Source organism: Cucumis melo, chromosome 7, assembly GCF_025177605.1.
Source record: "Cucumis melo cultivar AY chromosome 7, USDA_Cmelo_AY_1.0, whole genome shotgun sequence".
NCBI classification, from domain to species: Eukaryota; Viridiplantae; Streptophyta; class Magnoliopsida; order Cucurbitales; family Cucurbitaceae; genus Cucumis; species Cucumis melo.
In genome coordinates, this window is record NC_066863.1 from 8,343,019 (window position 1) to 8,415,107 (window position 72,089).

The window sequence follows — 72,089 nt, forward strand, 5'->3', positions numbered from 1 at the left end:
AAGATCGCCACTTATAAGGGACATCGATATAGACGAATGTCTAGGGAACATAACTCCTACCCACACCTGTCGAGGAATGAAATCCATGAGAACAATCAGGGAAACTGATCAAGTTTGGTATGTGTTAACATCAACCACATTGTTATCATAATTTTAGCAGTTATGTATTAATTTTAGGAAATCATGTATTTATTAGGATATATTTTCCTTTATGTATATATTTACTTTAGTATTCACCTTGTAATAATCAAGAAATACATAAATACTAATTAAAATCGTGTGGTATTAGAGCCATACAATTTAGGGTTTTTCTTCAACTTTTATGTTCAAGATCTACCGCAAACACATCCCCTGTAAACATGACCGTTGTCCGCTGACGACCATCTCTGACACCGTCGTTCCTGATTAGTCCGCCGCCACCTACACTAGTCTCAGATTTTCCCATATCAGTTCGTCGTTCCAGACCTATCTGCTGCTGTTCTAGACTTGTCCTCCAAGATCCGCCAAGATTTCGATGTCGTCTCAGATCTGCCCAACGCGAATATCTCCCGTCCTAAATCCAAATTTTGTTCGACGCGGTCTATGAAACCCACCCAGTTCTAGATTGCCCCATTCTCATCTCCTGCAAATATCTCTCACTCGATGCCGCAAAACCCACATCTAGTTTTAGATCTTGTCGCTCTAGCTCTCTTCCGAACTTGTGCCGAACGATTCCACCATTCCAAATCCCACTATTGTTCTCTATTATAAACTTCCACTACTTTATCGCTACTTAGATTTGTTACTTTGATCAAAACCATTCACTTTCGCTATGGAGAAAAATGATATTACTCGTTCTATTAGCACCGTTCTTGATGGCTCGAATTAAATTACTTCGGCTTATCAAATGAGGAGTTTCTTGATCGATCATTGTGTTGGAATTGATGTCCTAAACCTCATAGTTTGTAGTTTAAATTACAATCTATTCAATAAAGTGTTTATTGAGGATTTATGAGTGAAAATAGGATACTATAATCTTGAATCCAATAAACTAAAGTCCAAAAGCTATCTAGTGTAACTTGAACTTTATACAGAGAAATAAACTTGGATTAAGTTCGAGTATATAGCCCAAATGATCTATAGTGAACGAATAAGGTTGGATGCCTTATTCTGGAAACGCTATGAATGCGGCCCACTTTGTTGTTAGTACAAACAAAGTTATCCTAAATCGTTCATGTAAAGACATGGAAGTGGAGGCATCCTATGTAAAGAGTTTACATAAGACTGGAACTAAGAGATAGTCACTTTTAAGTTATAACACTGTTGACTATATAAACTGACTATTTCGATTATGATGACGTAGGTAACTTAATCTTAGTTCTAAGCTAAGTATGAACTTCTGTTTAAACAGTATTATCTGAATCTGCATGGGTGAGGGCAGCTCAATGGTGCTAGCTCACAAGCCTCCAATTTCAGGGGTAAGACCGGGTGGATAGCTAGGGACATAGGGTGCAAGACGGAAATCACTCCTACCTGTTTTAAAGTTAGTAGATATGTTATTCTCTTAAGGACTGAATCCAAGTCTTAAACAAGGGGCCACACTCTCTCATTGGCTCGAGAGAGATTCGGTTTATAGGTTGGACTTTAAACCAATTGTTCAATAGTGGATCAGGGGACTTAAGGAACAAGATGTAGCCTCAGGGAAAAAATGATATTTTGACCCAGTCGAGGTCACGAAAAACTTGTGAAGGATTAACTTACTGATCATGGTTATATCAGATGGACAAAAATATATGTATAATAAGGGGAGTGTAACTATGAGACTTTAGTGGAATGACTGTTAGTTAATGAATGTTGATTAGCTTGGTCTAAAAGGGTTTAGCCAGTTAATCTCGAATTGTTGGAGCTCATGATCTATAGGTCTATTAGGTTTTCTTGCTATCTCATACCGAATTAACTTAGAACGACATGTCGGAATATTTCGAATTGTTCGAATTATGTAAAGAGAGAGAAATCGAAAACTACATGTGATATAGTCGTCGGTTATAACTTTGAGCAAGAGCTTTATGTCTAAATGTAATTTAAATATTAAAAATATGAATAGAGATTCATATTCGAAAGCTCGGAATTAATGAAAATGGTCAAAGTTGTAAAAAGCCAAAATGTTGACTTTTGACTTTGAAAAGTCAAACTTTGACCGGCTTTATATTCAAATGTGATTTGAATTTAGAAAAATGAATGCAGATTCATGCTCAGGAGGTTGGAATTAGTCAATACGGACAAAATGGTAAAAAGTCAAAATGTTGACTTTTGACTTAAAAAATCAAAGTTTAACTTTGACTAGAATGGTCATATGACCATTTTGCCCCTTGACCAAAGTTAGCGGAAAAATCCAACATTTTGTTGGATAATTCCACTAACTTTTAGTGGGCTATGTGGAAGTTTATGGTGATGACACCAAACCCACTAAGAGAAAATGGAATGGTGTTTAATTTCACCAAATGTTAGTGGAATGCAAGGTATTGAGATTTTGGCCAACCAATTGCATCCAATTTTGCATGTAAAAGGTTATATATAGTCCTCTTTTCAAATTGAAAAAGACTTTTGGCCATTTTTTTTTCAAAATCTTTTATTTTTCCTTTCTTCAAAAATTAAACATATCTCAACCTAATTCCCTCCAATTTTTCCACATCTCTCTCTAATTCCTTTAATTAACAGGTTCCACAACTTGGTTCTTAGTTCGGAGATTAATGGGTAACTCTAGTGGAGGTCTGGTTCGAGTTCAGATGAAGATTTGGATAAGTTGGAAAAAACTTCAAAGGTATGTTTTCTTTAAACCCTAACTAGTGTAATTAGGGTTGTGTTTAATGCATGTTAATCACTAAATTAAGTTTTTAGTTGCAATTAAAGTAAAATTTCGATCCTATTTTCTGTTTCGAATGTTCGTATCCATCACATTGTTACTAGAAATATCACCAAATGTGTCAAACTCACTCCTCCTGTGAAAAACATCAGTAAGGACAATACCGGGAATAATGATGTAGACCCTTCTAATGCACTATTTGAAAGACTACTGTAGAGAACGTCAAGTACATTGAAAGACTTCACTTAGTTGGATAACACTTCTATTTCGACTATTTATACTCAATTTGATGCATTTGATACTGGAAAAGAACTTTGGGATTTTCTATCCACACGCGTTTTCAGTCTATTGGGCTTGCTCACAATTATCAATTACATTCTCGACTTATTAGTCTAAACCAGGAGACCGAACAATCTGTAAATGAATATCTTGCTACTCTTCAGCCTATTTGGACTCAGTTAGATTAGGTAAAAACTAGTTCTGGCCATATTTGCCCCATAAAAATCTTCATTGGACTCTGTACTGAGTATGAATCCATCTGTGCTACTCTGTCGCAACCCTTTGCCATCTCTCGACGCCACCATTCAGAAAATTTTATTTGAGGAGAAAAGACTTGGCATTGTCTCCTCTTTACCATCTAACGGAAGAAGTGGGAAGTTGAGAGAAAAATGGGAACGTGGGAAAACCACTCACGTTCCCTATTAATTTAATAAATTAATATTAAATTAAAATAATTAATTAAATCATATTTAAATGAATATTTCTCACATAACCTATAGTTTTAATTAAATTAAATTAAATTAAATTAAACTATTAATTAATTATTCGATCAATTAATTTTTAAATTAAATATCTTATATTTAATTTAATCCAAATTTGAATTTCAAGTATAAATTTCACTCTTAACCTATAGTTTTAATATGTATCATATACACATTAAATTTTAACCTATAGTTTTAATATGAATTTAATTCACATTGAATTAATATTTGAACTTATTCAAATATTTTGTTCTCTCATAGATTAATTTTGAATCATATCCAAAATTAAATTTATATAATAAAGTTTAATTAAAATATAAATTTTATATTATAATGTATCACCATACATTATATTAATTCCCAAAGTAAATTTGGACATTTCAAATTACAACAAATACAATTAAATCTCATTACCCTTTATGAGCTAGGAAGGGGACCTAATGTTTCCAGCTCTCCACTTGGTCTTGTCCCCAAAATGATAAGCATATTGAGTCAGCAATCTAGCTACTCTCACTTGTACAAATCAAAGGACAATCTCTTGCGAACAAGAGTTCATAATACACTCAGGATTTAGACTAAGGTATCTAGGTCATCCTAATGAAATAGAAATCAAACTAGTTAATGGAGTTACATCTAGTGGTTACTATTTCGTGGTTCGGTCTTAATCAAACTCATAACATAGGATACCCTTACTCGCATGTCACCTACACGAACGCATTAGATGATTGCGTTTATATCAAATTTGGCTCTCTATTTTCTTTCTTTTTTTTCTGGTTTTTTTTTCCTTTGATCTAGGTTTAGGTTCACTTCAGACTGTTTTTTTTATGTGCATATGATGGATTTTGTTGCTTTCTTCTTCTTCTTTTTTTATGTTTCTAACTTTCGATTTAGATTTTTTTGTGTGGATTTAATGATGTGAATTGAGTGGATTTACTTTCAAACTATTTTTGCATCTGCGTAATGGTTCTGTGGAGCTTGTGTCAATTGCTTGTTTTTTGTTTTTTTTTTTCAAACTTTAGGTATATCTACAACTATAAGGTTTTGATCATGTTATTAATGCCTTTTGTAGTTAAATGGGATTTTGATGCCAAATCCGCTTGATAGGCCTCGTTCAATTTTATGCTTGAAATTAAAGGAGAATTTGATTTGTGTAGTAAATGAAATTGAAAATTGTATTGTTGTCTATGCTATGGAAGTTCCAGTTCTCTAATATAAAGTTACAAGATTATGTATATATAAAGTCCTCTGCTTAACCCACACAGATTCTCGATTAGCCAACAATGGTATTGCAAAGAACCGATATAGAAACTACGATGTCGAGCAATATATGAAGCTTTAAGGTTCAATAACAATATAGAACAACTTGGAAACATAGTCCAGTTTGAGTTCTTTCTTAAACAATATTACCTTTATTCATGTGTATCAAGAATCATATGATCGAACTAGCTCTACTATCAGTTTATGATACATTTTAGAATTTTTATTGTTTTTATCTTTTCTTACCAATTTTGTTATTTGTTTGGGCTAAACTTTTGATAGAGATTTCCTCCCATACCTAAAATTTTCTCACTTAAAATGTTCCGACTTTGTGCTTTTAGGATTTCTCATCGGTGCATGGAGAAGAATAGATTCTCCTCTTGTATTGTACATTTCCTGCATCAAATGTATTGTCCATTCTACATATTCGGAAGTGATTTTTCTGAATCCATAATCAGCTTGTTTTGTGTTCCACATCTTAGTACACTGTTTATTTCTGGTGTCTCCACAACTAGTTTTAGTTCTAGGGATGTATCATGTCCTCCAATTATTACTATTACTATTATTATTAATCTTGAGCTCAGGGAATTAGACTTGAAAATTTGTAATTTTTCAGGCTGTTTGAGAAATCTCTTAGTGCTTTGTTCTCTGCTTAAGATGAGCTGCAAATGGGAAATGTAATTTTTCAGAGGGTTGAGGTTAATGAATTTACCAAAATTGCAGGCATACATTCCAAATAGTTACTGCCTTGGAATGTCGAGCAATAGCATCTGCTTTGAATCCAAAAGTTTCTGTCTGAGTATGTGACATTTGTTTAGCAAATATATTAACTCATACTCCTTTCACTGTTAGTATTGTATCGTTCCTTTTTGTGATTGTTTGACTCCTTTTCTTAACAACGTTCTCTTGCTACAGAATCTTTCGATGGATCTTCGTAGAAAACAATTAATGTATTTGAAACGTCTGCAGCAGCAAAATGAGGTTAGTGTCCTGTGTTTATAATGGACCTACGAAAATTTTCTGTCTTGGATGTTGGCATATTTAAAATAAGCTTCAACCTTTTGTTCCCACTTTACAATTTTCTTATACTTTTCACTCTTTTATTAAAAATGGGTTTCATATGGGGAAAAAGAAACTACTTTACCATTTTGACAATTCTCTCCCCATTACACTTGTTTGGTCCATCTACTGTTTTAAGGGTCTATTTTTCTTGATAAATCTGTAATTTAGTCAAATTTATGTAATATTTCTACATCCATATCAATTGAAACACTGTTCTACTCTGTAACTGATGCTTATTTACTTTTGTATTGCAGGGATATGATGGAATTGATTTGGAGATAAATTTGAATGGAAACCGAACTCTCCAGGAGGATGATGGATATGATGAATTTGTATGTGCTCACTGCTCATATCTTTTGTCACTTGAGCATATTAGGACTAAACTTTTCTCCTGTAAGAGATCATTATTCAAGAACTCAAAGCACGAAATAACATGTTATTTAACTCTAATTGTTTTTATGACTGTTAAACCTTTTTAAGTGTTCCACGGGAATAACTAGATAAGTGGGTGGTGCCTCAGTCTTCCCCTAAACCCTATTAGTTGATTTTGTTAGTCATATGCTTGGGCTAAATGTCTTATTGTTTTGTATGCTTGAATAGAAAACTTTCCATTGATAATTGATTTGGATGTTGTTTTATAATGCAAATATATCATTATCCATCACTTCTCTTTGATTGGTACTTTTGTGTGGGAATCAGGGAACAAATGAAAACCAAACGATGACATTAGATGACATTAGATGCAGCACATTCAGGGAAGGGAGAAAGAGATTAAAAAGGTTATATAAGGTTCTTGAGTTTACAAATTTGGGTGAGCTCATTTACGAATTTTACAAGAACCTTACATCACCTTTATTAATTTTTCGTGTGTAGGTTGTAAAATTCGTAAATGAGCTCACCCAAATAATGAAAGGTCTCTCAACCCTTGTCATGGACCAGGTTAAAGCCTATATTCTTTTAATGTGTATTAAGTGCTTTTTTTTTTTTTTTATAAAAAAGTCAATCTGGGTTAATTAGCTAATGAACATTGTTGATTCTGTCAGCGCTGTTGAGAAAGAAGACTTTGAAGAAGCTATAAAATTAAAATTTTTTGCATTATAGTTTCAATTTGAAGTGGCTAGCAAGGAATGAATGACACTTTTGTTTTGACTTTTTAAATTTATTGCTCTTCTTAGTTTATTTTTAGGTTTACTCTTGATTATTAGAACACCCGAGTCTCTGTTGCAAAATAATTTTGTGAAAAGTATGGTGTGCCACTCAAATTTTCATCTCTACCAGTTATACAAGCTCGTAATTATGCAAAGCTCATTTATTTGCCTATGGAGGTATGTTCTTATTCTCATATAGTTAATATTGGTTTCTATTGTAGTTCAATACTCTCAATGTGAAGTTGTGAATTTTCTTTGACATTTATTGTATGCTATTATAGTTCAAAACTCTTTATTGTAGATTACAACCAATTGATAATATTGATTTAAAGTGTGTAACCTATGTGTTTTTATTAGGTCTTGCACAAATCCGATTTACTATAGTGGTGAAGCTACCAAGTAAGTGATTTACATTTACACAACAATTGTGAATGTCCTTTTACAGCAAGTTATTGTTATGTTTAATGTTACTCTTATGAGTTTTTTTTTTATTTTTTATTATCAATTTAAATGACTTCAAAGTTTGACTGTTACTTTGTCCATTGTGGGTGTTTGCGCTATTTCCTATCTTTAACAAGTCATGTACTGAGCTACAATTATCATTTTCTTTTCTTACTAGGTTTTGCAAGAATCCATTGATGTAGTGAAGCCATATATTTGTGGTAATTCATTGACTTATAAGCCTTTTTATAAGTTTAGTAGCAAAATTTTGGTTCAAATGTACTTATTTAAATAGTTTGTTCTTACCAAATCATATATGTTCATTTATCATTGTATAAACACTTTACGAACAATTGTATATATATTAAAGTATATAATAAAGCATTCACCATTTCTTTCCATATGGGTGTGTTGTATAGTACTTTGTGATTGTATTAGTCTGTGTAATGGTAGGGTGACAAGAAAAACAAAGATTCAATAAAAATTAGGGCAAGAAAAACAGGAACTGAAAATACAATTACGGCATTTGAATATAAACAAAAATTATCATCGAAAACGTTTTCTTGACAGTTAATTAAAGTCATGGTAGGTTAAATGATGACAGTTAATAAGTGTCATAAATGATAAATAATGACATTTAATATCTGTCAAACAAGATTAATAATGACATTTATTTTCTGTCATAAAATATAAATAATGGCAATTATTATATGTCATAAATATAAGTAATGACTGTTATTATCTGTCATAAATTCTAAATAATGACAGTTATAATCTATCATAAGAAAAGTAATTCGTGATATTTATTCTCTGTCATGAAAATATTTTCCATGACTATTGCATCAATGACTGCAAATAATTGTCATGAAATCTTTCTATGACAACATTTAACTGTCATCGTAGGCTCTTTTTCTACTAGTGTACTATTTACGACTTTTAGGACATAAAACCCAACATCATGAACATACCAAACTTGAACCTCATGCTCGTTTATGTTGTTTCTTAGGTTATGGTACTGAACATAAAGGATTTTTTTGTTGGGATCTCATCTCTCAACGATTACGTATATCTCGACATGTTACTTTTTGGGAACATCGTATATTTTCTAGTCTTTCTTCATTCCATCTATCTCTATCTAGTTTTCACCCCTTCTCACTAATTCTTCTACTGATCTATTCCCCACTTCTGACTCACCACCCAACCCTACACCTTGTCCTCTACCCATATCTGAGCTCACTCAATCTTATCTTATCTCTGCGCTCCTAAATCTTCCATATGTCCCTTGTGAGGAACTTGAATCTTGTACTTGTCCGACACTCCACTCGGATAAGAGAAACTCCTCCTCAACTTAAAGATTACCATTGTTTTTCCTCTATTATTTCTTTGGTTGAACCTTCCTCATATGAGGAAGCCAATACTAACCCCTTGTGGCAGCAAGCAATGAATGCAAAATTTCGAGCCTTAGAAAAGACTTATACTTGGGACTATGTTGACCTACCTTTTGGAAAGAAACCTATCGGCTGTAAGTGGATTTATAAAATCAAAACTCCGATAGCTCTATTGAATGATACAAAGCACGACTTGTGCACTACAAGAAATCAAGATTTTCCCGACGCACTAAAAGACGTCGGCATAAAAAACGTTGGGAATAATGGGTTATCCCGACATCATCCCGACGTACAAATGAAGACATCAGGAATAAGGGCTATTCTCGATGCTGGCCTAACGTGTTGAGAAATATAGGTTTTCCCGATGCGTTAATTGCGCGTCGGGAAAAGAATGTCGAGAAATATTAGTTTCCCCAACGTCATGTATAGTACGTCGGGAACGGCGTCGGAAATAAGGAGAGTATCGGGAAAAGTGGCGTTTTCCTGACGCTCGATATGGGATCTCCTGACGTTTTCGGGCGGTGTCGGGAGATCCCCTATATATTTCATTTCGGTTCTGTTTTAAATAAAACCGAAACGAAGAAGAAAGAAAACGTTGGAGAGGTGTCGCCGCTATTGTATGTCGCTGTCCGTTCGTCCGTCATCGCCACCGTTGCCCTTCCTCGTCGTCGTCTGCCTTCATATAGGTAAGTTTAAAATTAGTTTACTTTAGATTTAGGATTTAGTTTAGGGTTTTTTTTCTAAAAAATTGTTTTAAAATTGTATTTTGGATTAGATTTTTGAATTAAAATGTTGTTAGTGTGTAATATTATCAGTGTTGAATTGAAATTTGAATGAGGGGGATGGGGGGTTATTGTTGAATTCAAATGAAAGGGGGGCAAAAATCTAATCCAAAACAAAATTTTAAAACAATTTTTTTAGTGTGTAATATTGTTAGTGTTGAATATTGTTGAATTGAAATTTGAATGGGGGAGGGGGGGAGAGAGGTTATGGTTGAATTTAAATGATGGGGGAGAGGGCAAAAATCTAATCCAAAACAAAATTTTAGAACAATTTGTTTAGTGTGTAATATTGTTAGTGTTGAATATTATTGAATTGAAATTTGAATGAAGGAGAGGGGGGTTATGGTGGAATTCAGATTTGAATGAGGGAGGAGCTTATGGTTGAATTCAATTTGAATGGAGGGGGGGTGTTTATGGTTGAATTCAAATTTGAATGAAGGGGGAGGGGGTTTATGGTTGAATTCAAATTTTAATGAAGGGGGTTATGGTTACATTCAAATTTGAAAGGGGGTTTATGATATCTTGTTTGTGTTGAATAACTTAGTTGTTGATTTGACTTGACTATCCTACAGTTATGGTAGCCTTTTTTGTGTTGAATATGTTTCTATTTGGGATGGATATCCTGCAGTTATAGTAGTCTTGTTTGTTTTGAATTTATTTCATGTTTGGGATGACTTGTAAGGTAGCGTTGTTGGAAGGGGTGGGTAGGATGCGAAGTTTTTTGAAGCATTTCGTTGTTAATAATTAGGTTGTGTTGGCTATCCTACAGTTATGATAGCCTCTGTATGAGTTTGAAGGGGTGGGTAGGATGTGAAGATTTTTGAAGTATTTTGAAGTTAGTTTTAGTGAAAATTTAGGGGAGTAAGTTATGAATGTGTGAGAGAGAGAGAGAGATGTTTCTAATCAACCTTATTTATGTTTTAGGAACTTAAACGATGGACAAGGGTTGGATGAAACTTAGAAATAAGTTCTCCCTCGAGTATAGACAGGGAGTGACCCAATTTTTAGAATTTTCCAAGTTTCACGTTGATGCCTACGAACTATTAAGGTGTCCATGCAAGAGATGTTTGAATTTAAGTTGGAGCTCATTAGAGGGTGTGAAACGACATCTACTGACTATTGGAATATCCCCCTCTTACACAGAATGAGTGTATCACGTGGCCAAAGGTTATTTTTATGAATATGGCATTGATTATAAAGAAACGTTTGCTCTAGTAGCTCGAATAAAGTTTGTTCGCAAACTTTTAGCCATTGCAGCTACAAAATAATGGGCCCTCCTTCAAATGGATGTTAATGCATTCCTTAATGGAACTCTATTTGAAGAAGTCTATATGAAACCACTACCTGGTACCACTCCGCTACATCAAAAAGTGTGTCTTCTTCATCGTGCTCACTACCATCTCAAACAGGCTCCTCGAGCTTGGTTTACAATGTTCAGTTCCACTATTACCTAGCTTAGGTTCACCTCTAACTTTCATGATTCGACCTTACTCACTAGACATCTAGTGGTATTGTTCTCCTTCTTTTATATGTAGATGACATGAGTATATTGCAGGTGATGACCCTTAAGACATATTTGATTTACAATGTTACCTGGGTAAGCACTTTGAGATGAAGGATTTAGGAACCCTTAGCTATTTTCTTGGTCTTGAGATCTCATCCTCGTCTCAAGCAAAATATGGTATTACTGATTCTACCACATCCTTGCCACCATTGGATCTAAATGCGCCCCTTACTCCTTTTGATGGTGTTCCTCTTGACGATCTCACTCTGTATCGATAACTTGTTGGCAGTCTGATTTACTTAACTGTGACACGCCAAGATATTGTGTATGCAATTTACATTGTTAGTCAATTCATGGCTGCTCCATGTAGCGTTCACTTCACGTTGTCCTTCGTATTCTATGATATGTCAGTCCTCTCTGGTTCTTTCCAGATTCTCTGATGCTGATTGGACATGTGATCTCACTGATAGAAGATCCACCACTGGTTATTCCTTTTATTTAGGTGATGCTCTCATCTTTTGGCGCAGCAAAAAACAAACTATTGTTTCTCGTTTCAACTGAGAGTCTGAATATCGTGCTCTGACAGACGCCACTTCAGAATTAATATGGCTTTGTTGGCTTCTTATTGATATAGGGGCCCTCAACAATTACCCACTACTCTTTATTGTGATAACCGCAGTGCCATTCAAATTGCTGACAATGATGTCTTTCATGAATGAAGAAAGCACATTAAGAATGATTATCATTTTGTTCGCCATTATCTTCAAAGCAATACTCTTCAACTCCAATCCATCTCCACCATCGACCAACAACCGATATCTTCACCAAAACCCTCCATTCTTCTCTCTTCACTCAGCTTCTTCGCAAACTCAAGGTGGTCTCTACTCTACCCTCTTGAGTTTGAAGAGGGTGTTATCGTAAGTTTAGCAGTGTATTAATTTTAGCAATCATGTATTTATTATGATATATTTTCCTTTTATTGTTTTCCTTTATGCGTATATTTACCTTAGTATTCACCTTGTAATAATCAAGAAATACGTAGATAATGATTAAAATCACACAAATAAGAGACAATCCACTAAACTTTAAAATCAATTTCGCGTAATAAGGGTTCCACAATTCACCTTATTTTGATCCTCCCAGTACATAAATCGACATGTGATGTCAAACTTCAAAAACTCAGATTTGTTCAAAATTTTAGCCGACCAAGGCAAGACCTTGCAGACATGTCCATTGATGATTCCATCATCTAGCATGATAGATATGCGTTTCCTCTAAATTTTCGTAGCTCTTTTACAATTAAACAGAACATGAGCCTTAGTTTCAAAATCAAGTTGACCACAATTTCATGGAAATAAAGACTTCCTTCTTCTAATCTAACAGTAAGTAAGATTTGGTATATTTTAATTTTAGAAGGTAGATCCCACATTTGATTCCACCATCCCTCACTACATTAGTTGACAAAAGGACAAAGTCAAATAGGATAGGAACAAATTGCAAGCAATGAATGTAGTGAAAGACCTTTTCGTAGTGTAATCCCAACTCCAAAAATCAGAAATTGTTGTATGGCAATTAGGAATATAATGGATACATTTGACATCCTTTCCCCATAACACTTGTCTTAATTTTCTCTCATTCCATTGATGGTTAACAGTGAAAAACTCAGCCACTTGATCATTTCCTAACCCCATCAAGGGAGAGGGGTGTCTTTATGAAAACTCCTATCTATTGAAATCCACTGATTTTATAACACATACACGTATCTGAAAGATTTTGAATGTATTTTGTAATGCCTTACTTTTCATTAATGATAAAGGTACCTATTTATACAAATTACAAATGAGTGAATATGGTAAAATTACAATAGAATCAATTTACAATAAATCCCTAAATAATGGGAGAGGATTGTGGATTTTAAAATATCAAATCAATTTACAATAAATGCTTAAATAATGGGAGATGATTGTGGATCTTGAAATATCTCCTAATATCCTCCCTCAAACGGATGACTCAGGTTGAGCCAGTAGTTTGTCTCGAAGGTGAAGGAAAGTAGGAGATAGGAGTGGCTTGATGAGAATATCAGCAAGTTGGTTGTTGGAAGAGATGTAACAGATGTGGAGATGTCTTTGCGAAGAACTTTTTCCCGAACAAAGTGATAATCAATTTCAATGTGTTTGGTGCGAGCATGAAAAATTGGATTATGAGCCAGAGATACAGCGGAAACATTATCACACAATAATGTTGGTGATGTCTTAAGGGGAACATGGAGATCAAATAGAAGCTGTCGAATCCAGTAAAGATCGGCAGTAGTAGTGGCAAGGCAACAATATTGTGCTTTTGTGGAGGAACGAGAGACTTTAGATTGCTTTTTAGAAGACCAAGATATTGGATTAGAATCGAGGAAGGCGATGAAGCCGTAGGTAGGACGTCGATAAGATGTATCACCTATCCAATCAGAATCACAAAAAGTTTGTAGAGAGAACGAACCTTTTTGAAATTTCATTCCAAGGGTTGGAGTACCACAGAAATATCTGAGGATGCGTTTGACGGCTAAAAGTGAATGACAGTGGGTTTATGCATGAACTGACTGACACAATTTACGAAGAATGCAATATCAGGATGAGTGAAGGTAAGATATTGCAAGGAACCAACTAGTTTGCGATAGAGTGATGGATCATTAAATGGTGGTACAATTGTATAAAGATCAAAAGAAGTAGACATTGGTGTGATACAAGATTTGGCAGAGGTCATTCCAGATGTATGGAGATCATTAAGATATTTAGCTTGGTTAACAAATATGCCATTAATGGAGGATTGGATTTCGAGACCAAGAAAGTACTTTAAAGGACCAAGGTCGGATATTTTGAATTCTAGGGCCAATTGGTTTTTAAGAAGAGAAATGTATGAATAGTCAGGTCCAATGACAATGATGTCATCTACATACAAAAGTAAGTAAGTGAAAGAAGATCTGATTGATCGAATGAATAATGAGGGATCAGGGATAGACGCAACAAAACCCAAAGTGAATAAATAAGATGTAAAGCGTTCAAACTAAGCGCGAGGGGCCTGTTTGAGACCATAAAAACTCTTGTGTAGGAGATGTTGGGTTTTATGTCCTAAAACTCGTAGATAGTAAATATAATCAATTGACCGTTATTAATAAAGTGTTTTATTATTATAATTTCAATAAGCGTTATTGATTATATTATTAGTTTTGTCTTAATAACCTAAATCCAATAAACTAACATCCTAAGTTGTTTGATGAGTCTTGAACAGTATGTAGAGACATACGGGGATCAATGTTCAATATCAGCTTAAAGGGTCTATAGTATAGGGTTAAGGTTGGGTACCTTATCCTGTTAACACTATGGATACGGCTCACTTTGTATTTGATACAAACACATTGATCCAATGTGTTCATGTATGCGACGTGCGAGTGAGGGTATTCTATGCAATAAGTTTGCATAAGACCGGACTACGAAATAGTAATCACTAGAAGTAACTCCGTTAACTAGTTGGGTTTCTATTTCATTAGGATGACCTAGGTAACTTAGTCTTATTCTTGAATGTATTATGAACTCCTGTTTGCAAGGATTGTCTTTTGATTTGTACAGGTGAGAGTGGCCAGATTGTCGACTCAATATGCTTGTCATTTTGGGGACAAGACCGAGTGGGGAGTTGGGAACATAATCACACAAGATGAAATTCACTCCTGCCCACCTTTAGGGTAAGTAGATAAGTGTTCCTTTAAATGGTGTCTCTGGGACTTGAACAAAGGGCTCTACCCTCTCTATGGCACGAGAGGGGTTTCTGTTTAGTGGTTGAACCATAAACATATTGTTCATTAGAGGAGCATTGGTATTTAAGGACTAGAAGTAACTCAGGAGTAAAATGGTAATTTGACCCAACTGGTGTTACGAACACTTGTGAAGAACTAACTTACTGGTATTGGTCTATATTCGTGGACATAGAAATATATCTACAGTGAGAAGAGTTCAACTGTAAGTCTTTAGTGGAGTGTACACACAGTTGACGAATATTGATTAATGTGGTTAATGAGTTTAGCCAATTAATCTCATATCGTTGTAGCTTCTGATCTGTAGATCCATTAGGTCCCTTTCCTAGCTCATAAAGAGTAATGAGATATATTTATATTGGTTGCAATTTGAAATGTTTAAATTTACTTTGGGAATTAATATAATGTATGGTTATACATTATAATATAAAGTTTATATTTTAATTAGACTTTATTATATAAATTTAATTTTGGATATTATATTATCAGAGAATAAAATATTTGAATGAGTTCAAATATTAATCTAATGTGAATTAGATTCATATTAAACCTATAGGTTAAAATTTAAGGTGTATGTGATACATATTAAAACTATAGGTTATAAGAGAAATTTATATTTGAATATGATTCAAATTTTGGATTAAATTAAATATAAGATATTTAATTTAGAAATTAGTTAATTAATTTAGAAATTAATTAATTGGAGAATTAATTAATAGTTTAGTTTAATTTGATCTAATTAAATTAATTAAATTAAAACTATAGGTTATATGAGAGATATTCATTTAAATATGATTTAAATGAAAATATTAATTAAATATGATTTAATTAATTAATTATTTTAATATATGTTAATTTAATATTGATTTATTGAATTAATAGGGAACGTGGGTGGTTTTCCCACGTTCCCATTTATTCTCTCAACTTCCCACTTCTTTCGTCTGAAGAAGAGGGAATTTTTTGCGTAACTAAAACAGAAGGGAGTTCTGTGATTTTGAATGAACATCAAATTCTCTCCGGAAATTTCTTCTCTGTAAAGAAAAATTCCCTTAATCCAATTTGGTTCCTACAAATCATCTCAAATCAGAGAATATGAAGGTTTCCAAGTGGTGGTGCCCCAAATTGGTGTTTGGTAGATTTAGAGTCGTCAACGAGCGTAAGTTCTTCTTCTCTATATTTTCTTGAAAGCATGCTTAGCCATAGAAATTATTTTTATAATTATTTTGCCAATGTATTGGTAATTTTAGGTTCCAATTAAAATTTGATTGGTCTCTATAATTCTTCCACTGTAAAGGGCTTTTTATCCCTTCAGGAGACACACATGATTGGGATATGTTTTGTCTTGGAAGCCAGTAGGTTGAGACATGTACACTGTTTCCTAAAGAATACCATGAAGAAAGGCATTTTTTACATCTAACTGGGTTAAGGGCCAACTGTATTGAGCAGCAAGAGCAAGAATGATGAGTATGGTAGGTTTCTTAACAACAGGACTAAATGTTTCATCAAAATCAAAACCTTGTACCTGATGATAACCTTTAGCAACTAGTCGCGCCTTATGACGAGCAATAGTGCCATCAGGATTATATTTTATTCAAAAAACCCATTTACAACCAACAACATTTATAGATGGAAGTCGGGGTACTAGGCATCAAGTACCTTGTGCTTAAAGAGCATTGAATTCCTCATGCATCGCAGTTCGCCATTCTGGATATTTGGAGGCTTCTATGTATGATGTGGGAGTTGGGAGAGCATTTGTAATGTGAAAGGCCTTTGGCTTAAAACTACTTGATTTTGCTCGAGTTTGTATAGCATGAGTATTTCGAGGAGGAGGTGGATCAGGTAAGTTAGTTGAAGTAGCATTTATTTCATTTCCTATATCGACTATAAATTAAACATTCAAAGACTGACATGTGGCTTTAGTATCCAGAATTTGTTTCAGGCTCAAAGCTGGACCCATGTGAAGGAGAAAACCCAATAATACCATGTTGATTAGGATGAATTGAGCTGAAGTGGGATGGTGGGCGAAATGGGACATGATTATTGTAATTGGGCCGAAAGTGATTGGGTTGTGTACTAAAATTATTATTGCTTCAAGCCATGCGATCCTGAAGCAAAATTTGTCCCACGATTAGAAGAATTTGGGGGAGAATTAAAATTCGGGTTACCAATGGAGTGGAAACTGTGTCCTCGTCCGCGGCTGCCGTGATGCTAAAGTGGGTGAAACACCACCATAGCTGTTGGAATGGCTTCAATGGCTGAAGTTTTGGCCATGGTTGTTTCTTCCGAAATGAGAAGGGTGTGAAGTTCTTCAAGGGAGATGTTGCTGCTGCGAGTTCAAATAGAGGTACAAAATGCATTAAAGGCAGCGGGAAGGTCATCGAGAGTGTGAACAAGGATTTCTTCATCTTAAGAGAGACAGAGGCGGTAGCAAGCTTATCTACAAGGGCTTTAATGCGGGAGGTGTATTGATCAATGCTTTCAGAGGGGGTTTTTTTATAGTATAGAGAACTGACCTTAAATCAAGAATATTGGATCGGGTATTGGATGAGTAACGTTTCTCTAAAGAAAGTCACAATGCCTTAGAGGAGACTGAGTCAACAACATGGGTAAGGGCAGAGGATGATAGAGTGGCGTTTATTAAGGTAATGAGAGCTTGGTCGCGAGAAAGCCATTGAAGATACTCGGGGTTGATTTCGGAGTTGGTTCCAGTAGTTGAACATGGTAAATGTTTTGGAGGACAAGGAAGGGTGTCGTCAATATGGCCAAAGAGAGAATGGGCTTTGAGGATGGAGGAAACTTGATATTTCCAGAGAACGTAATTTGTAGAACCTAGTCGGATGGGTACGAGGTTGCAGATGTTGGATAACAAAATGAGTGTAAAGGGAGGATATTAGGAATGGGATTGAAGGTTTTAGGAAGGTCAAATTGGGAGCTAGGGGTGGCCATTGAAGAAATATGTGTGAGGTATGCAAATTACTTTGAGGAATGCACTGATATCATGAAAGATTTTGAATGTATTTTGTATTGCCTTACTTTTCATTGATGATAAAAGTACCTATTTATACAAATTACAAATGAGTGAATATGGTAAAATTACAATAGAATCAATTTACAATAAATGCGTAAATTATGGAAGAGAATTGTGAATTTTGAAATATCAAATTAATTTACAATAAATGCCTAAATAATGGGAGAGGATCGTAGATCTTAAAATATCTCCTAATAGTATCATCGTCATTCCCAATACATTGTTTCAATTTGTTTTGGAGAAGCTCGACCCCAAAGAATCCTTTGCTACACATGAGAAGGAAAGTACTGACATTTAGCAAATAGTGTGTAAAATAAATGGTTAGACAGATTTGGAGCTTGTTTTCTTTATTGGTAAGAAAAGTTAGAGACTAAAATGATTTTTAACCCATGTATAATTACATAGTTCTCACCTGAAAGGAAAAAACAAACTTGATTAAGTTTCAGAAACACTTAAAAGTATAAAACAAAACGGGACAAAAAGTAGCATATATTTGACAACCACAAGGAAGTGGAGAGAGCTAACACTAAGATGTGTGAAAGTTCACATGTTTGTGCATCATTCTATCTAATTCAATACATACTAAATATTGAAATGAGAAATTTCAATCACACGTCACACTATTATATTGCTTTCAAATTTATGACAACATTTGCAGTGTTAACAAATGAACAAATAAGAAATACATAAAACTTAAACACAAAACAAGAACCAACATGTAAACTTATGAGTTCATTTACCAACTTGTGTCCAATTGAGCAGGAAAAAACAAGTTTATTAGAGAGAACTTTACAAAATACACAATAAAAACTCCTTTAGACTCAAATATTTTATATTGTTTACTTCCCTAACTCTAGCATCATAACTTGAATTACATGAATATCAAGCATCATGATCATACAACATATTCATTTTTATATGGATATTTGATCATATAGCAACTTTAAGAGTTGCATTTGGAAGGGTGTTAAAACAAAAAATTAATAAGATTTATAGCAAACATCCCTTACGTCAAGTGATCTGTTATTTTTTTAACCCGACAATGCCTTTAGTAGTTTAAAAAAAGCCTTAGTGAGGTTTTCTTTTTAAGTAATTGGTTGTTTATTCCACGATTTTCTCTCCCAAATGTAATTTAACGTTAAAATCCCAATTTGAGTGTAAATTATTGTCCATCTACCTTATAATTAAATCCCTATAAATCTTACTAGATTAAAATTTTTAAATTCAAATTATTTCCACCCTCTATTATTTAATATTTGAATTCATATCCATTCATTTTTTTAGTGAAAGTTTAATGGGTTCAAAACTGAACACAGTTAAAAGACACTTGTGGAACGTGAAGATTGAATGAAAAGCTAGATGAAATCGATAAATTTTTTTTATGGGCAATGCCAAGTTGTGTTTGTAAATGATCTTAGGCAATTGAATACGTTGACTATAGTCTCAAGGATAGAATGGACTTCCAACTACAAACATATGAAATAGAGATGAAAATGGGGATTAAGTTATATGCATAAGTGTGAGTTTGTAAATCTATTGGCTAAAAATTGAAAAGCTTGGGTTGAAGTAAGATGTGAGTTCATCTTCATACTGGAAGAAGTGTCAAATTGCCGCATATCTCAATGTGTGCAGCCTCAATTATGAATGTATATTTGAGGAAGAAAGGAAGATGTCGATTAAGAGATGTAAATTTTCTACAATATTATCAATTGATTGAAATGCATAGAATTTATCATTCATTTATGATGGGGTTGAGCGAAAATACCTCAGATCCCTTCACATACAAGGTATTTGCTAAAATCTAGTATGTTGGCCATCGTGTTAAACTAAACCAAATTATGCATGTTGTAACTTTTTTAAAAATCTATCATTCTCATGATTTTGGAGTTTCCTTTCTAGAAATGGGAACCATGGTGTAAATTTCTTCATCAAATTTATTTTTTGGACTGAGGGTTCTAAAAAAGTGTGTTATATTATTCTATCTTTTGAAGTTTATTCTCACTAATGGTTCAGTAACAAGCTTCTCATGTCCTAGGCTATTTTTCTATTTCAAATATAACCAATGCAGTGTAATGTGTTCAGTTATTTATTTCAATATAAAGTATTTGTGGGTCTTTAATTTAGTCTATGGCTAATAGTTATAATAGTTATTTTTAACGCAAATACAACATATTTATGGTGTGTTGATCATGTTAAAAATTGGTTTACATAGATATCTTGTATTTTATGAAAGGCTACTTGATGATACACGTTTTTTAAGACACTGGATTTGCAGGATCAGAACTAATAGTTATTTTAAATTTGTAGGATGGGAATTAGTAATTCTTTTAAATTTGTGGGATGAGGATCAGTAGTTATTTTAAATTTGTAAGATGAGGATTAGTAGTTATTTTAAATGTTGTGGTTGATAGGTTTTTTTAAAGAAATTTGTCAAAAATAGAACATTTGACCAAATATTTACATAAATTAAGTATAATGAATTTTGTCTTTTATCAATTTTTTAATTTTAAAAAACTCATTTTTTTTCGTGTAATTTAAGTTTTATTTTGAAAATATTATATTTTTCCATAGTTAATAGATTTTTTTAAGAATAATTGTTTAGGAATATTGTTAAAATTTGATTTTAGATATTTGGAATTTAGAATTTAGAGATATCCGATTTATAATACAACGAAATGTTAGATATTAGGATTTGAAGTAGGGATATTGCGATCAATTATTAATTCATAATTCCTTTTCAAAAAAATTATTAATTCATAATTAATAACTATAAAAATCAATTCGCCATTTTTCTAATTTATTATTATTATTTATTTATTTATTTATTTTTGATATTTTTCAAAATGAAAGTTTTATTTTGTTATTTATGTGTTGAGCCCATTTTTATATTTAGTTTTAAAGGCCAAGGCCGAATGGGTATGGAGTTGACAAAGCCCAATCTCACACAATACCGAAGAAAAGCTGTATACAAACAGAAGAACGTTCCCCCATTTTCACTGTTTGGACATCTTGAAGTATCACCGAAATTTGAGAACTCTCTACAAACTTTATAGAGCAAAATAATTAAAATCACAATACTTCCAACAATCGAAGACCTCAACACACTAATTAGACCTTTTCAAGAAGTTGAAGATATGGATGCACCAGGGGGAACAAACTGTTTTTCAATTTGCTAAATGTGTTTCTTTCGATGTCAAATAACAACCGACGAAAACATTAACGTGCATCCTTGTGGAAATTATATTATAGCTTTATTTTTAAAATTATTTTGAATGTTTTTTTTTTTTTTTTTACTCAAATATTACTACGTAATTGTATTATGTATTCTTATTTCTATAATTTAATTGTAATCTAAAAAAATTAATTCAGAAAAAGTTAAGAACTGGACATACCTTAAAAACAAATATATTATTATTTGCTTAGTTTAAAAGTTTCTTTACAAATACATTAAATTGGCAAAATATATATATGTTATGATGGAATATTTATTCGATACTTTTTGTAAGACCTGCACTTCAATTAAGAATTAAGGATTAAAATTTTGGCTAAGAGTTTTGGATTAGGTGATTATGGACAAAGAAGGCTTTTTGAAGCAAGGTTATGCGAAAAGCAATTGATGATTAAGGAAGTTCCCGAGAAGGGTTAAGCAGTTAGACTTTAAGGACTAAGTGCTACTTTGCGATTAAGGTGTTCCGTGAGAAGAAAGACTAGACGAGAAGAAGTAAGGAAACTTCTCAGAAATTTCCTAGGTGTACCTAATGGACCAACGTGTAGAGATTAAGTTAAGCATGTCTAAGTTAAACCTTAAGCTTATACGTGCACCACTAAGAGTGGAAGCTAGCAAGCAGACAAAAGCTTAAGAGTGACCAAGCTCGTTTGGAAAGTAGTATAATTAGGGGTTGAGGTCAAACCATCAGTTGTTATTGTTATTCTGCATAATCCTCTGAAGAGATGAAGTGTTGCCAAGGTGACTACATAAGAAGAGGAAGAATAAGGGTATTTCGGGTTTAAGGCTAAGTTTTGTGTGAGTGTTTTCTTTAAAGAGTTTTGATTGATTTTAAGCTTTCTTATAAATTCTTTGATGGTTTGAAATATGATGGTGTCTAATTAAACGTTTTTAAAAAAGATTTACATGAAAAGTTTATATGTTTCAAAGTATTATTTATGTATTTCAAAGCATGATTTGTTGATGAAATGGTGTTCAAACCATTAGTTACTTCCTGCCAATGAGCTAACTATTATGTGCACAAATGAGTCAAGGTAACCATGGGGTGAAATGGGCTACATGGTGATGAGAAGCTGACTTATACGTTGAAAGGAGCATATTAAGCTTAGCGGCCTAAGCAACAAGGACGAATCTGTATACTCTTAGATACTGTTGTTAATAGTAGTCTATATGTGGAGTAATGAAACTTGGCGTGGAGAATGATTTGGAATCCTTGACGAGAGGAATGTTTGGTTTGCAAAGGTTTGTGAAAAGGATTTCTTAAAACATCACTAAGTTTGTAGACTTACGTTTTCAAATCTCATCTTCTAGGAATATGGTGTTAAGGCCAAGTAAGAGGAGGTTGAAGGGCTTGCTAGGCAAGAAGATTGTCAAGGCGTTTTACCTTTAAAGTTTTAAGAGTTGTATTTATTTATTGTTGTAAAGTTATTGTAAAACGCTTAAGGAAGTTTAATACAATTTTAGCTTGGTTTATTTTTCTGGGTTATGTTGTTTAAATCGCCTAAAAGATTAGCTGTAAGTTTGGGCTAAGGCAAAGAGAGAAGCTAGACGATTAAGCAAAGCTTAAGGACCCAAAGACTAAGGGTGTGTTTGGGTCTCGGGTATGGGGGGAAAAGGAAAAGAAATTTGGGCCAAACCTTGTTTGGCCCAAGTGTTATGGCAAAAGGGGATTAGGAAAACCCTAATCCCCATATCCCCTATTTTATCCTACTATTCAGCCGCCGACTGCCTCTGTTAACCCTACTATTTTCCGGCCGCTTTCCGTCGATTTCCCTGTGTTTTCCGTTCCCTTTTCGTCGCGTTATCTTCGATTATCTCCATTTTACCTATCTCTTCTCCCTTCCTCTTCCTCTTGAAGTTGATTTTACCTATCTTCGATTATCTCCATTTTGTTGAGAAAGTTTGCTATATTTCACCGATTCGTGACCTCCGAAACGCATTTGCTCCTCTTATCCTCTACCCGAAACGATCTGTTCGTGTTCCATTATTTTACCCTAATCTCCCTGAAACGCCTCTCACCCTCTCTATTTTGCGTTTCGTTGATCGGTTGCGACGAATGTCCGTGACCTCCGAAACGCTTCTCATCCTCTCTATTTTTCGTTTCGTTGATCGGTTGCCACGAAAGTGCGTGACCTCCGAAACGCTTCTCATCCTCTCTCCATTTTTTCATACCATTTCGTCCATCGAACAAACCATTGCCGCTCCCCACTCTTGCCGATCGTATAACCAGTTTACTGCACTTTTTTTGTTTAACCGAAGGGGTATGTTGTCATTGATTCTACACTAAATCGAGGAAAGGAACTCGAGTAGGGGCATGGGAGCATGACAGTGGTTATCGGTGTGCACCAAAGGTATGACGTGCCTATGATGAGGATTGTGGTGGTGGTTCTGATTTCATCTTTTCATGTTTGTTCTTATTTTCAGTCGATTATGCATTCATTTGTTCTTCATATTGCCAGTGATGAGTTCAATTATATATTACTGATTCTGTTCATTTTGTTTTAAATCTTTGTTTGTCAACTTTGTTAACCATCATCCGACTGTTGTTGTTGATGTTCATATGTGATAAATTCTGGATTTCTTTGTTGTTGATCTTTGTGATCAATTGTCTTATTGATGTTCAAATGTGATCAATTGTGGAACATCCCTCTTTGTTCTTCATATTCGTTTCTGAACTTGTTTAATGATCATGAATCTCTGTTCTTGACATCCATATGTGATTTTCATTTGATTTTTCCTTCCTCTGTCATCATTTATGTTGGAAGTCTGGATTTCTTTTACAACTTGTTAAATTTCATTTGATTTTTGTTTCCTCTGTCATCATTTATGTTGGAACTCTGGATTTCTTTTACAAGTTGTTAAATTTCATTTCATTTTTCCTTCCTCTGACATGATTTATGTTGGAACTCTGGATTTCTTTTACAACTTCTTAAATTTCATTTGTTCCATTGAATTTCATTATTGAATTTCATTTTTGTAGCCTGTGTACTTGTGTTGAAAAAATTGTATGCCTACTCTGTACAGGGTTTGACTGCTTTTCTCAAATCCCCTATTTTATGGGATTCTTCTTTGACTAAATTAATTCTTGTATACCTATTTATTACTATATATTTGGATGTTCTCACAGCATTACATGCCCCATTCTCTTCCCGTTTTCTTATACTTTGCAGTCCCCTTTGGTATGTTCATAAGATTTGTTTCCTCTAATTGCTTTTCATTACATTTGCCACTTTAGCCACTGTTTTCACTACTTTACGATTGAATAATCTTTAATCTAACTTTTAAAACCACACTTGTTTGTTTTTTACAATTGCCACTTTTGCTATGTGCTTGAAATTTTTCCTACTTAATTTTTTTTTACAAAACAAATATGGTTGTTGTAGTTTGATTTCTCCCTATGGCCTCTTTTTGGTGTTGTAGTCTGTTTTCTCCCTATGGTTTTTTTCCCTTTGCGCACTGTATTCTCACACTCCCGACGTTTTTATGAACATGTTGATCTCTATTTTATGTCTCTCGTTGGTTGCTTGTGTTTTACATGTGATGTTACGAAGTCCACCGCACTAAATTGTACCATAAATGCGTTCTCTTGAACGTCTTTGATGGTATTTATTAACTCTGAGGCAACTTTCTTTCCCATACATTATGTACTAACACTTTTTTTTTGGTACGGTCTCATGGATTTGTAAGCTTTCGTTTCTTTTTAAGGTATGTTTCATATGCGTTTTTTCGTTTATTTTTTACAATACATAATCTTTACGGCCACGCATATGTAATGACAATGTTGGTTGGTTGTGTAAATCTTCAGGTTGTCCTACTTAAAGAATTCGTAATTGAGGTACAACGGCTTTAAACCTCATTCATTTATGAAGTTTATGTATATGTCCTGTAATGAATTCTTTTCTTTCTTTATTATTCATTTCTGTTTCTTGTATAAAACACTTCGCATTATATGTTATAAATTGTATTTTTCTTCGTATGTTAAATTATAGTATTCTTTATTAATTTCTTTCCATACTATATTTGCCACTGCCCGTATGTATGTTAGCTACTGTTTTGAAATTAACAAAACTTGCCACTGCCCGTATGTATGAATTTTTCTTACTATCGATGAATTTGATAGTCATTACATCAAAATTAATTAACATTATTATTTAAGAAAAGTTGATTGTATATGTAAATGAATAATAATAACATAGTGAGCTATAGAAAATTAAATAAACGAAGATGTTTCAACAATATTATTGAGATATTCATGTATGTAATTTGGGTGGTAATGTTAAATGGAAATAGAATTCAAAATAATATTTTTGAACTAACTTTATTTTATGTAAGATGTAGTGGGTTACAAAATTACTAGCTTCCCTAGTTAATTTACAAACATTTTGGTTTACAAAAAAATTAATTTAGAAACTTCTTCAATTATTTTACAACAAAGTAATGGCAAATATATTTTACAAACTCCTGAAAAATGTATATTTATAAACATAATGTAAAGAAATTCTATTTATAAACCAATTTTACAAAATCTCTCAATTAATTTATAAACCAATTTTACAAAATCTCTCAATTAATTTACAAATAGCACCTTTTTTTTTGTCATTCAAATAAATTATGTTTATTATTATTATTATTATTTTTTAAGAAACAAAAATTAGTTTAAACTCCCATAATTAATGTAAAAAAAATGTATATTTATAAACATAATTTTACAAACTATTTACAATTAATTTGAAATTAAATAAAATTTCAAAACATATTTTCGCATTTGTGTCGCTTCTAAATGCATTTCTATTGGACGAACACATAATTAGTTTAAAAAAATGGGTTTCCAAATATACGTAATGAAGTTTCCAGGAACGTATTTTCAAAAAAGTAGTACAAGTCAATTACTTAATTTGTAAACATATTAACTTAGTTTACCTTTGAAGATATTTCCAAAATTTCAAAACCTAGATTGGTAGTAGGTGATTACGTTAACAACATTTCAAATTAACACGTTCTTAGGATTATTTTCCAACAGGGTGTGAATCTATAATTTATAATGGATGAACATGAGTTGGCGTCTATTGTAAATGCGTTCATAGCATCCCAACGACAGTTGTTACTAATGTTGGAGCTTTTGAAGAACGATACGAAGAGGATAACGCACATCCCGTATGAAACTAGGCATAGGATTAGACAGTTAGCTTACTTTCGCATGATTCATGGGTCAGACCTTGTCTGTCGCCAAAGTACGAGAATGGACCGAAGATGTTTCGCCATTCTGTGTCACCTACTGAGGACCATTGCTGGACTAACGTCGACGGAAGTCGTCGATGTTGAGGAGATGGTAGCAATGTTCCTCCACATTCTTGCGCACGATGTGAAAAATCGTGTCATTCAACGAGAGTTCATGAGGTCGGGCGAGACAATTTCCCGCAATTTCAACATGGTCTTGTTGGCTGTCATTCGACTTCATGACGAGCTGTTGAAAAAACCACAACCGGTGCCTAATGAATGCACAGATCAAAGATGGAGGTGGTTTGAGGTACACATTTGTCTCGAACTACGTACTTCCAACACAACGACGTTAGTTCTTCTCAATAATTTTTAGTTATGCGGTGCAGAATTGCCTAGGTGCATTAGATGGCACGTACATAAAAGTCAACGTTCCAGCAAGTGACCGGGCTAGGTATAGAACACGCAAGGGGGAGGTGGCCACAAATGTACTTGGCGTGTGTGACATGAAAGGAGATTTTGTTTACGTACTTGCCGGTTGGGAAGGATCAGCTGCGGACTCACGCATCCTTCGTGATGCCCTTTCAAGACCTAATAGGCTTAAGGTGCCCAAGGGTAAGTAACAAGGGCATTGTACCTGTGAATGGAATTTTAGAAGTAACAACTGCGACATTTTAATCATGCATTGTGATTACAGGCTATTACTACTTGGTTGATGCCGGGTACCCAAATGCGGAGGGTTTCCTGGCACCATACAGAGGGCAACGCTATCACTTACAAGAATGGCGTGGCCCTGAAAATGCACCTTCAACGTCCAAAGAGTTCTTCAATATGAAACATTCTTCTGCTCGTAATGTAATCGAAAGTGCATTCGGTGTGTTGAAGGGTCGATGGGCGATACTGCGGGGAAAGTCATACTATCCTGTAGAAGTTCAATGTCGCACAATACTCGCATGTTGTCTCCTCCACAACCTTATCAATAGGGAGATGACAAACTTTGATATAGAAGACAACATAGATGAGGTTGATTCCACCCACGCGACTACTGCCGCGGATGACATACATTACATAGAGACGTCGAATGAGTGGAGTCAATGGAGGGACAACCTTGCAGAAGAAATGTTTACTGAATGGGAGTTGCGTAACCAATAGAAAAATTAAATGTTCCCCGTTCATTTTCATACTTAAGTAGTTATGCCAATAAGTCTTATTTTGTCATAGTTTTTGTAACATGATTATTTTGAATGTATTGGTTAACCAATTAACTTACTGCCAAACTGTTTTTCAGCAGGAGTTCATTGTACTATGAAATTAATCGTATGTATGTTATCTAATCATACGGAACTTAATGAAACTAATATGTTTTGCGTTTTACGTCTAGCATGACAAGTTCATCGAGACTACCTAAACATACTTGGACTAAAGAGGAAGAGGCAGGCCTCGTGGAGTGCCTCGTGGAGTTGGTAAATGCTGGTGGGTGGAGGTCCGACAATGGGACCTTTCGTCCCGGGTACTTAAATCAGCTGGCGAGAATGATGGCGTTCAAGATCCCAGGTTCTAATATCCATGCTTCAACCATCGATAGTCGAATCAAATTGATGAAGAGAATGTTTCACGCACTTGCGGAGATGCGTGGCCCAAACTGTAGTGGTTTTGGGTGGAATGATGAAAAAAAATGCATCGTCGCTGAGAAAGAAGTCTTTGACGATTGGGTAAAGGTGCGTTACTAGATATTTGAACACTTGTTTGATTATTTGAATACATGGACTAATAATTTATTATTGCACTTATACAGAGTCATCCGGCGGCGAAAGGCCTCCTTAATAAGTCGTTTGTCCACTATGACGAACTGTCGTACGTGTTTGGCAAAGATCGTGCAACAGGAGGTCGGGCTGAGAGTTTTGCGGACATTGGGTCAAACGATCCTCCTGGGTATGACGCATTTGCTGCTGATGCTATGCCAGATACGGACTTTCCGCCAATGTACAGTCCGGGATTGAACATGTCGTCTGATGATTTGATGGAAACAAGAACCGCTAGGGTCAGTGAACGTAGAAATGTTTCAAGCGGGTCTAAGCGGAAACGTCCAGGACATGCCACAGATAGTGGGGACATAGTTCGTACTGCCATTGAGTATGGAAATGAACAACTTCATCGCATTGCTGAATGGCCTATCCTACAACGTCAAGATGCTACCCAAACACGTCAAGAGATTGTTCGACATTTGGAGGCCATCCCTAAGCTCACATTGATGGATAGGTGTCGCTTAATGCGTATACTTATGCGTAACGTCGATGACATGAAAGCTTTCCTTGAAGTTCCCGACCATATGAAGTACCCGTACTGCAGCCTCATTCTTCAAGAAAACCAATGACTAGTTAGTTTGTTTTATTTGTATTAATGAAACTTTTCTTACTTGGACTATATGTTATTCTTCTAACTTGTTATGTCTTATTATATAACGAACTTTAAATTCTGTTGAAGTTAATTAGTTTGTAGTTTCGTTTCGCTTTCAAATGTAATGGTATGAATTGTTGTATTATCCTATTAATGTAGTGTTTTCGTTCAAGTTTTTTTTTTACAATATTTATAAGTTGCTAATACGTGGAAATAATTTGGTTTAAATACGCTTACGGATTTACGAATTAATTTTGGACGACATAACGTAAGAGAATTATATTTTCAAAACCTAGTTACAGAATTATGTTTAGATTATTCTAATTACATAATTGAATATTGATCATGAAAAAAAAATTATATATTTTTTATTCTTATATTAACATTCCTTATTTAAAAAAATAACATAAATCTAATTAACGTAATCTTTGCCCCAAACAAGTTTTATAATAATACTACAATCATAACTCTTCCTCCAAACACATTTTATAATAATACTATAATAATAATCTTTCCCCCAAACACATATTATAATAATACTACTATAATAATTCTTTCCCCAAACACATATTATTATAACACTACTATAATAATCCCTTTCCCAAACACATACTATTATAACACTACCAATAATAATTCTTCCCCCAAACACATATTATAATAACACTACCAATAATAATTCTTCCCCCAAACACATATTATCATAACACTATCAATAATAAATCTTCCCCCAAACACATATTATCATAATACTAGGATTATCATAATCCTAGGATTATCATAATCCTTTTCCCCCATAACTCTTTCCCTCCCCCAAACACACCCTAAGTGTCTTTGGCATTTAAACGCGTCAAGGATGCTCAAGGCATGTCGCGTCTCACATGACAAACAAAGCAAGCATGTCTGTGGGACGGGGTGTGACAACTTGGTATCTCAGAGCATGATTGTGGAAACCTGGTAGTTTTAAGTGTGATTTTAGGTGGCTAAGTGCTTAAGTTATTTTTGTAGGGATTAGTAGAAGTAGAAATGCCGCCAAGGAGAAGAAGAGGTACAAGAAGTGGATCAAGAGCAACCACTGAGCCTACAATGAACTTAGAAGTGCACTCCGTTAACTTGGATGCAAGAAGAGAATAAGAAGAAGAGTTATATGATAGGGTTACTCAAAGATTGATAGATGTCTGGATAAAGAGAATTTGATTAAGTAATATATTATATATATGATCTATATTCAAAATGAAAAACTAGATTCTTGAAAATTAGTGTGATCGCATCAAATTGTTGTGGGAAAAGAAATCGGAAAGTATTTTTAATCCCATATTGTGAAGTTACTTTTTATTAAAGCCAAAGTGAATGTTCTATCATTTCCACGTTCCATCTCTTTTATTTCTCAATCTCATCATTTCCATCGTTGAACTTTGAAATTGATTCCTTCCCTTTTATTTTTTTACTATTTTGAGGATTCCTTCCTTTTCTAAAATTCCTTCATACACTTTTACTTTGCCAAACTGATTCTTAGGGAACATATTTCACTTTAGTTTGCATATTAAATATATTGTTTGATCTATATACTAATTTCAAATTTTCATCCCAATAGTAAAACACTAAACACCATGAGTTAGTGTTGATAGTCGGTTCAATTTTATCGATTTTGACCAGACCAAGAATAACCAAACCAAACTAATAAATAAGAGATCTAACCTAATATCCAATAAAGAAGAAATAAAGTCATTGGGATTAGTTTTATTTGGATTGTTTTATCAACTGTTTCGTCATCAATTTTTTGCATTTTCTTTTTCCTTTCATTTTTTTTTTTTTTTTTTTTTTTTGTTTCTATTTCCACTTTGTTTCGATTGGATTCTTTCTTTTTTCTTTGACTTTTTGCTAATTTTAAAATAAAATTGGCCTGATTTATCTTGTTTATAAGGACATTTTTTCCTATACTTTTTTTCTAGAAAAACCCCAAACCAAACCATTGTACCGATTTGAATTGGTTTAACGTTCGGTTTTTCAATTTTTTGTTACTGTCCCTGATGAGAACAATTAAAGCATTTTATGCTAATGTTTAAATATATGCAATTTTGTAATTTTCAAATTTAGATGGATAAACTAGAAGAAATGCTATGATTAATTTATAGGATACATTTGTATCACTTTGGATTTGGATTTATTAATTTCAGGGTTTATGTTACCATTAACATTTTGTTTGACAAAATAAATAGGTATACACTCCGTACTGAATCCAAAACGATATAAAGATAAGACAATCAATAATTGGTGTTAAAATATCACTCTAAGTTTAGAAGATCGAAATAAGGTAAAGTTTGTGAAGCCCCATTAAACTTAACGTGCTATCTTAACAATTGGAACACACTCCTACGATCAAGATGATTCTAGTCGAATCTAAAATATTTGATTTGTTGTTGATTCATACGAAATGATGAGAGAAAAAGATAGGTAGAGTGAGCCCCTACAAGCTTTTTGCATGATCTCTTCCACATGCACAATAAACATGAGACTAATGGGTCACCACATATATAGAGTATTGAATAATAAGATAAAGATTAGTGAGCCCCCTACAACCTTTTTTCTTATTTATTTATTTTTTCTATATCAACATGTATGATCATACCTAACGATGATGTTAAAATGCTTTGAACTTGTCATATGGCGCAATTTGAATTCAACCTATATAATTATTTATGGTTATTTAGGATTATCATCATGTTCGCATAAATCTATCTATATACATACATATATATATATATATATAATAGATTAATCTATAAGATCATTCATGTCAAATTATCAATAAAAAATTACATATTGGATTCTATTGAAAGAATTGATGATAACTATTGTCTTACTCAACCAAAACTCCAAATGCAAAATTTGAGTATTTATTGTTTTTGGTATATATATACTAGTTCATTTAGGGTTTCCATTAAATCCTAATCAACTAGGAATAGGATTTCACACTCATTTAGTTCATACTCAATAAGGAATCTAGAATTAAATATATCTCATAATAGAGATCAATCTAGTAAAATAACACAACGTGAAACTATTAATCCGCGAAATCTTAATATAGTTATATGTATTATTATTGAAATACACCTAACATATATTTCTAGGATTTAGAGAAGTGCATCATATAAACTTTATCTATTCCTTGTGCCGTTTGTATCCGAAAATATTTTTCTAATAATATTGTTCTACCTCTAGCTAACTCCTAAATGTAACTAATATATTGTTAGTGAGCTATATTATAGCCTGAACATTTATTTACATCTCCGTAGTCTTTACCTACCGACTTAGTAATAGACTGAATGAAAAGCGAAGAAGAGCAGTGGGTTGGCCCGTACATGCCTTTTGCTTATCCCACATGATAAACCTGACGTCGAAACAGTGTCTCTATAGATTAAAAACAAAAGATATAGAAAGTGGTGAGTCGTTGGCTCGAACTTGCTTTTTTTTTTCTCCTCCCACACATGATATATAAACAACTTGACAATAACATGTGAGTTCTTAATACCAAGTTTATCTTTGCTTCTCCTTACAATAGACCTACGGTTTCCGCATGATTAACCTGTTGACAGCATGGGTTTCTATAGAATATAATTGAAAACACAGATTATTGTGAGAAAGGTCAATCAAATTTTTTGTTATCTTTTTTAGTATATAACAATTGGAAATAGGAAAATTCGAACTACTCAAACTTTTGTAATACTACTAATGCATTCCAAGGCCAGCTAAATTAAGCTACTGTTGGCATCAACTTTGTTAACTATGAGAGAGAAGTAATAGATCAAAATTAGAAGTATATAATAAAAGTGTTATTGGTTTTGATCAAGAAACAGCAAAATATATGTAGAATTACATGATCTTTATAAACATCATCATCATAATTATATGAACTCGAAGCCCCATATTTTTCTACATATTACAAAGAGTGAAATTATACGAGCCAAAACTCGTATGATTTATATATTTAAACCCACCTCCAGAAAGAAAAAAAAGAAAGACACACCAACATTTAAATATATATTTTTCTGCAGAAAAAGATGGTTGATGAGAAAATTAAAGTTAAAGGAAAATTAAATGGGGAAAGTCGTTGACAAAATGAAAATGGGCGCCTCTTTCACAACCCATCATCAAGCCGGTGGAGCTTTTGATGAACAACGCTCGGCGGCGGTAGTTTCCGGCTCGGTGGTGATCGGTAACTCGGTGGCGGCGCTGCTTTTCTGATTCGTCAATTTGTTTAGGTGGTCTTTGGCTTTTCCCCACACCACTAAGTATAGCCCCATCACTATGAAAATCGCTCCTATTATGCTGCAAACAACACACCAAAAGGAAATTTTAATTTTTGAATTTCTAACCATTTGGAAAATTATTCATCGTTTTTTTAGTAATTGGTTTTTATATTGGCATTTCACCTTTTGTTTTTTTGTTCCAATTTTTATATGAGTGACCCACATTTTAAAACTAAAATATTAATTAGCTTAACCATTATTGTTGTAATTTGTGTGGTTTTTTTAACTTTTTTTGACTTTCATATCTTACACTTTTAACTTTGGTTCATTTTGTTTGGTTAATGTCTTAAAAGTAGTTAGTTGGTCATTTTAATAAAAAAAAAAAAAAAGAATGAAAATGATTTTATCAAAATGATGTTTTTTTTTTTTTTTGGTTTTAAATATCAAAATAACCTTTAAATAATTTTAATATTGTCCAAAGAAATCTTGAATCTGGGAGCAAAATTCCAAGGTGAATTTGCTCAAGTACTTCATAAAAGAGTATTTATGAAAGTGTTGTGAATAATAAAGAGAAAAGAAAATGGAAATCTTTCAAAAAAAAAATAGAAAAAGGAAGAAAAAGTAAATAATAAATTACCTTCCAAGGTGAATTTGCTCAGCCAAAACAATGGAGCCAAGAATGGCGGTAATAATCATGCAGAGAGGGGTAAAAGAGGTAACAAAAACTGGGCCACGTTCCCGAATTACCACACCTTGTATGTAATATGCAAGTCCAGAGCATATCACACCCTAAAATAATTTGTTTTTTTTTTTTTATTTATCAGTTCAAATAAAATTTTAAAAAATATGAAAAATAATTTTATTTTTCCCTTTTTCCCCTTACAGTATAAACAGCGGCAAGAAGGCGAGAGTCCCAGCCGATGACCCACACGCTAAAGTCACGCTCCATAATAAGCGTCACAATGGAGCCCTCCACCGCACCGGCTACGCATATCAGGGCCGTTAACGACAGCTCCGCTGGGTATTTTCTCAGCGTGAACGACTGTATTCAGTGGTGGTGGAGTCAGACCTTTTTATTTATAAATTATATTTTAACATTGACTGTTCTAGTATAAAATCTCAAGTGTTTTTGAGAAAAAAGAGAATGACTATTACTTGTAAGATGAAGAAGCCCGACCAGCCCACGATGCTGCCGAGGAGCATGAGGGTGCCGAGGACCCAGTGCTGGTCGGCAGACTCACTGCTGCTGCTGTGGTGGGCGGCATGGCGTCCATGACCGTGAAATATGTCCACGATTGGTCCTTTGTATAGAGTCATCACCATTGCTCCGCCGATTGTTACCAATGTTCCTACCACCTTTGCAATGCTACGGATCTTCTTGAAGTTCACACTTTCTAGCCTGGTTGATTGTTTAAAAAATGATTTTAAATCTCATAATTTTTGAAGGGTCGAATTCGAACAATTTTAAACTTAAGTAATATTTGGAGTGGAGGAAAGTTTCTTTTTATTTTTCGTCAGAGACTTATTGATAAAAAAAAAAAAAAATTGTTAAACGAAAGATTAGTAGATCCCTTTTGATAGTTTTTTAATATCACAACTTCTGCTATATTTTAAACCAAGTTTGAAAATTTTAAAACTTCATCTAAAAATGAAAATAGCTAGCAAACCCATTGGCATTTTTTCTTCAACAAAGGTGATGGTAAATAACTTGTGGAAAGAAAACAAACACAATTTAAAAGATAAAAGTTATATAAAGTTGTTATGAAAAACAAAAGCGCTAATTACTAATTTAGATTCCTTTTGTTTTGATACATAAAAAAATGGAATCATATATAATAAGTTAAATTAGGAATATCTAATCAATTAACTTTTTAAAAAAATGAGGATTATATTTCATGACAAAATTAAGAAAAATGATTAAGATTAGGAGGCAGTAATTTTTAAATTAGTTGAATTAGGCGGAGATTTTAATTAGTTATTTAATCTAAAAGTAATAATTACATCTTGACCTACTAAATTAAAGTATTAAATGTAATCGATGCATCAATAATTAAAATAGCCAACAGTGTTGTTGAGTTTTGAAAGGCACAGTAAACAATAATAAATATAATATTGTCCAAGTATGGGATGCGGAAAATAGACAAGAAAACAAAAAATCTTTTTGGAAAAAACTAAATTAGAATAGCCATAATTTTGGAAATAGAGTGGAAAATGAACACTAAATTATATATTAAAAATAAAAATACCTGAAAATGAGAGCCATTATGAAAGTTACTGCAGGTAGAATATTGATGGTGACAGAGGTAAATGTTGCTGAGGTAAGTTTCAAACCCACATAGTATAGATTTTGATCCAACACAGGCCTGTTTTTAATTCAAAATCATAATTTAAAACAAAAAAAGAACTACCTTAATTAATTCGAAAGCTAAATTTCAACATTAAGATAAAATTGAGTATGTGCAAATAATAATTACTCGAGAAATCCGAGGAGCAATACTCGTGCAAAGATTGCTAATGTCATCTTCGGCCTTATTTTTCTGAAAAATAATGATAATCGAGAGTGAGTTAGAGAGTAAGAAAAAATTTATACTAATAAACAACCGTTTGATGCAAATTAGATTGTGGGTTTCAAGTTAATAAGAAAGAAAAAGAAGGTAACGATTGATCATATTTTAAATTTGTTTTCGTATATATGTAATGGTATATAATTGACACATGTCACACATTTATATCGAGCATGCTAAGAGATTTGAAAATAAAAGGTGAAATATTTTAAGATAGAAAGGAAACCTTTCAAGGACGATAGCAAAGGGGACGATGACAATGGTGGCAACGACGTGTCGATACACGGCAAGAACGTAATGGTTCATGCCTTTCTTGAGACAAAGCATGGTGATAATATACATCCCTGCATATCCAAATTGCAAGGAAACCATAGCCAAGTAGGGTTTTATTTTTTGAATGATTCCACAAAACATTGCAAGCCCTGTTTCAGCTCCCATTTCTTTTTCCCTCTCTTTGAATCTAGATTTCTCTCTCTAGATGTTTGTAAAGAGAAGAAAGGATTAATGGTTTCAAGCTGGTGAAAAAAAAGATGAGAGCTTATGGGCTTCTTATAGCTCATTAAAGCAATAGAAAAGGAAGAAAAAAATAAAGCTAAAGCACTAATGTAAAAATTTGGCCTTTATTTTTTAAAAATAATAATATATATAAAATCAGTGTTTGTATTATCCACATGGAAATCACATAACGCAAATGGAAACCAAAAAATGTAATCTATTAAGATTGTTCTAAACAAAATTCAAAGTTCACAAACAGACTCAAGTTCAAATAAAACTGAGAGGCAATATGGAAAAACACACGTTTGGAAAGAGAAATGTCATAATCTTAGGTTTTAGGTTAACTATTTGAACCAAATAAAATTTCCTTCGAAAATAATTGCTAATAAGCTCAGTCTAGCACTCTACAATCTTGCAAGACTAGTCGTCATAAACTCCCTCGAGTCGTCAACGTTACACGTAATCCATAAATTGATGAATATGAGAGAGAAGAATATTATATTATAAATAATTTCATTTGATAATCTTCCGTAGGAATAAGTAAACTACTTCAAAAGAAAATTCTAACCTTACTAATCTTTGTGTTTCATAAAACTATCTATATATTCGATGTATTGATTTAGATAGATCAAAATATGGTTTTGACTTAACACCAAATATCGGTGCAAGTAACTCTAATGCAAGTTAAATTAGTTGTTTGAAATCGTGAAAGCGGATTGGTAGACAACTCACAAATACGAAGGGCTTGAACGATAACGGATGTGTGTGAATTTATCATATGTCAACAAAATGCCATCATTGTTATTGTTGTTATTATGATTATTATTGTTGTTATTTATTATTATTATTATTGAGGAGGAATGGAAAGGTGAGAAAGAGGAGCTATTATTAGGATATACATGAAGACAAATATATGGACATTTTTCTAATATTTAATGTTTTTCAACTTAAAATATTTTGGGTGTTTTTTGTTATAATATATAATGATAATAATAATGTGTTTTGGGGAGTGGAGTTTTGATTCATTGACCATCAAACATGTAAGAGGATATAGCTGGTTGGGTTAGTGCTTCTCCTAGCAATGACCCAATAAGACATTGGTTGTGTGGAGTTTTTTTTTTTTATATATATTTTATTTTATTTTATTTTATTCTTTATTATTATTATTTTGGTAATTAATCAATGTTTTTGAAGAGTGGACACTACTTTTCTAAAGATTTAATCCAAATTAAATACTCAACATGAATTAACAAATATTACTAAAAGGGGTCTACTTTTTTTTCACCAATTGTGGATAAATTTAAGATTTTTGTCATCTACTACATCAAAAATATTTTATTACTTTTTTATTAAATTAATTAACTTAATTTTCTTCTTATCAAATAATAAATAATTATTTAAATTTTGATACTAACTCCTTACTAGATAAGTAGCAATGCAACTTAACAATTATTGAAATTGAATTAGTTGATACGTAGATGGATAACTAATTCTTATTATATTAATCTTTAGATTATTCACGCTATTATATTATTCACTTCGAACATCTAGTTTAACAAATTTTAGTATATGATCTTTTAGCATTTGAATTTGAGATATATAAAATTTATATTTTTCTTGATCATAAATAATAAATACTAAATTGAATGTACATTGTGAAGTTTAATTTTCTTACTTTAATTTTTATACTATGCTTAATCATTTATAATTAAATTAAATGGATAGATAAAGATAAAAATTTGAAATCAACACATTTATATAAATATTACACCATAATTAAATTATAAAATTACACACAAACATAAAATATATATCATTCTAACAATAAACATATTACATAGTTATGAGCCTCGATAATATAGTACGTAGACTGAACAAAATATATTCCATAAAAAATAAGTAATGTTATTTTTGAAGGGAATATCCATTGGACATTTTGATTAAACTTATAAGTTTGAATTGATTTTTTTAATTGTTCTTTTGTAGTATGGTTAAACGAATAATATTGTTTGCCGCACTATCATATAAATAATGTAATATTTCTTTCAAGGTGTGTCTTAATTTTTCTTCCTAATCCCAAAGGATAATATATTATTTACATCATCAATGAACTTAAGATTTGTTAGTGGTCAGTGAGTATAATTAATGTTTTAGAGGAAATAAATTTTATTTATAGCAATCCTCTCCTAATTATATTTAATAATACATTGTGAGTTTTTTTGACGTTTAGATATATTTTGTAAGATCAAACTAGTTTTTTCATGATACTTGTTGATGCCAATATATAGATTATTTGTAATTTGTATTACAGAGAAAACAACTCAAGTGTCTATAAAAAAAAATGGTGTTGTTGAGGTTATCACCTCGGTATTCCACTTCTCGATAATCACTAAAAAACATCAATTTTATACGTTATCAACATCTTACACTGTAGGTTCCAAAAGTTTACAACTCTACATATTTCAGAACTCCTTACTTCTTGGTATTCCACTCCTCACCCCTAACGCCCCCTAAGTGTGTTACTTACTCAATTACTCCAAAATCTTTAATGGATCTTTCAAAGGTACTACTAAGCTCCCCATGAGTCCTTTGAGTCCCCTACTAGACTCTCTCATGAGTCCTCTAAGCTATCGTTTCGCTTCTTGATCACAAATCTCCTAAGATACTATTAGACTATCCAAAGGTTCATTTGAGCACACTCTAGATGAATCTTTTGAGTTTACTAATGAGGTCTTTTGAGCTCTTTGTAGGATCTTTCGAGCTCCCCCAAAATTAATTCATTAGTTCTCTTTGCTCACTTTGTTCATAGCTAGATCTTCTACCTCTCTATATTATCGATCTCGTCCAATCTTGGTAATCTACTTGTAGCAAGATTATTTAATTTTTAAGTATATGCAAGTTACTCACAAATATTATAGAAAAGAAAAAGAAAAAGGAACGACATCAGCAATATACACAAACAATTAAAAAAGTGGTAGCATCATCCCAATCACCAATCATTAACGTATATGAACATGAATTGTTTAAGGAGTTGTCAATTAATTAATGGACTTCAATCAACTCATTAAAATAACCCACTTGAAAGTTGAAATAATTAGATAATTAGTGGCCAACCTTTGTTCGTGTGGCTGTAATTAATAAAGTAAATCCAAATTATATATAATTGAAAGTATTTAATTATTAATATAATTATTGCCCCAAGGGTAATTCCGACAAACTACACACATAAAAAAGCTATTCCACATTGAATTTTTGATTAAACGTTACACTTCCATATAATTAATGTATATATTTTGCTTACTTTATTTAATTTAGCCCTTAAGTATATATTCATTTAGTGATTCATCTGTACTTAATTTAACTCCATTAATATATTTTATCAAATAAAAACAAAAACATGTTGAGAGTACTAAGAGATTTTTTTTTCTTTATTATTTATCAATTAATATATATATATATAGTCAAGGTTTTTAATTAAAAAATAACATTTTATTTATATATTAATATTATTCTCAACCACAAAGTATCTTTTGACAAATTGTAAAATATTTTATGAAAGAAGATTTTATGTTTCATAACATGGCATCATTTTAGCGTTTAAAAAGAATTAACTAATTAGGAAGTAGTGTGGATGAATTTTAGCTTACACAAAAAAACCTATGAAATAGCCTAAGCGAGCATAAAGAGAGTCTGGTAGACCCATGAGGTGAGCTCAAAAGAAGCTTTAGAAGCCTAGGAGAGAGCTCGGGAGAAGCACTCATAGGGGAGATCTTAGACAGCTCCGTGGACTCATAAGATAGGTTCAAGAGATCAAGCGCTCATATGAGCCTAGAGGAGAGCTCAACATGAGCATCCATGGGGGAGAGCTTAAACAGTTCTATAGGACCTATGAGCTAGGCTCAAGAGGAGTTGAGAGGAGCCTAAGATAGAGCTTAAGAACACTCGTTGAAGAGAGCTTAGGCAACTCAGTGAGACTCATGAGGTAGGCTCAAGAGAAGCTAAAAAGAGTCTAGGAGAAAGCTCAAGAAAAGCACCCATGAGCTTAGGGTAGAGCTTAGGTAGTTCCATGTGACCCATGAAGTAAATTCAAGAGAAGTAAGCTCATAGGACATAGGAGAGAGCTCAAGACAAGCTCAAGGAAACATAAGAGAGACCCTTCTGAAAGGAGCCATAGAAGGAGCTGGACCCATATGGGAGAGAATAGTCTTCTAGAGGTTCTCACAAAAGGAGTACCGGCCATTAGGGAGAGCCTAACCTCCTAAGAGGAGGAGGACCCATAAGGGAAAGCACCCTTCCTTCTCTAAGGACAGTACCAAGGAGAGCTCAAAGGACCCATAGAGGAAGAGCTAAGACATTAAATGTGAAATCGTTCTGATTTTAAACGACCAAATGTACTAAAGGGAGTCGTTAGGAGTATTCATGGGTCTGTATATCTACATACCCATTAATTATCAGCTCAACGGTTTTTGAAGTTTAAGAGGCGCAATTATGACCCGAGCGTCGATTAGAATCATCATATTATATAAACGACCAAGGTCAATGGTCGAAAGCATTACGACTGAATTTTCTACTATCTTTTGATCTATTGCCTATCTACTCAAAATCACTAGACTGAACTGAGTCTCGGAGTGTGCGTGTGGCTAGACTCCACACCCATATTTACTCAAACGAATCTCTCGGTAAAAATAAATTTTACGATTAATAATCCATTTTTTGACATCAACCAGAATAATAAATCGTAACTTAAATTAGTGGATAAAAACACTTTTTTTTTTACATAGGAAGTGAAATGATTTGATTTATCATGCCTATAATACTTAAACTAAAAACTAAATAATATAGTATAGTTTTGGATTTAAATATCCAACATATTTCTTCTGAATTTTTAAAGAAATATATGTTGTATTATTTTTATGAAAAGAAAATGGGAGGATTAAATAATTAATGAAGAAAAAAAAGGGGGGGAAATCATGCTACTAATCACAATAAATTATAAAAGTAGAAGAAAGAAAAAAGCAATGAAATATGGTTTGAAAAACAAAGTAAGAGAATGTGTGGTTTCATTTTAGGATTCCAATTAGGAACCATGTGGTGGATATTTTATTTTATTTTATTTCAAACACAATAACAGGATAATTGGTAGACAGTGGACACCTCACTAAATCATTTCCTTAAATTCTTTTTTATATATATATATATATATATATATTTATATTTATATTTTTTTTAGATTAAAAAAAATGATTGGGGATAATATATTGCTTTCTTTCTAACCAACAATAAATAAATAAAGGATATTTCAAATTAAAGAAAAATAAGGTTCCACAGTTTTTCTTTTCTATTGCAATATATATCTTCTTGTACTTTTCCTTTTCTGGTTATTGTAGTGCTCAACAAATAGATTTGGATTGTCCACAAATTACTTATGTCAAATCACAAACAAATTATCATTCTATAATATAATATATATATATATATATATATATATATACCATTAACCTAATAATTATATTAGTTTATATTCTCAACTTTTATAAATGAATCAACTATTTATATAATTATATCAATTTTATTTCAATAAACTTATAAATGTTATGTAAGATTAAATTTTAAACTGATACAATTATCAAATTTAATGTTTAAATTAATTAATACAATTTTACGTAACTCCATAATTTATTGGTTTAGATTGATATTTGTTGTAGATTTTAAAATTAGATGTCAAATCATAAATTGAAAGTGTCAAATCATAATTGTCATATATTTGTACATTATATATATATATATATATATATATATATATATATATATATATTTGGAATATAATCATTTCTTATCCTTACACTCATCAATAAAAGTTTACTTAATTTAAGAGTATAGATGTTTAATAACTCTGACTTCAAAGCTTTTCAAAATATATAAAAAAGCAATACTAAATAAAGTTACAGAGAATGTTGTGTTTGGCATCCTTAATTTCAAATTTTATTTCACAATATGTTTGATAAAATAGCATATTTTAAATAATAAAATTATTAAAAGTATTTACAAAATGTTTTAAAGTTTTAACTATCGATAGATTTTTATTAATATCTATTAATACATTGATAAGCATTATCTATTATTGATAAAATCTAAAATTTTGTTTTTTTTAAAAAAAAAATATCAAGAGAGAGATATTTCACATTTCATAACAAATCTTTTTCCTTTAATGAATTCGAAATCCACGAGGAAGGCAATCAAAGCTTAGCTAACTAGTATCTATATGTAATTGAATATGTATATGTAATTGAATATATAAAGGTCTTCGTTTTAAATCCCACCCTGTTTGTACTAAAAAATTAAAAAGAAAAACGGTGAGCAATATCCATGGTAAGTATCATTTCTTTTCTTTATATTATATTATAAAGCAAAAATAACAAATCAAAGTTATCAAAAAAATATTATAAAAGAATTGGGTTTTATGTTTTGAAGATTCGAAAAATGAATGAATTGAAGAAACTCTCAAATAATTAAGTCGTTCCTTTATTCTTTCAACACTTTTTTTTTTTTATTTCTTTTTGTTTAATTATTTAAGAAATGAGGTTATTGCATCACAATTGATTCTAAAAGCTTCCATACTTCCTTTTCCATTAAGTGTTTATTTTTATTCTTCTACAAATTAAAAAAGAAATCATTTTTCTTTTGAAAAATGATCTCTTTTTCTCAATTGTCAATCTTCTCTAGGGTTTATATTGTCACAAAAGAATCCTAAAAGTATGCTTTGGTTATTTCTATTAGATTATAATAAACTATAACTTCAGGTCTCGGGCTTCATTTATATATATGCATATATATAAATGTCCTAATCTTGAATTTATTTCATTACTAGATTTGCTCTGTATAAACACATTTCTATTTTTGTTCTTAAATTCACACCCGAATACAAATTTGAAATTTGAGAAGTTTAAATTAAACAAATATTTGATAGAAAACAGAAACAATGTTTTTGTGTTTATGGGTACCCCTGGTTTTTTTAAACAACGTTTCATATCACAAACCAACCGGATAAAAGAGCAGTATAAAAGTTCAATCAAACTCATATATCTCGTGATTTGTTGGCCAGATTCATTATGGAACTACTATTTTTCTTAATTATACCATTTTTACACACCCATCCATTTAATTTCGATTACTTTTGACATACAAATGTTTCATTTTTTTAAATATTGTGAAGTCCATTTCATTTTTTTTAAAGGAAAGAGAATATGATGATGGCGTCATGAATGGAAATTTAGGTCCCAATTCCCATGCACTCTATGTTTATTATTATTATTATTATTATTATAAGTATAAGAAGAAGAAGAAGGAAAAAAAAGGAGAAAAGGACATAAAAATGCTATTGAAATAAAATATAAGAATATTAGAGAGAGAAGGGATAAAAAGTTAATGATACGTGAAAATGAGGCAAAACAATTCTACAAATTACTTTTCCTTGTTTTTATTTTTTTGTTTAAACGTTTTAACCATGTTTTATTGATTATTGTTTTTTGTTTTTAAATTTATGTTTATTTTCTCTCACTCCTTTATGGTTTTACATGTTTGTTAGAGAAATACTTAAATTCTTAATCAATTTTTAAACAAAAGGAAAAATTCAGTTTTTAATATAGTTTTTCTCTTTTCAAAACTTTTGAAAACATTAAAAGAAAATTAATAGAAAAAAGAGAATACAAGTGGTTTTTATAATTTTACTTTTCATAAATAAAAAATGGTCTTCATAAGTACCTAAGATTATCAACTAAAAAAATTTCACATAAATTTTTAGAGTAATTGTAGAAAAAAATATATTTTTAATTAAAAATATATATTTACAAAAATAGCAAAAAGAAATTATAATACTATGATCTATATTACTGCATTTTCTAAATTATAAAAATAACAAATTTAAAAGTTGATAGCTCTATAACATATCTAATTAATTATCATATTGCAATATACAAAAAAAAAAAAATAGATACCATGGGTTGCTTTTTAAAAAGAATTTGTCAATCTGATACAATTTCCCTAAAAAAAATTATACTAGTTGATTGGCTTAATTATTGGCTTAATTATTGATCAGATCATTGGAATGACCCCTGCAAAATATTTTATCTTTCTTAGAAAATTATCATAAACAATAAAATTGATAAAAATATTTATAAAATATAATTAAATTTCGATGATTGATGATAGACCATGAAGTTCAAATATATTTTATAAATATTTTGATTTATTATTATATTTAAAGATACCCCTATCTTTTATTATATACAATTACAGTTTTCTTTATTAACATAGGCTATGAAGTTGAGCCTCGTTGATTCAAGCAACATTTCTTACCCATTTGGTACTGCTTGCTCGTCATTTTTATTCTAATTCCTCTCACTAAAGGGAAACCTTTTTTTTTACCTTTTATGCCAACTTGAAAAGAACCATTCATATAGTCGTTGTATTATACCCTCAAGTTTAATTTCTCAAACTTACCTTGATGTTTATTATTTAAGAAAAAAGTTATTATTGGACTCTCAACTTAAGTAATTACAGAAATTGTAAATTTGGTTCATTTAGAGGTCTAATTTCTAACATTTCTAGAAGTTAGAACTCCCAAATTTTACAATAAAATGTCTTTATTAAGTGTGTATATTGTAATTCAAATTCACTTTTTTCTTCTCTTCGACAAATAAAACAAAGCTTTAGCTAAACAAGCTAAGCGCGGTAGTAATTGAGTCGCACAACTTTCAATCACCCAGCCACATAATTGTTGTAACAAAGGAAAAGAAAATTTTAGAAATGATCGCAGGGGACATGTCTTCAGGATCAGAAAATCAGAAGACTGATATCCCCAAGTACAATTTGAAGGAAAAATGAAAGGAAAATTAAAAAAAAAAAAAAAAAGGTACAATATGAAGATGCCTCCTCACATTTCCAAATTCCAATTAGTTAAAAAGTGCTAAAGTCCAAACAAAATTATTCACAACTTTAAATCATTCGTCCATTGACCCGGTTGTTATGCATGAATGATTAATTTAAGCAGCTGTTTTTTGTGAGTAACACATCAAATACCCAAAATATATTAAAAACAAGAGGAGAAGAAACTTTATGAAAGTTCTGCCAAACAAGGCATACATAATAATACCAGATGCAATTTATATTTGAGTGCTAATAATTCAAGAAAGCAAGATTGCTATAAAGTGAGGATTAAAAGAGAAAGTAACCAAAATAAGTTGCCATTAAATTACAAATCCCAAGTGCTAAAGGAATCTAATATAAATTATTGGACAAACTTTGATTGAGTAAAACAAGAAGTAACAACTTCAAAAGCAAGAGACCCCATTTATATAAAGTTTTTGACACAAAGTTTGGTTATCCTTTTCTTAAAAGGGAGGGAGAGAGAGAGAGAGAGAGAGAGAGAGAGAGAGAGAGAGAGAGAGAGAGAGAGAGAGAGAGAGAGAGAAGAATTGAAGTTTGTTTTCTGTAGAGATCAATGAAATGAAACCTTGTCATTGCAAAATACACAGAAAAGAAGGCAAAAGCGCCTTTGTTTTGGCAGCAAGTGTTTTCATGGATTGATTGATGATAGTAAAGCTAGTGAGAGATGCAACAAAGGAAGAAAGCAAGACACCCTAAAAAGCTTGAGTGGCAAGGCAAATCTTGAATGTGATTTCAAAAACAGTACACAAATTCCTTTGTCATGGGGAGATGGAGAATCAATCAATGGTTAAGAACAAACAGAATCTAACAGTAAAATTTGAGGATTACTAAAACAGATCACGCGGGAAGTCAAGGGAATCGTCTTCATGACAAGAACTATTAGTTACTATCATTGTTTTTTTTAACTTTAAAGAGATGAAAGAACTTAGAAGGTCAAATCAAATAGCTAAAGCCTTTTCTTTTTTGAGTTGTCACAATATTAAGAAGAGATCAATTATAAGTTTACAACAAAAATGAAAAGAGAGGTTTTTGCAATGAACCCAAGAGAGGTTGAGTAAACTTACGAGTTTGGAACTCTAGCAATCATGTGGAAATGAGAAACGTACAAAACTTTCAAATGAGTGTTGTGTTTGCTCAAGTTTGCAACTTTTGACCAGGTCAAAATCTCTGCTTTTCTGCACTTTTTCTCCTCCCTGACCGCCACCCTTTTTTGCAAACCCTTTCTGAAGCATAAATGAATGATTTGTCACTTTCAGGGGAAAAAAATGAAAGAAAGAAAGTAATTAATTAATAAAAGAATGTAAGAGTGGGAATCGATGGCGTAATTGAACAGATTATGATAATAGGTGGTCAATAATTTTATGCAAAGAGAACAGAGTCAAATATGGTATTGTAGAAAGTGAAAACGACATTAATTTTTTTTGGTGAAGAAAAAGAAGCCACACGATATATCAATGGGCCCTTGTCTTTTATCACAAGTTATGGAATAAAATATTTATAATTTGTTTTATTACAACACAGCGTGTGGAGATAAGAATTTTAATTAAAGAACAATAATGCTTGCCTCCTACTGTAAGGCAGCTGCCAGTTTCTTCTGAACAAACTCCACCCCCAAACGAGGAGATAGCCGAGGAAGCACTTCCTGACATAAATGTACATTTTTTTAATTAGTAAGGTAAATCGATGTGAATATTCAAAAGAACGTGTTTTAAAGTGTATAAAGTTTCTATGTGAACTTCAGAGTCAGGAATAATTTAATTGCACAGAAAAAGGGAATCAATGTGTCTAGCATTATGAAAAAATATTCAGCCAAGCAAAAGCACCCAAACGAGGGGGGAAAAGATGAAAGGACAGAAATCTCTAGAGTCTAAGAAGATTTTTTTAACACAAATATTACATCAATTTGGCTCATTCGACACGTGGCACTGGTGTTAAAGAGAATTCCATCAATTAAAGCAAGTTTCCTTCGATGAAAATTGGGTCAAAAGATGAACAATAATACAAAAAGGGAATCTACATCCATCAGTGAGCAATGAGTCAGGATCAGTAAGTATTTGTCTGTGATTGCTTTTGTGTTTCAAGTGTAATGTTAGTAGTTCATGACATAACATAAGGAAATCTCCCGGGACCAAAATTTGAGAACAGTGCACAAAAATAACAGTGCCTAGATTAATAAGCTAACTTGCCGTCTGCGTAACCAAGTATTATCTGAAAAGGACTACTCGAGATAGACGTATAAGGCAAAAAAAAAAAAGAGAGAGAAAAAGCAACAGATATTTGATAGAACTCTGCATGTTTCTGGATATCTCCAATGTCAAGTAAATTAAATAGAAAAACAGAGAATATTAGTACCTAACAAAATGATACATGTCTTTTCTACATATAAAAAATGAACATCTGTTTGTCATGATCTTTGAGGAGGATAATAGCAGGCCAAATTTCTATCCTTGAGCTGAGCTCCACTGGATACCAAAACCAGTCTATAATACAACATTCTGGATGTGATTTTGAAGTGGTTAAAAACAGTTGTCATTTTCAAAATCACTCCTACTCCACGAAGAAAAATTATATTCAAAAGTATAAAATAAAATATAGGATTAATTTTGAGTGATTATATACATGTTTCGAAATGATTTCCAACATGACAAAAGTGGTTTTATAACAATTCCAAAATCACTAAAAAACATGCATTTAAAAGCTGTACAGTACAATTGATACACTATACCAAGATTTTTCACCTTGCATATCTCTTACGAGATAATAGAAATGCAGTAATACATGAAATGTGACAGCTTTAGTAAATTACAGAAAAGAAAACAGACGTAAATCTGCTGCTATCACACGTGGGACATTTGCAAGTACAAGAATTCTAGCTACTTTTGGGGGTTAGAGGTCAAACATCAAAGGAATGTTAACCAAGAATGCTTTCATTTAAAAGAGAACCTTTTGTAGATAAGAGCGTGTGAAGCTAATCACATGGTTACTTTAAGTACTTGGGTTATCATAAATCGTAAAACATTACAGGCCATATAACAACAATAAAATAGCGACAATATATGGCAAATAATACAGGAACTCCAAGAAAAGACAATATATCCACAGAATAATCTTCATGTTGAAAATGTTCAAAAAGTTTGGAATGACGTTAAGATGGAGAAAGAAAATTAAACCAACACAAACACAAATTGTACAAGGCAAGGCATCATATAAAGAGAATCCGAAAGTAGGCAGAAAAAGACGAAGACATTGGACCTAAGCAAAAAGAAGCACGGCATAAAAATATCCATGAATACATAAAACCTAAAAGAAAAAATGAACAAAGATACAATGTCTTATAATCAACATATCCCAAAGGAACGTGCAGCTTTCCTTTCCCGCGTAAAAGGATCAGGAAAGATATGAACATGGTAAAATAAGTGACATTCAATATACAATTTGGAGAAGGAAGAACAAGGTTATAAATGTACCAATAATTCCATATCCCCACAAAGCATGCTACCTCATTAGGAAAGATGCCCAGTTGGAAATAAGTACTCTGATATTTCCACTTTTAGTAAATCCATTGGCCATATTACTACACATGGCGTGGAAACTTGAACCTATAAATTCAAGGAAGTAGAGATTTGAGATTTCTGAACTGTTGAGCTATCTTCATGATGACATAGCGTAAATGGACTAGTCATATGCTTTAAAAAATTGCAGAGTTATGCCATATTCGTTCCATATATTTTTGTGATTATATCATTTTCCTTTGATTCTTGCCAACTGAGATACATATTAGTTGCCTTATAAGATCTCTCGTCTCCATTTGTAACTGATTTTTGTGATTATAGCCCTTTCTTCTAAATCAGGCAAATCAAAAGGCAACCCTCTCAGTAATGCCTATTTAGCAACATTTACCACTCAGCCATACTAGAAAAGGGTTGTGTGAGAATAATTGAACACAAGTAAGACAACTCCTCAGGAGGAAAATCCCAAAGCCCAGAGAGAAGGGTTATAAAGTTTTAGCATTGCAGCAAAAACCAGAAAGGAATAGTTCGACATTTTTTGTTGATTATCTTTGCTTCATTATCCTTATAGTTGCCGCTTAAGTGCAAAACCAATCTCGTCCATAGACCTCCATTGGTTGAAGGATGGTTAAGAGCAAGTTACATTCACTACTTAGAACTTTCCAAATGGTAACTTGCTGTACTAACAGAATGATGAAACCAATATGAGAAAATATTTAGAATGTATGAAGCTCTAAATTACCTGCATTTTCATATACATTGCTTTTTTCTTCACCATATGGTCACCTTGTTTGTGATTTTGTTTTTGACAGTTCACAGTAAAACCCTTCCAATAGCTTGTTTCATATTTTTATCTCTAAGAAAGAAATTTCACAAACAATTTGGCTCATACTAAGGGTTCCAGGAAGGTATGTAGTTCTAGCGAACTTAGTTTACAGAAAATTTAAGCACAGAAAATGGAAATAGAAGTAGCAATGGGCAACTTTGATAGTATAAGAGGCTTCTCTGTCAGGACCTATCTTTTCCACATAGAAGTTTCGATTGGAATGGGCCTCTGCATGTTTAACAACAGATAGTATTAATGTTATCAACCCAATTCTTTAGTTTAAGATGTCAGGTAATTCAGAAAATTTACAAGATTTACATATAAGTGCAAATTTATTGAGTTCATTCAAATGTGATCATCCTTTCAACGAGCCATCATCGGTAAAGCCCTTTTGATTCACTGGTATTCAAGTCATGTTTATCAGTAATGTAGACCCAAATGAGCTTTTATCAAAGCCATTCGCCAAAGACTTCTTCCATCGCATATCATATTGAATCGTTAGGTTTCTCTAATAAAACGGGACAACAATATTAAGATTTAAACACTTTTTGGTCCCATACTGATTCCTACAACGTAGCACAAACAACTGCCAACCCCGGCTGTCTCAGTTTCAGACACCAAAGAAACGTATTTTTATAGGAAAACTTCAATGTAGAGATCAGCATAGCCAAATCTTCATTAAAGACATTAACTATTCAGTGGTTCAGGATGCTATATTGCAGTATTTTTCTTTTCATTTTTAATTATAATTTTTTTAATCTTTCTACACTTAAATGACTTTCGGCACTCTACAGCTGGCTTAATTTCAACATTATACCCGCTAGACGGAATGAGGAGAGACAAACCTAAGAAACAAAATACTTAAAACAGTTGGTAAACAAAATTATAAAAATAGGACGAGAAATGATTGAATCAAGCCAATTGAAAACAATTACCAGTATGTTGATAAAAACCTTATTAGATTGATCACAGACCCAACTGGATCCAAAATAAATTGAGTGAGAACAGAAGCTGAGGTGACCAACTCATTGGAACCTCAAACTCGAATGTTACAAGCAAGAACAAGAGGTTACTGACATAGTACCACAGAAGTTTGGATAAAGAAAATTCAGTACAACTCAAGCCAACGATTTCAAAACAATCAATGCACAAGAAATTGATCATTTTATAAATCCATAAGCACAATTCTAGATAGGAGCGCAAAGAAGAGCTCCGTAAATCTGAAATAGACACACCCCCTTTCCGAATAAGCAATAACCGCCAAAAACAAAATATCGGGTGGTGCTAATCAGAATTAACAAGAATGAATGAATAGAACCAACCTCCGAGCCATCAGAGCGGACTTTCGCAAGCACAGGAATCTCATACTGGTAAGCTCTCTCCCATTCAGGGTTAGTAGTGATATCCCTCACCTGCTTGAAACAAAACAGAAGAAATGAAATTGAAGAGCTTACAAAAAAAAAAAAAAAAAAAAAAAAAAAAAAAAAAAAAAACGAGTGCCTGTAAGTGGACGTCGTGAAGAGAATCGGGGCCGGAGAGGAGAAAGGCGGCGTGTAGTTTCTCTTTGAGGCCATCGCACAAACAGCATCCGGGTTTGGAGTAGAGAATGAGTTTGCGAGAGGGAAGAGAAGAGGAAAATGAAGCAGATGGAGTCAGAATCGGGCGAGAAGTATGAGGTTTCAAGAGTAGTGATAAAGGTGAAGAAGAAGGTCGCCCTATTCTCGCAGCAGTTGTAGATATCATTCTTGCTTCCAATTTCGGAGTTTGGTTCTTGCCACTGCAAATTCCCCACCTCCTCACAAAAACATAAATAAATCAATCAACCTCATTAAATTTTAGTTTTTAGACAAATAATAATTCCTATTATTATCACAATACTTTGCTCACTTAAACAAAATTATACGTGTTTATTATAAATATCAAGATGAAATATTAGTGACCGTCATGTATCAATCAAACACGGTCTCTTAATATCCACCATGTGTCAAGCAAACATAGTCTTTTAGTTGTCATGTAAATATTAACATAGTCTCTTAGGTGAGAAGAGAGAAACCAACAATTATATGTGATATAACTGTTGATTGTCATATTAGAGATAGAGTTTTATGTTTAAATGATATTTAATTATTAAAAATATGAATGCAGATTCATCTCTAAAGCTCATAAACGATGAAAATAGTCAAAATTCTAAAAAGTCAAAATATTAACTTTTGACTTTGAAAAGTCAAACTTTGATCGCTCATACATTTTGATTTGAATTTTGAAAAAATGAATATAGTTTCATGCTCGAGATATCAAAATTAGTCAAGATGGACAAAGTTGTAAAGAATCAGAATTTTGACTTTTAGTTTGAAAAGTCCAAGTTTGACTTTAATCAAATGACCATTTTATCCTTTGACCAAAGTTGGTAGAAAAAATATTTTGTTGAATAATCCAATAACAGTGGGCTAGGTGTTGTCATTTGATAAAGACAAAAAAACCCACAAGAGAAAGTGGATTGTGAGATGTTGCCCACAATAAATTTAGGGTCAACTAGAAGAAAAGCAATTTTAAAATTGTCATTTTGAAAAATAGCAAAATCGTTTTTTTTTTTTCAAAAATGGCAAAATGAAAAAAAAATACAATAAATAAGAATTTGCAAAAACACAATACCCCCTATACACATAAGTGTAAGCTACTTTCTTAAGCTAAAATAAAATAAATACACTTTAATAAATGTTAGAAACATAATTACATCTACATACTTGTTCAATCAAAATTAGAACCCTTATCTCCATTTTCCAGACCCATTGCAATGATATGCATTTTCCATTTTTGTTTTTAGATTCTCCATCTTCCTTGTCTCCCATCTTTTTCAAGCGAACAAATCCTAATCTTTCCATCAAGAGGACAAACCCGAATCTCCACCCTCCCTTTTGTAAGTTACCATTCCATTTGAAGTTTCAGTTTCATCTTCAACTTCATCGATCATGCATTTTCAAGAAGAATAATATAAACATTTGAAGCACGTAAATACTATCTTCATTTTTCATCTTCCATCTTTGATTTTCAAGTCTACAACCTGCAATCACGTTTGGGGTGGAAGAACAAAAACCTTCACTCGGAAGAACAAAGATACAAAAGTTGCATCTTCTTTATCTTTTTTAGGGAAATTTTAGTTGATTTTTTTTTAAATTATTTATATTATTTAATTAATAAAATGTAGATAGAATTTGGGAGATTTTATCTAAAGAACACAATATCTTAGTCTATTTTGTTAGAGAAAAATTAAAATTTAAAAAATAAATTAAGATCTTAATATGAAAATTAATTTTAGTTTCCAAATTAAATATTCAAATTAAAAAAATTAATATTAAGAGCTAATAAGAAAACTAATTTTATTTTTCAAATTATCAAGGGTCGAAAGATTCAAGGTTATTTTGAAATTAAAAAAGAATAGTTGGGATTTAGCCAATAAAAAAAATATAGTATGGTTATTTTGAAATTAAAAAAAGTGAATAAAGTTGTTTTAATCTTCAACAAAATTGTTAAACCCCAAATATTATGAAGAGTTTATGATAGTGATTGTATATCACCAATTAATTACACTTGACAGACTTTTGATAATACCGCATATATTGAAATAATTACTATTCACACGAGATTTCGGGCGAAATTTAATTCGTGGAATCGAACTTTGTATTGATTTATGTATTGTGGATACAATCTCTAATATTTACTCCTTTGATTCTTTCTCTCGGATACAAAAAGTAAAATTTAAAACTTCGTGGTCTTCGATCTTCAAGAAGTTGTAACTACAAGTCAATTCGAGTTTCGATCTTCGGGAATTCAAGGAAAGTTTGATCTTCCAAGTCTTCGATCTTTCAGAAGGTTGATTTCGAGGTTGATGATAACTTGCACGTCTTGAGAGTCTTCAGAAGTTTTTGTCTTCAATTCTTCAGAACTTCGATTCTTCTCTCCCATCAAAAAGGTCAACTTCGATTCTTCTCTTCCATCAAAAAAAGTCCCCCCAAATGAATGGTAGATGTCTCTATTTATAGAGAAATTTTATGGGCTTTAAGTGGGCTTGGGCCTGTTTGTTTGTTAGGCTTGGGCCTATCTGTCTGTTGGACTTAGGCTTGGCCCATTTGCTTATTGGGCTTGGGCTTGAGCCCACATGACACTCTGGGCTTGGGCCCATTTGCTTGTTGGGTTCGTGTCCAGGCCCAATTGTTTGACGGGCTTGGTCCATTATTTCTTGCCCTAATTTATATTTAGGGCTTAATTAGATCAGGTACAAGAAAACTTAATTATCCAAACCCAATCAAATTATGATTATCACAATATTTATTGTGATGACGTGGCGGAATTTAATTGGCCAAAATTTATTGCTCAACAAATGCCCTCTTTTCGAGATTCGTACACCTGCATGAGTGGATGAATTTCGAAAACAATAATCTGAGATCAAAAATACAAGCGATTTGTTCTTGATTTTGGCTCCCATCAAAAATGTCAAATTAATCACTATGCATTTGGATATGAGTGATTAAAACACTATGTGAAATTTAATTAATTAATTTATTATTATTATTATTTTTAAATAGTAATTGGAAGATTGACGCTTAAAAGTAATAAAATTGGAATATTGCCAATTCATGGATGTAAGTTGTTTATTATTATTATTGACTCTAATGTTAGTTTTAATTTTTTTTTTTTTTGTGTAAAAGAGAAATGGGAAGGTAAAATTAGTACTTATTTATTTATTTTATTATATTTTCTACATATTTAGAAGAAAAGGGAAGAAAATAATAATAATAATAATAGAAATAAGAAAGATAAAAATGTGTATATGAATGACGATCATTCTTTTTTTTTTTTAATTTAATATATATATGTATATATCTTCCTCTTTTGAATTATTATTATTTGTATAGAATATATAGATACATATTTTCCAGAAAACGGAAGAAAAAGAAGAAAAAGATAAATAAATAAATAAATAAAATCTCAAACTTCTCCAAGATTTAAAAAAAACTTTTTTTTAAGATTTAGATGAATATCTCAACAATTTAAATGTTTTAGATGAAGATCTCAACAATTTAAATGTTTTGGATGGAGATCTCAACCATTTAAATGTTAAATCTCACCAATTTAAATATTAAATCTCAACAATTTAAATGTTAAATCTCAACAATCCTAGATATGATTTATTTTTAGTCCCTATAAATACGTGAGGCTATGGTGCAAAGAGGCACAACATTCACATTATTTATTGTCAAAGAGGGAGGAAGAAGAAAAAGGTTTTTCTTTGTTTCTTTTTTTTTTTTATTAAACTGTTTTGTTCTAACATTTTTTTTCAAGTTTTTTTTAGTTACTTTCTTTTTAAAACTTTTTTTTTCTTTTCTTGTTTTTTTTTCTCTCTTTTTTTTTTTTAGATTCGCACCAACTTGAAGTTATACCAAAGTTGACTTTTTTTTTTAGTCTCATGCAAGTATATATGAAGTTTCCTTGATGTCCTGCTTCTTTAATGACGCCCTGTTTCTTCATCGACACCTAGGGTTTATTCATGATAGACGATGCAACTCTATCATGACGCCCTACTTATTCATCGACGCCTGGGGTTTGTTCATGATAGACGATGCAACTCTATCATGACGCCCTACTGCTTTACCGACGTCTGGGGTTTGTTCATGATAGACGATGCAACTCTATCATGACGCCCTACTTATTCATCGACGTCTGGGGTTTGTTCATGATAGACGATGCAACTCTATCATGACGCCCTGCTGCTTCCTCGACGTCTGGGTTTGTTCATGATAGACGATGCAACTCTATCATGACGCCCTACTGCTTCCTCGACGTCTGGGGTTTGTTCATGATAGACGATGCAACTCTATCATGACACCCTACTTCTTCATCGACGCCTGGGGTTTGTTCATGATAGACGATGCAACTCTATCATGACGTCCTACTGCTTTACCGACGTCTGGAGTTTGTTCATGATAGACGATGCAACTCTATCATGACGCCCTGCTGCTTCCTTGATGTCTGGGGTTTGTTCATGATAGACGATGCAACTCTATCATGACGCCCTACTGCTTCCTCGACCCCATTCTCCGTCTACTTTGCTTTTATATATTCTTTGCTCTAAGATGATATCATCAGCGCTAACTTGCTTCTGGCGAACTTCATTTGCAGAACGATGGTTTACTTCACAGAATGATGATTTTCTGGAGTTTGACACCTTATAGTTCTGATAGAAATCAACCAAGAGGAGATGGACTCGACTGTGTCGCATTGAAGATGAAGATCGACTACGCCGCATTAAAGATGATCATCGTGTGTGTCGCATTGAAGAGAATGATCGTCTGTGCCACATTGAAGATGATGATCGCCTAGACTGCGCCGCATTGAAGATGAAGATGATGACCGCCTTTGTTTCGTCGTATTAAAGATGAAGATGATGATCATTTCTACTGTGTCACGTTGAAGATAAGGATGATGACCACATTTAAGATGAAGATGGTTATCATTTCTGTTGTGCCCGTATTGAAGATAGAGATGATGGTCCATGAAGATGATGATCGTTTCTACTATACCGCATTAAAGATGAAGATGATGATTGTCTGCGTCGCGCCACATTGAAGATAAAGATGAGGAATGCCTTGGCCACGCTACATTGAAAATGAAGATGAAGATGAAGATCTTCTAAGGTGCAACGTGTGTGAGAAAATGAAGATGAAGATCCTCTCGGCTGCAACACATGTGAGAAGATGAAGATGATGATCTCCTCGATTACAACACATGTGAGAAGATGAAGATGATGATCCTCTCGGCTGTAGCACATTAGAGACGATGATTTTCTTAGCTGTAACATATTTGAGACAACGATCTTTTTTTGCTGCAACATATTTGAAACGATGACATTTTCGGCTGCTACACATATTTGAGACGACGATCTTCTTGGTTGTAACATATTTGAGATGACGACATCTTCGATTACAACATATTTGAGACGACGACCTTCTCGACTATAACATATTTCAGATGATGACATTTTCGGTTACAACATATATGGGACGACGACATCCTTAGCTACAACATATTTGAGACGATGATCTTCTCTGTTGCAACATATTTAAGAACGACGATCTTCTTAGCTGCAACATATTTTAGGGGACGACCTTCTCGGCGGCGACATATTAGAGACGACGACATCCTCGGCTGCAACATATATGAGACGACGACTTTCTCGGCTACAATATACTTTAGACAAAAATCTTTTTAGCTGCAACATATTTGAGACGACGATCTTCTCGGTTGTAACATATTTGAGGCGATGATCTTCTCTGCTGCAACATATTTAAGAACGACAATCTTCTCAGCTGCAACATATTTGAAGGGACGACCTTCTCGACAGCAACATATTTGAGACGACGACATCCTCGGCTGCAATATATATGAGATGACAACTTTCTCGGCTACAATATACTTGAGACAAAAATCTTTTTGGCTGCAACATATTTGAGACGGCGATCTTCTCGGTTGTAACATATTTGAGACGATGATCTTCTCTGCTTCAACATATTTAAGAACGGCAATCTTCTGAGCTGCAACATATTTTAGGGGACGACCTTCTCGACGATAATATATTTGAGATGACGACATCCTCGGCTGCAACATATATGAGACGACGACCTTTTTGGCTGCAACGTATTTGAGATGACGATCTTCTCGGTTGTAATATATTTGAGACGATGATCTTCTCTGCTACAACATATTTAAGAACGATAATCTTCTCAGCTGCAACATAATTGAGACGATGATCTTCTTGGTTGTAACATATTTGAGACGACGATCTTCTCAGCTGCAACATATTTAAGAACGAAAATCTTCTCAGCTGCAACATATTTGAGGGGACGACCTCCTCGGCGACAACATATTTGAGACGACGACATCCTCGACTGCAATATATATGAGACGACGACTTTCTCGGTTGCACGAGACGACGACATTCTCAGCTACCATATACTTAGATAAAAATATTTTTGGCTGCAACATATTTGAGACGACGATCTTCTCGGTTGTAACATATTTGAGACGATGATCTTCTTCGCTGCAACATATTTAAGAACAACAATCTTCTCAGCTGCAACATATTTGAGGGGACGACCTTCTCGACGGCAACATATTTGAGACGACGACATCCTCGGCTGCAATATATATGAGACGACGACTTTCTCGGCTACAATATACTTGAGACAAAAATCTTTTTGGCTGCAACATATTTGAGACGACGATCTTCTCGGTTGTAACATATTTGAGACGACGATCTTCTCAGCTGCAACATATTTAAGAACGACAATCTTCTCAGCTGCAACATATTTAAGAACGATAATCTTCTCAGCTGCAACATATTTGAGGGGACGACCTCCTCGGCGACAACATATTTGAGACGACGACATCCTCGGCTACAATATATATGAGATGACGACTTTCTCGGTTGCACGAGACGACGACATTCTCAGCTACAATATACTTGAGACGAAGATCTTTTTGGCTGCAACATATTTGAGATGATGAAGATGAAGATCCTCTCGGCTGCAACACATGGGAGAAGATGAAGATGAAGATCCTCTCGGCTGCAATACATGTAAGAAGATGAAGATGATAAATCTCTCAGCTGCAATACATGTGAGAAGATGAAGATGAAGATTCTCTTGGGCACAACACATGGAAAGACCCTTGTCTGCAACATATCAAAGAGGAGTAGAGTTCGCTGGTCAACATTTTGGAGAAGAGGCAAAACTGCACCTTACGAAGTAGACAATTAAACATCTCTGTTGTCACAAAAGAGGCCACCGAGGCGCTAGCTACGGTTCAAAAGAGCCTGAACGCTGCACGCAAAGAATTTAAAAACTTCAAGTGGAGGCTTTAACTTTGCCCCCTTTGCCCCCATTCTTTTTTTTTTCTTTAGTTGTATTCTTGTAAATATAAGAATTTGTTGAATGGTGATGAGAATGTTCTTATTCTGGTGTGACTGCTCCTGAATTTCATTTTATACTGTTTACGTATCATTTACTATGTGCTTACATCATCACAATGAAGAATAATTTTTTTTTTTTACGTGCGACTGAACTTAAAGTGAACTTTAAGCTGCCTACGTACCTTTTTTTATAACATAGGGATCAAGTCATAACGTAGTTCAACTTTTTTTTTTTTTTGCCATTCACCTTTTAATCTCTTGTGGGCTAGGAGCACCATGCAGTTTAGGCTCTTGCAATAAGGAGCTTTGCATATTTAACAGCTTTTATTTTCAACAAGAATTTGTTCATCTCCTTCGTTTGTAGGATTGGTGAAGATAATAAATCTTGGTTTCACAGTCAAGGAACCTTCTGTATTTATGTCAACAAACAACTTCCTCTTCATGCGTGACGGGACACAACTGTGAATCTTATCGTCATCATTTTCTTCACGAAATGGTTTTGCCTTCGAAGATTTCATCTCTCTTTGTTGTTGATCATTTGTCATCTTTAGACGATCAAAAGCAGATGTTGAAGGTCGATCTTTCTTTGATGTGGAGATACTCAGCCTTTTGAAAGTTGAAGTTCGAGTGTAAATAAATGTTGGACATTGGTTTTCCTCTTCTTTCGTGACCATACTCAATCTTTGAAAGACTGAAGATCGAGTAGTTGAAGGCTTGATACGATCAAAGACAGAGGTCCTTTGATTAATTTCATTTGAATTGTTGACTTCTTTAGAAGATCCATAATTGTTGTCGACTTCTACTATGCTGGCAGCATGACATGCAGTGACTTCAAGTATTTCTTCTGGATGATCCTCAAGGAAACTTCTTAGGAGGAATTCTGTCAAAGTTATCGATCGTCGAAGTTGGAGGAAGTCCTCATCTTTTCCTTTTATGGGCTTAGGATTCCACATCTTCTTGTTCCTTCTTCCTTTCTTTTTATAGGAGATGCTTCCTTTTGCATACTTTTGATGGAATCGCGACTGCTTTTGAATGGAATTTGGTTGTCTCCCTTTTTGACGAGTGACTGTTATCCATCCTTCGCCATCATCTTTACCATGCGCTTCTTTATTTTGGGAGTTTATCGTCACGATCCTTTGTTGGAATAGAACAAGTATAGGTGCAGAAGTCCCAAATTGAATCAAGCTTTTTCTTTGATCATCAAGTTGTGTTAATGGCGGAACATTTGAAGTCATCTCGATCGCAACATGATTCGTCTGAGCTACTTCATCAATATCTAGCTCGATCTTCTTTTCACGAGCCAACTTTAGAATTAGCTCTTTCAACACGAAACACTTTTCAACAGGGTGACTAATGACCCGATGATACTTGCAGTAGTTAGGATCATCTTTTTTTCCTGCTTGTTCTGATCGTTTGCATTCCGGCAGCTGAATAAGTTCGTTCTCTAGCAGCTGCTCTAACATGTCTGCAACATCAGAGTCAGGAAATGGATAAACTTTTTCCTGTCTTTCTTTAAGAGTTGACTGTCGCTTTTCATCGCCACCATGCTTTCTTTCAATTTTTGTTTCTTTTCTTTTAGAGAAAGATTTCAACGGAGTTGCATGAACAACCATAGACTCTTTTATGACACTATTTGCAATCTTTTTAGTGTCATCAAGTTCATTCTTGTCACTCCTCGATTTTGGCATCAAGAAATTTTTTGCTCCTCTATTGGCGATACTCAATTCCATATCATGGGCACGAGTTGCCAACTCTTCGAATGTGCGAGGTTTTATTCCCTGCAAAATATAAAGAAGTCCCCAATGCATGCCTTGGGTGCACATCTCCACTACAGACAGTTCGGTGAGTCGATCCTTACAGTCAAGACTCAAAGCTCTCCATCGGTTGATGTAGTCGATGACTAGTTCTCCCTTTTGTTGTCTTGTGTTTGTCAACTCCATCATGCTGACAATACGTCGGGTGCTATAGAAACGGTTGAGAAAGTCCCTCTCAAGTTGCTCCCAATTATCAATGGATTCAGGCTTCAGATCGATGTACCAGTCGAAGGCATTTCCTTTGAGAGTTCGAACGAACTGTTTGACCAATAAATCTCCTCGCGTACCAGCAGTTTCACATGTTTCGATGAAGTGAGCAACATGTTGTTTTGGGTTGCCTTTTCCATTAAACTGTTGGAACTTGGGAGGTTGGTATCCATTCGGCATTCTGAGATTGTCGATCCTCTTCGTATATGGTTTAGAGTACAAGGAGAAAGTTTGAGCAGGTCCACCATATTGCGTTTTGATGGAGCTTGCAATCATCTTCTGTAATTGTTGAACAGACAACGATGCAATTGAGGTCGAATTTTGTGGTTGACTTTCTTGCATAACTGTCTTCCCTTTGTCAGTATTCTTGACAGTATGTTTATGACTTGATTCAGAAGCATCACGACTTTCAATGTGATTCTTTAGAAATGCAATCTCATAATCCCTTTCTTCCACCACCTTCATGAGCATGTTCACCTTCTTTTCAAGCTTTGCCATTCTATTTTCACTTGTATCCACGTTAGCTACCATAACTGACATTATATTTGGGTGAGGCATTTCCTCACTTGAGGGTTTAGAGGACGAGTAGTGTTCGTCAATCGCATGATTTTCTTTTATTACAATTCCACCTTTTGGTGGCTTGAAGATTTGCTCCCAAATGTTCTTTGCAACTTCAAAAGGTGGCATATCTTCAGATGACTGAATCTCCCTTGAATGGCTACGAGTGTTTGGCCGTTTGCCGATGTCACTGAGAGCTTTGGAAGTGTTGCCTTGAGATGTCATGATTTGGATGTTCTTCAAAAAGAGAGAGAGATGAAAGGTAGAGATTGTCCCACTGGGCGTGCCAAATTGTTCACACGAGATTTCGGGCGAAATTTAATTCATGAAATTGAACTTTGTATTGATTTATGTATTGTGGATACAATCTCTAATATTTACTCCTTTGATTCTTTCTCTCGGATACAAAAAGTAAAATTTAAAACTTCGTGGTCTTCGATCTTCAAGAAGTTGTAACTACAAGTCAATTCGAGTTTCGATCTTCTGGAATTCAAGGAAAGTTTGATCTTCCAAGTCTTCGATCTTTCAGAAGGTTGATTTCGAGGTTGATGATAACTTGCACGTCTTGAGAGTCTTCAGAAGTTTTTGTCTTCAATTCTTCAGAACTTCGATTCTTCTCTCCCATCAAAAAGGTCAACTTCGATTCTTCTCTTCCATAAAAAAAAGTCCCCCCAAATGAATGGTAGATGTCTCTATTTATAGAGAAATTTTATGGGCTTTAAGTGGGCTTGGGCCTGTTTGTTTGTTAGGCTTGGGCCTATCTGTCTGTTGGACTTAGGCTTGGCCCATTTGCTTATTGGGCTTGGGCTTGAGCCCACATGACACTCTGGGCTTGGGCCCATTTGCTTGTTGGGTTCGTGTCCGGGCCCAATTGTTTGACGGGCTTGGTCCATTATTTCTTGCCCTAATTTATATTTAGGGCTTAATTAGATCAGGTACAAGAAAGCTTAATTATCCAAACCCAATCAAATTATGATTATCACAATATTTATTGTGATGACGTGGCGGAATTTAATTGGCCAAAATTTATTGCTCAACAATTACAGTTCACGAATGTGAGAATTTTGGTATCGTATAAAATACCATGAAAATGTAGCACTCTGAAATCATGTTAGTTGGTATGTTATTTCTTCAATAACATAAACATCCAATTATAGATATCAAACTAATATTGATAGAAATTACAATTTAATTAATGTTATTCAGTCAAATGAACATGCTTTAGTTTAAAAGTCTTTTTAAACACGATTAATGCAATAGTTTTTTGGTTTTAATTCATTTCCACCCTTATACGAATTAATGGTACTCAACTAATTATATATATACACACAATGCTATATTTTAGAATAAGTTAATTTAAATTTAATAAGAAATGTTGATAAACAAATAGGCGAATTCTCACTTAAAGAAAGGGCATGAAAAAAGAAAATTGATAAAAGAAATAATGATTTGGTTATTTTGAAATTTGAAAATTTGATAAAAGAAATAATAATTTGATTATTTTGAAATTCAAGTAAGGATATAAAAAATCAATGGTTGAGATTCTCTCAAATTCAAAATAATATTTTTGTTATTTTGAGATTCCCCACTAATGTTATTTTGGTATAAAATCTATCGTCGAGATTCTCCAATTTTAAAAAATAATAATTTTGTTATTTTGAATTCAAGTAAGGTAATTGGTAAACAAATCAATGGTTGAGATTCTCAAAATTCAAAATAATGATTTGTTTATTTTGAGATTCAACATATTAATAGATTAATGTTATTTTAATATAAAATCAATCATTTAGATTCTCCAAAATGAAAACTAATAATTTGGTCATTTTGAAATCAGTAAGATTGAATAAAATTGTTAAAATGTTGAATCAATTAGTTGAGTCCCAAGATGTTAAGAAGAAGTTATGATATGGGTTGTTATATCTTTACTACGTCTAAAAATAATTAAAGGCTCATAAATGCATAACATAGATTAATTACACTGTAGAGACAAAATAATTACAGTTAAAAAATTGGAATATTTTGGTATTTTACAAAATACCATGCACGTGCAAAAAATGTCATTTGCTAAAAGTCAAAAGAAAAAGTAGTTTTGTTATTTTCCAAAATGACCCCTCAAAAACATGCTATATCCCTTATTATTCCATAAATAAATTTAAGACATGCAATTTTACATGAGATTTGATTATAAATATGGACCTTCATTTTGAGGTAGAGGACTTTTAGCATTTTTAATGAATTTGGGCTATTGAGTTTAAAACCAAAATAATTCCTCTCATGCCCTAAAATCCAACTCACAATAAAATCCAATTTTCTTATTCTCCATCTCTCTCTCGATTCCTTCGTTCATCGGGTCTTACAACTCAATTATGAGTTTGAAGGATAACAGGTCAACTCTAGTGGTGATTCAGGTCAAATACGTGTGAAGATTTTCAAGAAATTGAAGTTATGGAGGTAAATTTCCTAAAAACCCTAATTTCTAATTAGTTTAGGATTTAGGGTTATTTATTAAATTTAATCATAATAAAATTTTGATCCATGTTTTACTTGCACATGTGTATTTTCCGTATTCTTTCTTGCACATGTTTATTTTCCATCATTAGCATCCTAAGGCTTTAGGGTATTTTTGTCTTTCGCTAATTAATATTTTCTATTTATAAAATTCAATTCGCTATTTTCACTCTTGTGGAACCATTTTTTTCTTTAACGAATTTTTAAAATTTATTGTTTTTGTTATTAGTCTAGCTGTCAAATAGTTCAAGTAATATGCTTCATTTGGACCGTTAATTAGTCAATGGATTTTAACTAGAATAATCTAAATTGCTACATGATATTACACAATGAGCTTTTCTTTCTAATACATTACATAAAATCTTAAATGAGCCAACATTTTTCATAAAAGAATGAGCGAATTTACCTTATTACCCAAATTTCATTAATCTTGAATAATATTTTCCTTAATTATCAACAACCATATTTATTATACCAATTGTAACTTTCTTAATTATTAATACATATATATTTGAATTTATTAATGTAATATTTATTACCTTTATAATGAATTAAAAATGACATAAATTATTATCTTATATGATAATAATATTTTTAATTATCCTGCAAAATAAATATTTTCAATTTCATGTCCAACAAAAAGTTATTTTCTCATGATCATCAATTTCGGTGTTGATATTCTTCTCCGATTTCTATTACAAAAAGAAAATGTCTTTCTTCTTCCCTTCCGATTTGCTTTATGTGATATAGTTAGTATATTTTTTTCGTTTATTATTTATTCTTCCATTTTGTAGCATATATTTTTTTCCTTAAAAAATTTGTTATTTCTTCTTCAATTTCGTAGCATATATTTTTTCATAAAAATTTGTTCTTTCTTCCTCCGTTTCATAACATATATTCCGGTAATGTTCCTCCTATTTTGATTTTTCACATATGCTACTGAATAATATATTTATATTTTGTGATTTGTTACATATATACTACTGTATATATTCAATAATACATACACAGATTTTTTATCATGTTCTGTAATTTTTTCTTACTCAATTTATATACTACTGCATATATTCAATAATTACCGCATGTTCCAATCATCTTATTCATATTTTTGTTTAGTAAAGTTTTCGTGAACAATATATACATTTATATATAACTGTTTAATCTACTTCTATTATGTGTTTTATCAAATATATATATATATATATATATATATATATATATATATATATATCTTATTCATATTTATGTTCTGTGATTTGTTACATATATAATACTACATATATTTAATAATACATTAGTTGTAGTTGAATTTTATTATATATGACTACATACACAAATGATGTTATCAGTATATATTTAATAATACAGAAATTGAAGTTGTCATCCTCCCACCGAATGTAAAACGTTCAGTTGGTCGACTAAAGAAGATTAGAATTCCTTCTAAAATGAAGTTCAAGAGAAATGTTAAATATGACCGTTGTGAACGTGTTGGTCATAATCAAAAGAGATACAAGTTTTCCTTATTGAATTATTTTTTCCTTCTTATTATTAACTTTTAGTACGTTGTTTCATGATTTTATTTGAAATATTCATATTTTAGTTTTTAGTTTAATTATTTTATTTCCATATTTTTCCATAAATTTTATGCGTACTAATCAAAGTTCCTCAATTTATTATTATTTACACGAGATTTTCAGATAAATTTGATTCGTGGAGTTGAACTTGTGTTGATGTTGTATTTATGTTGATTTTATGTGATGTGGTTCGTTCTCTAGAATTTGATCCTCTGATTCTCTCTCGGCTGGATGCTTACGCTTGATTTGAGGAAGCGAAACACGTGATGTTCTTGAAGTTGGAGTCTTGGAAGAAAGCTTGTATCTTCAAAAGAGCTTCAATCTTCGAAGGTGGTCAACTTCAGGAGTCTTTTAGCTCTTGCGAGAATTCTCTCTAAACCTTCTGGAGTAAAAAATTTCCAACCACGAATGAAGAGAAATCTTCTATTTATAGAGTTCCCTGATGAGCTTTTATGAACTTGGGTTTGGTCTGGTCCGTGAACCATACTCATGGGCTCAATCACATGGATTTAGATTATATTTAATTTTGGGTGAAATTAAACTTATTTTTTGACTCAATTGAATTTTAGCCCAAGTAAATAATATTTAATTGAACCAACATAATTAATTTGATCCAATTGTCATAATAAGGACGCATGACATCATTAGAATTGACCAATTTGTCTTTAAATTTAATTTGGAACACATGTCAATTTTTAGTTAATTCCAAATACAATTATTTTAGTAAATGACGTGGCAATTTGTAATTGGTTCCAAAATTTCTTATTCAACAATTATATTTAATATACTACTCTTCATACATAATCACTATTGTTTCAAACATAACTTATTATATTTCACATATAATATGAATATTTGAAATAAAATACATAAATCAATTTAACAAATTGAAAACACAACATTTTATTCACAAAATATACAATGTATTATTTCATATATACTATTCATAAATCAATTTAACATATCATATTTTTCGATAAATGCAGGTCAATTTATATGTATTATTGTATATATGCAGGGGTATATATATACACTAAATAACATAATCGATATATTATATTTTTGGAAATTGTATGTCAACATATATTTATATGAGTTGTATATATCAAGTGGTATATATCTAAATGCAATATTACGGAATCGAAGTTTAAAACGCTCTAAGAAATCTACGATGTTATATGTGAATTGTTATATATATAAAGTGGTATATGTCTAAAACAATTCTTTAAAAATAAAACGTTAAACGTTCTAGGAATACTATGATTTAATGGAGTACAAAAAAATATAACTAATTGAGGAAGACAATTAATTGGACGTATGAGGCGAACAAAAGGACGAAAAAAATTTAGATAATGTGCATGCATATGGATCTAGTGAAGAAATTCAATTGATTTTCGGCGGATGGAATTGGTGAAAATGTTGAGATAATGTGCAATGAACGAACGAAATAACGAAACTGGATGGAATTGGTGAAGAAATTCAACTGATTTCTGGCGGAAGATCTAACGGAATAGGTGGAGAAATTGGATAATGTGCAGGAGGCAAACGACGGAAATGAGAAATTAAGCACAGATGATTTGATTAATAAATAGATTTTGAAAAAATATTTCCATGTTCAAATATATATTACAAAATAATTAAACATATGATTTGATTATAATTTAAAATCAACTATATAAGGTAACATTTTTTGTGGAATAATAAATATTTTACATTAATTAAAAACATAATTAAGGAAGTTATATTTTAGACAATAATGATAAATATAATGTAAATAAGGTAAAAAATATTTCTTAATTACGAATTATCGGTATAATTAATATTAATTATAGGATAAAATTTATGTGAATTCTTAATTAAATAAAAAATGTTATTTTAGGATATTTGTAAAATTTGACAGTAAAATTAGGTTTTTTTTCTGGGTTTTAACAAGTAACCGAATTAAGCCTATGATATTTCACAATGGGCCTAATTTTGCTATATATTACACTAAAGAACTAAATGGGCTCATTTTTTACATAAAAGTCTGGCCCAAATTACTACACTACCCATATTTAATTATTACTGACTTAAAAAAAATAAATAAATAAAAGGAAAGTGTAACGTTAATGCTGTATATTGAGGCATTTTCGAACCATGAAAGGAAAGTGAACAACGTGCAATACACATTAGCTTCCTCTGCGTTCTTCTGCAAGAAATCGTTAGGGTTTCCGAAATATTTTTCATCGCTTCATCATCATTCTTCCATTCCGTTGAGTTTTTGCAGCATTTAACCATTCTGGTGACCCAATTTTTTCGTCTTATTATTGTCAACTAAATGGGGTATATATTGAAATCTATTTTGTGCGCAATGATGGAGCTTGGAAATGTGTTTAGGGTTTTCAATAACTCATTCCTCAGCAGAAAACCAATTTTCGGCCATCTTCATCGCAACATAATCTTTACAATTCAAGTAAGTTATTTTGTTTCAATTATTAAATAGAAACAAATTGGGTAAATATGGAACACTCTGTGAAATACTCATTTGTTAATGTGAATGTAATTTCGAAAAATTTTATACATAATATGTGTAGAACATAAACAAATTTTACAGTTGAAGTAACTTATTTTGATTCGATTAATAAGTAGAAACAAATGGGGTATATATGGAACAGTCTGTAAAATACTCATTTGCTACTATGAATGTAATTTCGAAACAATGTAGACACAGTACTGCATGTTGTACGTATTTCCTGATTGAACATGAATTTTGAAGTCTGTATATATTAAAGTAATGCATGTTGCATACTATGTAGTTCATATTCTTGCATAGTTTATATTCTTGCATAGTTTATATGACAAGTACCTGCTAGGAGTGCTTCAATTAATGTATGTATATTTGTATTATTAGTAATATGTATTACGTCATATAGAATATGTACCTAAATACTTGATGAATGGAATAACAGGCTTATCAACAAGCAGCCAGGAAGAGCATGAGGAGAGGTGCTTTACCTTCACGGATATTGAGATCGCCATACACAACCAAATTTGCTCTGCATAGCCAAAAAATAAATGATAGAGTTCAATGCTCAAAGATTTGGAGCATCAAGCTTCAAATTGCTCTCCCAAGCTCTTTAGAAGAATGTGTTATTTGCTTCTGTTTATGTTATTTTGAACTTAAGTAACAGATTCGGTTTTAGAATGAAGTAATTTGGATATTGTTATTTGCTTTGAAATTTAAACACTATAAATTTAGGTTGTAATTTGAATATTGTGATTGATAATTGAAATTAAATTTGCTATGTACCAGATTTTTTATAGTTCTTGAAATTAAAAGCAATATGATGCAACATTTTTCGATTACGATGGTATATATCAAATATATTAGTGTATATCATTGTATTATACTATTTAATTTACAGAAAAAAGGAATATACAAATTTGAAATTAATATTGTTACGTTCTGAAATACATAATTTGAACAATACAATTATGGTTAATCACAATAATGAAGATTATTGAAAGAAAGTTTGTAAAGTTATTGGAATTGAATGCAATACCATAATAAATTTTACGACTGATATGGTATATATGAAATATAATAGTGTATATCATGATATTATAATTATTAATTTAAAGTTAACTGAAATGTACAAAATTTAATACAATATTGTTAGGTTCTCAACTTTAAAATTTAAATTATAAAACTATGACAAATAATATATACATTAAAATGGAAAGAACATTATATGGTTGAAAAAGGGGAAAATAATGCATAGTATATTTCCAAGAATATGAAGTATATAGGAACATAAAATCAAGGTGAGTTTAGGAAACATTTACAATTGACATTTAAATGTAAACAACATTACAATAAAAATAAATATAATACTCTAGTTCAACGAGGAAAACTTACATCCCTTGCGGTTATGACCAACACGTTCACAACGGCCACATTTAATGCGTCTCTTGAACTCCATTCTTGAAGAATTCTAATCTTCTTCGGTCGACCAACAACACATTTTACATTAGGTGGAAGGATGACAGTGGAAAAAACCATCGAAATATACTGCAATTACGTTTTACATTACGTTTCACATTCTAAAACTAACGTAATTGTGTGATTCATTGAAAAAACCATTGAAATATACTGTAATTCTAGCCATCCTGTAAAACATATTAAGGAGTGTATATCAAACTAAATATACTTCAAGAATGTCAATCCAGTATATATTTAAATACACATTTACGATAAACGGGTATATATATTTAAATATACACTTACAATAAATAACTAATGTAACTTAAAATGCAAATATAAACTACAGTATATTGGGTATATATTTACAATAAAAGATAAGAAACATAACTAATGAAACAAAATGTAATTTAACTACTGTAATATGTAAGTATATATCAAAAATGTAATCTACATACTGTAACGTTACTATTGTAAATATAACTAATTAAAATTGTGTATATATTACAAAATCATAACTAATATGATATATGTGAAGGTGGTTGGATTTGTAAAGAAACGAAGGTGAGCACTGTAATATAATCTTAAGATTCTGGCGGTTGAGGATTTTCGACGAAAAAATCGGCGGTGTAGAAAATCGGTAATGAGGTAAATTCCGGGAGAAGAAGTTAAATGTAAATAAAGAAAAATTAGCATCCACGAAATAATCCAGCTAAATATCAGAGAATGGAATAACGAAGAGAGAAGACAGAGGAAAAAAAATGGAGAAAATTGGATGAAGATATACCATATAAAAACATATATTATTTTATTATAAAGCTTGAGCATTTATAATTAAGGAAACTAAATTAATATAATTACAAAAACGTTTTTTAATTAATCAATTATTGAATATTAATTGTAAATCTAAATAAGAAAATTATATTGTGTACAATTATGATAACAATAATGTAATTAAGAAAATAACTATTTATTAAAATCGAAAATTATATATATTTAATTGTTAATGTTAAGGATGAAATTGTAATTTTCTATTTAAGAAAAAAAATTAAATTTAGGATATTTCCGAAATATCTGACCAAAGGCATTTCCTCTAAATTTTTTTTTTTTTTTTTTTTTTTTGTCTGTCTGTCTAAATCTTTCATTAGTGAAATCGTCCAAGCAGCGGGCTGAGCCCAACTTGTTTTGTTGAGAAGTATACTTTGGACTTTCAGGAGATGGGCTGGGGTTTAGTGTGTCTACATTGGGCTTTCTATTTACTCTGAGCCCAAGTTGATTTGTATTTTCAATAAGAAGAAAAAACAATAAATAAATAAATAAATAAATAATGAATTGAATTAGATCAGGATTACGTAGAGCGGCAACAGAAACAGCTATCCACCATAAAAGCAAATGGGATGTTGCCGTCCAACGGTTACTTCATTGCCTACGTATTTGGATTTCCCTACTTTCCTAGAAATTTCTTCATACACATATTAGATTCTAATTCTATTTATATTCTCTTAAAATATCAATTTATATTTTTTCTTTCTATCAATCATTAAACCATCCATCCTTCCCATAATAATAAATATCTATCCATTGAGCTATGTTCAAATTGTCAATCACCCAATTATCAATATCACTTATTAAATATATATTTCCCTTTTCAAATGTGTCACATGTAACGTTCATATAAATATATGTATTCAAATGAAAGTTGCTTCAAATCCTAATCTTCACCCTTATCTTTGTTATTGACCCACCTTGGTAAGAATATTTTTTTTGTCGGCCACAGTAAATTCAATCAACAAAACTCATAAAACAAAAATACACTAAAATTCTAAAGTTTAGTTATTGGGACAAATATTCGAATAAAACCAATGAAATAAAATAAAAATGTGTATGAACACAACTTTAAATTGTTGAAACTCAATAATGTTTCAAAAGCATGAAATCAATTAATGAGTAAAGATATTTGTGATCAACAAATTTAACTTAAGTATATTGTATGGTTGGTCAAAGAAGGTATACAATGAATCTTTTATACCGATGTGTTATATTAGAAAGACTAGTACCGGGACTAACTAAGGTTTTGTATCATAATCACTGTTTTTTCATTATTATTTTCTTTGTTTTAAATTTAAGCATTTGACTAAAAATTAATTTCTTTTTATCTAATATAAAGCTGAAAATTAGGGAGGAAACGATTTGATTAGTGTAGCATTTAATTTGATTGTATTTTAAATGGTTATATATTTTTAATTATAAATTAAATATGAGAAAGCTGAAAACAATTTAATTTTAAAATATAAATTGCTTAATTATATTTAAAAAAAAAAAAAAAAAAAAAAAAAAGAAACAAACAAAAGATTTGATTGGTGTAGCATGCATTTCATAGTATAAGTGAATTTATTTAAATATTTGTACATACATACAGGATATTTGCAAAATAATAATGACTACATAAAAGTTTATAAGATATAAAAGAGAGTAATGTGATTGTTAATAGTGGAGATACGAAGTTAATGAGATGGGGCGTTGGTGAGATGAGAGATGGATCGTAGTATGGGTTGGAAGTAAGATCAATTATTTAATTTAGATATGTATATACTTTTTAATGGGTATATATTTAGTAAAAAGAAAGTAGTTAAATATATATTGGAGGTATTATGTGAGAAAAAGATATGCTTAATTTAAAAAAGAAAAATTGAATGGAAAGGGGTCGTTGGGGCCTGGGGGAATGTAGAAAGCGTCATGTGAATAGAGATATTAATGAATGAAGAGTACGGAGGGCAGGTACGGTGACAGACTGCCCCTTAACACATTCATTTATTATTATTATTATTATTATTATTATTATTATTAATTATTATTATTATTATTATTATTAATTATTATTATTAATTATTATTATTATAAAATGAAAAAAGAAAAAAAGAAAAAAGAATTGGAAAGCCCGAGAAGGCACAAACACAACTCCGTGTATTTAAGCAGTCAATTCCTTCACCTACCCATCTAATTTTAACCAACATTCTACTTTTCTCATTTTTATTTTAAGCTCTAAATTTCATAAGAAAAAAG

The 72,089-nt window shown here is 32.1% G+C and overlaps 3 protein-coding genes across 8 annotated transcripts; 1 reads left to right on the plus strand and 2 right to left on the minus strand.

The window, feature by feature from the left end:
* The first annotated feature begins 26,474 nt into the window (after positions 1–26,474).
* Positions 26,475–27,860, plus strand: LOC127150356 (protein ALP1-like). Its single transcript, XM_051088055.1, has 4 exons — positions 26,475–26,762; positions 26,842–27,067; positions 27,150–27,475; positions 27,834–27,860. The coding sequence occupies exons 1-4, from the start codon at positions 26,475–26,477 to the stop codon at positions 27,858–27,860; spliced, it is 867 nt and encodes a 288-aa protein (XP_050944012.1).
* A 4,807-nt stretch (positions 27,861–32,667) lies between these two features.
* Positions 32,668–36,266, minus strand: LOC103487577 (WAT1-related protein At1g44800-like). 2 transcript variants are annotated; one of them, XM_008445922.3, is made up of 7 exons: positions 35,890–36,266; positions 35,574–35,636; positions 35,346–35,462; positions 34,255–34,498; positions 33,983–34,141; positions 33,737–33,888; positions 32,668–33,178 (listed from the first exon to the last, which is right to left on the minus strand). In XM_008445922.3, the coding sequence occupies exons 1-7, from the start codon at positions 36,099–36,101 to the stop codon at positions 33,001–33,003; spliced, it is 1,125 nt and encodes a 374-aa protein (XP_008444144.1). In that variant the 5' UTR covers positions 36,102–36,266; the 3' UTR covers positions 32,668–33,000. The 2 variants fall into 2 exon arrangements, with proteins under 2 accessions (XP_008444144.1, XP_050943492.1); XM_051087535.1 differs by lacking the exon at positions 33,737–33,888 and having other exon boundaries at positions 35,890–36,188.
* Positions 36,267–46,037: 9,771 nt separating this feature from the next.
* Positions 46,038–51,363, minus strand: LOC103487576 (uncharacterized). Of its 5 annotated transcripts, none has more exons than XM_008445920.3 (4): positions 50,940–51,363; positions 50,762–50,851; positions 46,669–46,746; positions 46,038–46,327 (listed from the first exon to the last, which is right to left on the minus strand). In XM_008445920.3, the coding sequence occupies exons 1-3, from the start codon at positions 51,180–51,182 to the stop codon at positions 46,672–46,674; spliced, it is 408 nt and encodes a 135-aa protein (XP_008444142.1). In that variant the 5' UTR covers positions 51,183–51,363; the 3' UTR covers positions 46,038–46,327; positions 46,669–46,671. The 5 variants fall into 5 exon arrangements, with proteins under 5 accessions (XP_008444142.1, XP_008444141.1, XP_050943494.1 ...); XM_008445919.3 differs by lacking the exon at positions 46,038–46,327 and adding an exon at positions 48,604–48,703 and having other exon boundaries at positions 46,665–46,746; XM_051087537.1 differs by lacking the exon at positions 46,038–46,327 and adding an exon at positions 48,572–48,703 and having other exon boundaries at positions 46,665–46,746.
* Positions 51,364–72,089: the final 20,726 nt, after the last annotated feature.

Bases quoted from the DNA above. Each gene is read 5' to 3' on its own strand.
- LOC103487577 (XM_008445922.3), bottom strand. From the start codon at position 36,101: ATGGGAGCTGAAACAGGGCTTGCAATGTTTTGTGGAATCATTCAAAAA. The intron at 35,637-35,889 runs GTTTCCTTTCTA...ATTATTTTTCAG, and splicing joins TTTGCTATCGTCCTTGAAAG to AAAAATAAGGCCGAAGATGA. The intron at 33,179-33,736 runs GTAATTTATTAT...TGTTGTTTGCAG, and splicing joins GAGCAAATTCACCTTGGAAG to CATAATAGGAGCGATTTTCA.
- LOC103487576 (XM_051087536.1), bottom strand. From the start codon at position 51,182: ATGATATCTACAACTGCTGCGAGAATAGGGCGACCTTCTTCTTCACCT. The intron at 50,852-50,939 runs GCACTCGTTTTT...TGTTTCAAGCAG, and splicing joins TTCACGACGTCCACTTACAG to GTGAGGGATATCACTACTAA.
- LOC127150356 (XM_051088055.1), top strand. From the start codon at position 26,475: ATGGACCGAAGATGTTTCGCCATTCTGTGTCACCTACTGAGGACCATT. The intron at 26,763-26,841 runs GTACACATTTGT...TATGCGGTGCAG, and splicing joins AAAGATGGAGGTGGTTTGAG to AATTGCCTAGGTGCATTAGA. The intron at 27,068-27,149 runs GTAAGTAACAAG...TTGTGATTACAG, and splicing joins TAGGCTTAAGGTGCCCAAGG to GCTATTACTACTTGGTTGAT.